At 49.8% G+C, this 71,217-nt stretch overlaps 2 protein-coding genes across 3 annotated transcripts in view; one reads left to right on the forward strand and one right to left on the reverse strand.

Moving 5' to 3' along the window:
* Nucleotides 1–6,621: 6,621 nt before the first annotated feature.
* WTAP (WT1 associated protein) lies at nucleotides 6,622–44,240 on the reverse strand. 2 transcript variants are annotated; one of them, XM_056126048.1, is made up of 8 exons: nucleotides 44,085–44,239; nucleotides 35,065–35,102; nucleotides 30,182–30,237; nucleotides 27,020–27,078; nucleotides 25,035–25,162; nucleotides 19,072–19,250; nucleotides 10,806–10,960; nucleotides 6,622–7,853 (listed from the first exon to the last, which is right to left on the reverse strand). In XM_056126048.1, exons 2-8 carry the CDS (start codon nucleotides 35,092–35,094, stop codon nucleotides 7,273–7,275), a joined length of 1,188 nt encoding a protein of 395 aa, XP_055982023.1. In that variant the 5' UTR covers nucleotides 35,095–35,102; nucleotides 44,085–44,239; the 3' UTR covers nucleotides 6,622–7,272. The 2 variants fall into 2 exon arrangements, 1 of the variants encoding a protein (XP_055982023.1); XR_008794134.1 differs by lacking the exon at nucleotides 6,622–7,853 and having other exon boundaries at nucleotides 10,824–10,960; nucleotides 17,444–19,250; nucleotides 44,085–44,240.
* Nucleotides 44,241–67,938: 23,698 nt separating this feature from the next.
* The window catches only part of SOD2 (superoxide dismutase 2), an 8,461-nt gene continuing 5,182 nt past the window's right edge, over nucleotides 67,939–71,217 (forward strand). Inside the window, 2 exon segments of the mRNA XM_056126050.1 lie at nucleotides 67,939–68,081; nucleotides 68,277–68,470. Coding sequence (XP_055982025.1) covers nucleotides 68,059–68,081; nucleotides 68,277–68,470 — 217 coding nt within the window. The 5' untranslated portion in view covers nucleotides 67,939–68,058.

A 71,217-nucleotide genomic window follows, 5' to 3' on the forward strand; every position in this document is an offset into this window, starting at 1 on the left:
GAACCAACGGGGTCATAACATTTCTGCATGAATGACTGTAAGTGGCCTTTAAATACTGTTTCTCAAAAAGGGTGGCTTTAAGTCGAACCAAACTGGTGCTTGCTGCAGAATGCCAGGCAAAGTGGGACTTGTGACGATGGCAGCAGTGCCCACAGACTCCATAACCCCATACAGGAGCTACCGCACCTCTTGGCGCTAAGGACAGCCAGCCTGCCTTGGTGGTTGAAGTTTAGCGTGAATGAATAGGGCTCTTCGGTTTCAGCTTGGTGCCACCATGGAGCGCAGGCCCAGGAGTTGAAGGGACACCCGGGTTCCCACCATGGGAGACCAGCTCAGGCAACTCTGCCAGCAGAGGGTCCCTGCCATCATTTCTTCCTTGGACCAGCCTGTACCGCCCTCAGCATATTATGTAGGAAAAGCTCTCTGAGTGCCAATTGTCTGGAGACTGAGGAGGGGGCTTGTGCCCCCTGGGCAGGGTCTGTTGCACTTGCACTGGTGACTATGGCTCACCCAGAGTTTCTGAGCCACAAATGAGAGCAACCACCGCTGTCACTGGGGCCCAGAGGGAGCAGTGCCACAACATGGGGGGGGGGGGGATAGGGAGGGTAGAGACATCAGCAGCCTGATGGTGCCCTTAGGCTGCCTGACACCCCCAAATCACTGTTATGCCTCTGGCCAGACTCCAACAACTCAGGACCAAGTTTTCCGAGAAGTCGCTGAAAGTTAGGTATGTGGGAGCCACACCCACGAACCACCTCTGGCTCAGCTATACAAACTCATCAATCAGCCTTGCTCATTATGTTAGTGTTATTGGTTTGCTATGTTATTTGATCACTTGCTCACTTGACCTCCCGTGACTCATCAATTTGCTTGATCGGGCACCAGTAACGTCTCTATCTGTCCCTGTCGCGTGCTATTGTAGCCCAATGGCGTCTGCTCGTCCTAGGCACATGAAGAGCCTCAAACCGATCGTTCAGGGTCTTGATGAAGAAGTCTGACCATTTCGTAAGTGGGCAGCCACGCAATCTTTTGACATCCCATGGAATCCAGTCGATAATGGCTCTAGTCCAGTGGTCGTCTCCAAATCGCATTACGTGTCCAGCCCATCTGATTTTCGACGCCTTGGCAAACGAGACAGGGTCCCTGATTCTCGATCGTCGATGGAGGTTGGAACTCTGGGTCTTGACGAAGAAGTCTGTCCATCTCGTAGGTGGGCAGCCACGCATCTTTTGACGTCCTTGGAATCCAAACAGCTCTATTCCAGCGGTCCGCTCCAAATCTCATCATGTGTCCAGCCCACTATGTTATTTATGTTATGAATTTCAATAAGGGGCGGGTGGGGCCATGGCCTCTGGGGCGGTGTGCTGAGCAAACAGTCACAATGAACTGGAAGTCTCTTCCTCGCCTAAGGTGCCCACATGAACACCTCAGCAAGAAGGGCCTCCTGCGGTTTTAGAAGTGCGTCAGAAGTAGAACTCTAACCCAGGACTGGCACCAACGCTGGGTCCCTCCCCCAGAGCGGCAGCAGGGGTCGTGGCCTTCAGGGCAGTGGCCACTCAGTTAATTTCCTCTGAAGAACACTTTGGTCTCATACCTCAACCTGCGGTTACCTAATTCTTATGAGGACAGCCTGGCTGTCCCAACCATATCAGGCCAATAGTCCACTAGCCTATTCCAATCAAAATACTCCCCAAACTCACCAAATTAATGGTGAACTCGAGAATCTGAACAGGCCTAATGTAAAAGAACATAGCCCCTGAATCTGCACGAGAGGCCTCACATAAGTCACACAGGAGCACCAAAGAGGAAGTTAATATTCTAGACGGGGAAAAAGGAGACCACCATCGACTGAGCTCATCCAGAATCCTCCCTCGCAGCGAGAGGGGGACACTGATAGTGGGTTGGAGGGAGCCACCTCCATCCTGCTACAGCAACGTGAAGGAACAGCACAGATCCCCGCCTTGAGGAGTGGATGAAGAAAAGAGCCCTGAAGCCTCGAGAATATCCGCATATGCAATCTCTCCGGTATAAATTTCAGTAAGTTTCGTTATCCCTTATTATTCTTTGAGGTGCCAGGGGCTCTTTCTGGCAAGGGATGCTTTCACTGCCTCTGATTCTGCCTCCTTAGGGCAAGAAATAAAGACTCCTCTTCCCAAACACATGCACCCAAGGTGGGAAGCTGGTCCCGGAGCTTTGAAACTGAAGAGTTCTTCCCAGCTTACATAGGAACTGCACCACGGAGGAGCTGGGTGGTGACATAAACTCTGTGCAGTGACACTATGTTTCAGGTCCCATGGCACCTTCTCAGGGACCAGTCTGGGCTTTTTCCACCCAGCTGTTTTTGTCCTTTTGTTCAGAGAAACAAAAACCAATTCTCTTTCTCTTAAATTATTATATTATTAACTAGTCCAGCTCTAGTCCTGGTCAGACTTCTTCGTCAAGATCATGAGCGATCGGTTTGAGGCCCTTCATGTTCCTGGAGCGAACAGATGCCGTTGGGCTACACTAGCACGCGACAGGGACAAATGGAGATGTTACTGGCGCCCGCTCGAGCAAATCGACGACTAACGGGAAGTTAAGTGATTATATTATTATTATATTTTGCTTTCTGGGTCACACCCGGCGATGCTGACTCTGCGCTCAGGAATTACTGGCGGTGCTCGGGGGACCATATAGGATGCTGGGAATCGAACCCGGGTCGGCCGTGTGCAAGGCAAACGCCCTACCCGCTGTGCTATTGCTCCAGCCCCTCTTAAATTATTTTTTTTATCAAGGTATACTTTACAGTAATATTAAAGTCAATATTATGGGCTGGAGTGATGGCACAGCGGTAGGGCGTTTGCCTTGCACGCAGCCGGCCCGGCTGAGTGGGGTTCGATTCCTCTGCCCCTCTCAGAGAGCCTGGCAAGCTACCGAGAGTATCTTGCCCGCAGGGCAAAGCCTGGCAAGCTACCCGTGGCGTATTTGATATGCCAAACACAGTAACAAGTCTCACAATGGAGACGTTACTGGGCCTGCTGGAGCAAATTGATGAATAACGGGAGGACAGTGCTACAGTGCTAATCTTGTTTCATCAAGTCAGTTATTGGTATGCAAATTAAGACCCCCCTCCCCGGGTCTGGAATAATACCAACCTTTACTAATTTTGCGTGCTAGGGCCATACCCAGTGGTGCTGATGTCACTCCTGGTGTTTGGGGGAGCATGTGGTATTGGGGATCAAACTGGGCACTGGCTTTATTCAAGGCAAGTGCATTAACCCGTTTGGCCCACTAATCCGGTTTCCTCCACACTGCCTGCTCTTAAAACAAAGTCTTGGGGTTGGAGTGATGGCACAGCAGGTAAGGAGGGCGCTTGGCTTGCACATGGCCAACTTGTCAAAGCCCCAGCAACCCACATGGTCCCCCAAGCCCACCAAGAGTGATCCCTGAAGTGCAGAACCAGGAGGAAGCTCTGAGCGCTGCCAAGGTGCGGCTCGAAAGCAAAAATCTGGAATGAACAGTTGTTGGTGCCCAACCAGATGGTGAGGACGAGTCCTTGGATGCTGCCCTACAATCAGGAAGCAGAACCAGGACCCAACTTTGAATTAAGTGGGCAAGCTGCGGCTTCTGAGTCTGACTGACCTGGAAAGGGTTAATATGTCCTCCTACATCTGCCTTGGTCTAGTCTTGGGTGGTGCAGGACTGAGGGACAGGCATGACAGGTATACTGTCACGGGTGCCCGCTGAGCACTACTGGGTGTGTCCCATCGTCCCCCAAATAACTTGCCTTATTCCTACATTTCCAGGAATTATCTAGTTTTTAACCACTGGTCCACGGTAAGTCATAAAACACGGCCCCATCTAGATCAGGTAGCAGCACTATTAACAATGCTTATATATATTTTCCTTTTGGGGAGGGATAGTTTGGGCACAATTAACAGTGCATAGGGGACCATATGCGGTACCAGGGGTACCTGACCTCCTATACTCTCTGACCCAAGATATATTCATGTTTTAGTTATTTAATGCTTTTATTTCCAACTTTGTGATTTTCAGTATGATTTTTTTCCAGACCACAGGTGTGAAAGTTTGGAAACCACTAGGATATCCTGCCTAGGGGAAACTGTTGCAAAGAAAACTGCTTTTCACTCTTTTCTTTTTGGGTCACACTCGGCCATGCACAGGGGTTACTCCTGGCTCTGCACTCAGGAATTACTCCTGGCAGTGCTCAGGGGACCATACGGGATGCTGGGAATCGAACCTGGGTCGGCTGCGTGCAAAGCAAACAACCTACCCGCTGTGCTATCTCTCCAGCCCCTGCTTTTCACTCTTACATCACAACTATTTAATGAAAATTCTGTGTGGCAGAATTCAAAATTGAGGTTTTTTTTCTGTGAAAACCCCCAAAATTCTGAACAAGAGATGGTACACAGCTCTAGTGGCACTTGACTTCTCGATACTGGCCAGTCGTGAACATCTCCTGCCCACCACCACGCTTGGCGCTGCTCTGTGTAAGCCACAAGCTACGTTGTAAAGTCAGGGGTCAAACCCCGTCGTTCCAGAGGCCGTCCTCTGAACCACCTCTTACTTGACTGACGTACACCCACAGAGAAAGCACCTAGTGTCAGAAATGACAACGACCGACTGCAGAGGCTTGAGCTCTCTGTCCACGTTCAATCTTGTACGGGTTCGACAGCGCCAGAAAACTAGTAACACTCGAATAGGTCCATTTATTTATTTTGCTTTTTGGGTCACACCTGGCGATGCACAGGGGTTACTCCTGCACTCAGGAGTCACTCCTGGCAGTGCTCAGGGGACCATATGGGATGCTGGGAATTGAACCCGGATCGGCCGCGTGCAAGGCAAACACCCCACCCGCTGTGCCCCACCTCCAGCCCCAGGTCCATTTTTAGCCAAAAGGGGGGAAGTTCCTGCTTTACACCAATTACACTAATTCCTTAGAGAAAGAAACTGTGTTAAAACAAATTAAATGGACCTACAAAAGGGAAACCAAAACCCATGGCACTTGACAAATCCAGGAGTACTATTTTAGTAAAAAATTTAATGTGTGTGTGTGGAGGAGGGGCACAGAGCTTACTACAGTGGGTGAGATGTTGGTCTGCAGGCAGTTGGCCTGGGTTCAATGCTTGATACCCTTTATGGTTCCCAAACCTAGGGGCAGGATAAGCCCTGTGCAGAGATGGGTGTAGACCCCAAACCAAAACCAATGAAAAACAAAAACTGGAGCTAGAAAGTCTAGTGGGTGGCACTTGCCTTACACGCAGTCAGCCCAGGTTTGGTCCCCAGCTTCACTGGAACGAATTTCTGAACACAGAGCTAGGAACAAGCCCTGAGTGCCGTCAGGTGTGGTCCCCAAACAAAAGAGTAAGCCCCGACCCAGGTGTGACCCAAAAATCAAAAACCAAAAAATATGAATCCAGTTTATCATAAACTTTTCCAGTCCAACGTCTGAGTTTCAAAGTATAGGGGGCTGGGGAGATGGTGAGTAGGGTGCCTGCCTGGCACATGGACGATGCAGGTCCATTCCTTGGGACTCCCTGAGCACTGCCAGGCGTAACCTCTGATCGCTGCGGGCAGTGGCCCCAAAACAAAAAATAAAATGTGGAGTACTTTAAAGGGCCAAAGAGTACAGGAGTTAATGCATGAGGCAGATCCCAGTTCAATCCCCAGCACCACTTGGAGCACGGTGTGGAATGGTCCCTGCGCAGAGCCAGGAATAAGCCCTAGGCACCGCTGGGTATTGCCCCAAAACAAAACCTATGGATTGTAAAGTCATTACATCACAGACCTTTATATTCAAGGTTAAAAATAAGACAGTATGAAGCAATTTTGTTCCTAAACGTAAAACAATTTTTCTTCCATCCTAATACCTCCCTGCTTACTAGCCAAGATTAGCAGACACGTCATTAGTAGCAGTGGGTGTTTTTCCTTTGGGGCCACATCCAGAGGTGCTCAGGGCTTACTCCTGGCTGTGCCTGGGCGACCGTGTGATGCTGGGGACCTAAGCGTAGGGCAAGTGCCTTCCTACTGTACTATCTCTCTGGACCCAGCAGCGGATGTGTTTTTTGGGTGACACCCAGGATCCAGGGCATACTCTGGGCTCTGTGCTCAGGAATAATTTCTAGCAGGGTTTGGGGACAATCTGTGGTGCCAGGATCAAATCCAGGTTGTCCACATGCAAGGGAAGTGCCCTACCCGCTGTCCGATCTCTCCAGCACCCTCATCCGCCCGCCTCCCCCCAGATTTTTTTGGGATTTGGGCTACACCTGGCAGTACCGGAGCTTACTCCTAGTTCTCACTCAGGGATCGCCCCTGACGAGGAGCTGGAGCTGGAACCCTGGTCGTCTCTGTGCAGGCCTGCGTCCTCCCACTGCGCTCTCACTGCAGCCCGCTCTCCTGCCTCTTCTTCCAACTTCTGTATGATCATTCTATATATAAAGCCGTAACCCTAAACTCCAAGTCCACTTTACAAATAATGTATAACTGGCAACACTATAAAATCACAATAAAAAATGACGCGTGGATTGAAGATTTTCACGTTCACGGTGTGTTGAGAAACAAACGAGCAAAACTTCAGCAATACCACGTGGGTAAATGACAACTGCGAGACACACAGATTGATGCAGGAGTTACAATAAAAATCTTTATTTCGGTTTGGTCAGTACAGGCGAGATCTACTAGAGTCACAGAGCAATGTGCATTAACAGCTACAACAGGTCATAAACGGAGTTAACTACGCACACACATTTCTTCAACAGTCACCTAAAGAGAAAATGCACAGATGAATGGTGGGAAAAACTGTATCTAACACTGAAACTACCACAGGACTCTGTCAGCAAGTCCCACTCTTGGCGATAGAACGACTGTACTGGGCCAACTTGGCAGTCGTGACCTCCCACCTATGACAGTCCTGGACGGTGCGGGGCGAAGGAGAGCGGAGGAAGGTGCCCTCACACAGCACGGGGCCTAGATAGACACAGATTTACACAGACATCATTGTGTTATGCTGGAAGCAGAGAGTTCCATTTACAACTTCACATTAACTCATATAAAAATAACTTGAGCCTACACAAAGTGTCCCTTGAAGCAACGAAGCATTAACTGTTACAATTCCCAAAGTGGCAGAGGTATAGAAGCAAAAGAAGGGGAAAAAGGAAGAAAAAGAAAACACCCACAGAAGAGGCAAATTGTGACCAAAGTATGCATTAAATTTCTGGACAGTATCCTCTCCCAAATTAAATGACACTGTATAAAAATTTGCTGGAAAAAATATTACAAAACTGAACCCTGTACATTTACGTTTGAGTCCAAGCCATTCTGGACGTGGCGGGAACCCGCAGTTCGGTTACCTTTCCCACTCACTGTTTTCTCCTCTTGAGGGTCATGATTGGAGTCTGTGTCATTTGAGTGGTGTGTGAGAGAGTTTTCACTGCCCGTGGGAGAGTCTACACTTTCATACCCCGCACTGAGTGGGTTTACGTAACCACTACCTCTGCCAGTTCTCTCCTCAGAGCTGTTGGAGGCCTTATTCCCATTCCCTGGAGAAGGAGGAGAAGCATCTTCGGCCGTGTCCCCCTCCCTGTGAAATCCAGACCCAGACGTCCTCTGGCGGGAGGAGCTGCCATTGCTTGGTCCATTGGCCAGCCGACTGCAGTCTTTACCTGCGGCCTCCGCCTGTGCCCCGGGCTCAGAGGCTGTAGTCCTGCTGGTGCTCGGGGCGGAGGCTTGGGACTGCTGCTGTTGGTACTGAGCCAACTGCTGCCGCGTCTCCTTCAGCTGCTGCTGTAGGACTAGAATGGTGCTCTGCATACCCTCGACTTCTTCGTCCAGCTGGATGATGAAGTCATTCAGTTCTGCACAAAGGAGAGTCAAATCTGCTTCAATATCTCATAAGACACAGTGGACTTCTTAGTGACTATCAGAAAACCAGACATTCCACTAAAGGTTCTCAAAACACGACAGAATGGTCTGAATGGCATTTAAAAGGGGGTGGGGGTGGGGGGGAGAGAGAGAGAGAGAGGAGGAGAGAAAGAGAGGAGAGAGGAGAAGGGGGAAGAGAGAGAGGGGAGGAGAGGAGAGAGGTGAAGGGGGGAGAGAGGGAGAGGGGGAGAGGGAGAGAGAGGGGGAGAGAGAGAGAGGAGAGAGAGAGAGAGAGAGAGAGAGAGAGAGAGAGAGAGAGAGAGAGGAGAATTATTTCACTGGTTCTTAATATTCCTGGCACTTAAAACTTTTCTCCAGCACCATCAGGAATGACTTGAGTTCTGCCAGGTATAGCCCACCCTGAAAAAAAAAAAGTTGCTGGGGCTGGAGCAATAGCACAGCGGACAGGGCATTTGCCTTGCACACAGCCCACCCGGGATCAATTTCCAGCATCCCATGTGGTCCCCTGAGCACCGCCAGGAGTGATTCCTAAGTGCAGAGCCAGGAGTAACCCCTGAGCATCGCCGGGTGTGACCCAAAAAGAAAAAACAAAAAGCGATAGGGTGAGGAGACAGAGGGTGCACAGGCTTTGTCTGCAGCAAGTACAGGTGCAAACATCAAGCAATGAGCAATGCACCAGGAGAAACCCATATGTAACACCTGGTGTGACTCCAAAACCAAGAAAATAAGGTCCCAAATTGAGGTTTTCTTCTGGCTGACGGCAGATTAAAATGTGAGGGGCTGAAACAGAGCAATGCGCTGAGCACATGCCAAGAAGGCTTTGCATGAGGGATGCCCGTGGAGTTCGATCCCTGCCCCTGCAAAGTACCCCCGCACTGGCGGCAGTGACCGTGCATACCGCCAGGCGTTGGCCCCCAAACAGATCAATGTGCAAAAGGAATGAACTGGGCCATCTGAAAAGGCACAACTAAACAAGCCCACAAAAGCCACGCGCTCAGCTCCCTGGAGGCACAGGGCTGGCCCTTCACCTGGCGAGCCAGCTTAGTCTCAGAACACTGAGGGTTCCCCTCTAACAAACAACCCACAGAGGGCTCTGCAGGCATCGAGGAGGAGCTGCGGTCAGGAAAGTATCTCGAGAGCTGGAACACCACGCGGGAGATCTCGAGCACACACTCGTCTTCAGTTTGAGCCCAACGCTGCAGACCAACTACTGCAAGGAGAGCTCCGGGGGACCAAAGCACAACTCCGCCCCGCCAGCTGTGGCTCTCATTTGAAAACGTGAGAATGGTTAAAAATTGGGAAATACACACACTAAGTTGGAAAAAGCCTTTAGGGGCCAGACGACTGGAGATCTCAAAATACCTACAGTGCTTATGAAAAGGCAAGGACTTCCCGCATGTGCAGGAGGTAGTTTTTGTTTCGTGTTTTCACGTATGTGGCAGCGCTGGGTACTGAAACCAGGGCTCTCAGGCCCAGAAAGGACGCTGCAAGGCGGATTCCTGAGTGCAGAGCCAGGAGTTAAGTCCAGAGCAGGTGAGAGAGAAGAGCGAGAGAGAGGGAGGGAAAGATAGATCTACACAAAGCCACACGCCCTGCTCCTGGAAAGACACACCCTTCACTTCTTTCTGTTTGGCAGGCCACAGCAGCCTGCTCGGGGCGCTCTCTTGGCTCTGGGCAGTGCCAAGAACTGAGCTCGGGCACAAACCAGAGCTGGCCATGCTCAAGGCACGCGCCAAACCTCTGGACTCTATCTTTTCAGCCCTGAAAAGGTATTTTAAGAGATCTACTTTTAAAAAAAGGGTGGGGTGGGTGGGATGGTGGGGAGAGGACGATTGATTTACCGAGATCTGTAATTTAATTTTCAACTACAGACATTCTCAAAAAATATTTTGTTGAGTTTGGTGTCACACCCAACAGCACTTGGGGTAAGGGCAATTAGGGACCAAGCTCAAGATTGCAGCACGCTCTCAGCCCTCTGAGGTGCCTTCCCAGGCCCGTTCCCTCCCCCCACTCAACCCCCATTTTGACCAGATGTTTCCTACAAACAGCTCTGATGCGGTCACAATTAGCCCCAGGTGGACGGTAGCTGGTAAAAGTTCTTCCAAAAATTTAAATGTTTCTCTTATTCACTGAATAGGCCCTTACTCTGCCTGTCCAACCATGTACATTTATACACACATTATCTTCACTGGGGGGGAGGGACACACCTGCAGTCTTGAGGGTCACTCTGGCAGTGCTCAGGAGACAGGGTAGTACAGGGGAGGGACGAGGGCTGCCTGCATGCAGGACAAATGCCTTAACCTTTGATTTTTAGTTGTTTTGGGGTCACACCAGTGTCCCAGAGGTCTTACTCCTGACTGTGCGGTCAAGAATCTTTTATGGTAGTGCTTGTGGAACCATCTGGGGTGGCAGGGATTGAACCCCGGTTGGCTGCCGGAATGGCAAGTGCCTTATGCACTGTACTATCTTTAATTCTATTTTTAAACTGCTGGAAATGGCCCAAATACTTTGAAGGCTTGAATTTGTAGTTCTACAAATTCCATAATGCCAAGACAGCCTGGGGGGGTGGGGGTGGGGGGGTGGTTGGATGGCACTGTGCTGGGAGTTTCGAGGGTAGATCCTGGTGGCGGGGTGCCGGTGACTGAACCCCACTTCCTTCATGAGCCCACTGGGTTACCGCTGCAGCCCCCGGCCTTTCTCAGTTCACCAAATTCCGCACTGGGGGTGGGGCGGGGGGAGGGGAAAACAAAACAAGACTAAAAAAATCTACACAGCAAATTATTAGAACCGGGATTGACAACTAGAAACACTGATTTTATGGAACAACTGGCAGCGATTAGCATGTACGGAATCTCATCTCTAGCATCACGCCTGGCACGTTAAAGCCAGCGCAAGGTTAACCGACTTTCCAGAAGACCCCTTACCATCCTGACTGCTTTTTAGCTCCTCACTATATTTCTTCTGTAAAGCCAACTCTGCTTCAAGTTGTGCAATACGTCCCTGGGACAGCTGCCTTCCAAGCTCCTGGTTCTCCTGGATAAGCATTCGGCACTTCGCCATTAACTTTTTGCCCGTTTGGCTGCAAAGGAAAGAGCCACTCATCACAAAGTGAAGACAAAATTCCCTACCAGCGTTATGCTGCGGTTATTACAGTGACAGAAATGAACACACGCAATGCAACTATCTCACAGAAGATAGCACCCTAGAATTCCTATCTTCTTTCCCGGAACACGTAGTCTTCCTTCTGCATTTCAGTCTTTCACCAACATAGGAGAAACATAAATCCTAAACAAAAAAATAACCAAATGGCCATCTCCCTCCCTATTACACTAATAACGATTCTAAAATATATATTCATGCATACTATTTGTAGTAAAAGTCAGTTAATTAACACACCTCAGATATACCAACATCAATAAAATACTAAGGCATATAGCCTTAAGGGAACAGAAGTCTCTGTGAAGTCAAATGTAGTATTAATTGCAAATACAAACTTCATGGTGATCTATTCTGGATTTGGCACTGGCTGAATTAGGACAAGTATTTAAAAAAGGGGAAGGGGAAGGCCAATTGAAAGAGAGGGTTGTGGGAACTTTCGTGGTAATGGGGTCCAATAATTTTGCACGTAAATACCATCAATTTAAAAACTATTTTAACATCCTAGAGAATAATAACAATTTAGGGGTTTGGTCCAGAAAGATCATACAGGGGTTAAGGCACTTGCCTTCCATCCCGCAGACCCTGGTTCAAATCCCTGGAACAAATATGGTTCAAGAACCACCAGAGTGGGGTGGGGCTGGAGTATAGCACAGCGGGGAGGGTGTTTGCCTTGCACGCAGCCAACCAGGTTTGATTCCCAGCATCCCATATGGTCCCCTGAGCACCTCCAGGGATAATTCCTGAGTGCAGAGCCAGGAGTGACCCCTGTGCATTGCCGGCTGTAACCTAAAAAAAAAGAAAAAAAAAAACCCAACAACAACAACAAAAAACCCAAAACAACCACCAGAGGTCACTCCTGAGCACAGACAGGAAGAGTCCCTGAGCAGCACCAGGTGTGGCCACAAATCAAAAACATTAAACTTCTGGGTGCTAGACAGATAGCACAGGCTTAGTTAAGGAGCTTGGCCTGCACATGGCTGTCCCTGGTTTCATTTCCCAGCACTGCATGGTCAATTATTTCGGGGGTGGAAGAGGGAGCCGCAGCCAGCGATGCTGAGGGTGGAGGCTGATACCGGGGTTAGCTGCGTGCAACGCAAACACCCACCCTGCCGCATGATTCTCTCTGGTCCATGCATGGTCAAAAGTGACCTCCAAGCACAGAGCTGGGAGTAGACCCCGAGGGTGTGACTGGCCAAAAAAAAATACGAGGCTAAGAATTTAGAAAAGATTATTCTTAGGATAAAAAAATAAGACTAGGTCACAATCACAAATCACAAATCATCCTGTTATTCGTCGATTGCCTCGAGCAGGCCCCAGTAACGTCTCCTTCATCCTAGCCCTGAGATTATATTCAAGGCTCTTTAGGAGAATGAGAACCATCATTGTTACTGGTATTTGGCATATTGGGTACGCCACGGGGAGTTTGCCAGACTCTGCCGTGTGGGCAGGCTACATTCGATAGCCTGCAAGTTTGTCCAAAGCAGGAATGAGATAATAAGATGTCATAATAAGATGTCCGGGAGCTGGTTCCGGGAGCTGGTTTTTATAGTTTCTGAGTCTTGGCCGTTGAAGGGATTAAGACTAGGTAATTTATAAAAATAATGTAAGACCTAAAGGTTATTGAAACCGGGGCTGGAACAATAGCACAGCGGGTAGAGCGTTTGCCTTGCATGCAGCCGACCCGGGTTCGATCCCCAGCATCCCATATGGTCCTCCGAGCACCGCTAGGAGTAATTCCTGAGTGCATGAGCCAAGGAGTAACCCCTGAGCATTGCCAGGTGACTCAAAAAGCCAAAGGGGGGGGGAAGGCTATTGAAACAGTGTCAAATAATACTGGAGCTAGTACGGGGTTAAACTGCAGCCTTCCACGTGACCACACATGGGAACTGAGCGCGCACAGGACTGATCCTGAAGCATAGAGCCAGGAAGTGCCGGTGGCCAAACACTCTCCTCCCAAACTTATGTACACACATGTGTGTGCATAAATAAAGAGTATACACATACTGAGATAAATTGTTAATATATAATCCAAAGCCCAGATGAACAACAATAAAACCAGCAAAAATTTTGGGGGCAAAGTGTTAATCCCTGGGCACAGAGCTAGGGCTTACTCATAAAACAAACAAAAAAGCCATTCCCCGAAACCCAAAACTTTATCCCTTTTTCTTTAGCCTCAGCACAATAACAGGAAAGAAACCACGCTTTTTTTTTTCTCTCAAGGATCACTCCTGGCACTATAGAGTGAGGCGTGCACTGTGATTCTTGAAGTTCACAAGGATCTTATTGGCTGAAAGATGCTTAGTGGCCAAAAAGATGGTACAGTGGGTAGAATGTTTGCCTTGCATGCATGACCTGGGTTTCATCCCCACCACCACATCTTCCCCTGAGCACCACCAGGAGTTATAACTCCTAAGCATCCTGGGGTGTCGCCCTCAAACAAAAATAAACAAAAAGGTTTTGCTAACACTGTTTTTGGAGGTCGCACTTGGTCCCAGAATGCACTTGATTTAAACTCTGCCCAATCACAGTACTAGGAATACAACCAAGGTATCACATGCAAGAAACATACCTTCTTTTTTAAATTTTTTTTTTCTTTTTGGGTCACACCTGGCAATGCACAGGGGTTATTCCTGGCTCTGCACTCAGGAATTACTCCTGGCGGTGCTCAGGGGACCATATGGGATGCTGGGAATTGAACCCAGGTTGGCCGCGTGCAAGGCAAACGCCCTACCCGCTGTGCTATCGCTCCAGCCCCAAGAAACATACCTTCTTAACAGGAGAAAAATTGTGTGTGTGGGAGGATTTGGGGTCACACCCAGCAATGCTGTCTTACTCCTGGCGATGATTACTCCTGGCGATGATTGGGGTACGCTATTGGATGCTGGGATCGAACTGGGGTTGGCTATGTGCAAGGCAAGAGTCCTACCCCCTGCATTATCACTCTGACCCCCAGGGAGGGGGAGGCTGGGGCACATCTGGTGATGCTCAGAGGTTAATTCTGAGTCAATTTAGGAATTACTTCTGGTGGTGCTCAGGGGACCCTATGGGATACCGGAGATCGAACCCAGGTCTGCTGCGTGCAAGGCAAATAAATGCCCTCCCTGCTGTACTACTGCTCCAGAACCCAAGAAATATATCCTTCAGATCTAAAGCCCCTTTAGATCTTTTGAAACAGGACAACTACGGAAATGGAATTTCATTCTTTCACTTAGTGGGGCTTTTGGGGGGATTGGGGACTAGACAACACCCAGCTGTGTGTGCTCAAGGGTTATTCCTGGCTCAGCAGTCATTCTTGGGGGATCATATGTGGCACCAGGGATGGAACTCAGGCGCTATGCATCCCCGCCCATTGAGCTATATGTGGCTATCCTAGTCTGTGGTAGAGTAAAACCTGGCTTACCACCGCTCAAAGGAGCCAGGGTTTCACCACAGCCTCGAGTTACTACCGGGGAAGGCTTAGCCTTCTGGAGGCAGAAATCAAGCCACAGTCTCACACGTCAGCATGGACCCCTCCACTGAACTCATGCCTGGACCAGTGTGTCTTTATATGGCGACTACTAAGCTGGCAATTCTACCATCACAGTTATCGGTACTGTGATTGCAAGACAGTCCCTTGCAAGTTAGTACCCTCTGACTTCAGTCTCCACTAAGAGTTAAGACCCGTATGTGGTAGCAAGGATCAAACATGCATGCAAAGCAAGTGTCTTAACCTTGGTACTAACTCTCGTCTCTTTTTACTATTTCCCCCAATAATGTTTTCTTACAAATGATAAAGTACTGGTGTTGATCAACTAACCTGAAAAAACTCTTATGGGAATCCGATACATCAGAGGCATGACTAAAACAATGATGATTTGGGGCCACACTCAGCAATGCTCAGGTCTTACTCCTTGCTCTGCACTAGGGACCAAACCTAGGTCAGAAGTGTGCAAGGGAGTGCCCAACCCTCTGCACAATCCTCCAGAAGGTCATGGCCTTTTGCCTAAGCACCTGTCCTAGGAGAACCCCATTGTTTCGGAGACTTGTAATGACGCATCAAGCTTGTGCTGTGTTCGTCATACCAAAAAACTGGGGCAAGAGCAAGCACAGTGGACAGGAGCTTGTCACGCACAAGGCTGACCCAGGTTCAATCCCTGGCATCTAACGTGATTCCCTGAGCATTGTTGGGGGTGGCTCAAAAACCTAAAACAGGGGCTGGAGCGGTAGCACAGCAGGTAGGGCATTTGCCTTGCACACAGCCAACATGGCCGACACAGGTTCGATTCCCAGCATCCCATATGGTCCCCCGAGCACCGCCAGGAGTGATTCCTGAATGCATGAGCCAGGAGTAACCCCTGGGTGTGACCAAAAAAAAAAAAACCTAAAACAAACATAAAAATCAACCTGAGAATCAGGGCTGGAGCAATAGGCAGCAGGGCGCTTACCCTGCACAAGGCAGACATAGGTTCCACCCTGGTACCCAAAACAGTCCCAGAACCCGCCAGGAGTGACTCCCGACTGCAGAGCCAGGAATAGGTCCTGAACAGTGCCAGGTGTGGCCCAGAAACAAAAACACCAACACCCCCCCCCACACCCCAACTGAGTAGACCACCACCACCAGGCATGACCATAAAAACTGGGGCGGGGGGGGGAGGCAGGTAATTTAAGTAATGTCTTTGTAAAATCAATTAATTATATTTGTAGGTCCTGGGGCCACACCTGGTGGTACAAAGGGCTTACTCATGGCCCATACACAGTGCAGGGGATCAAGTCCAAGAGAGCAGCATGCAACGCATCTTAGTCACTGTGCCATCTCTCTGATCCCTAAAACAATTCCTTTTTGTTTTGTTTGGGTCACACCTGGCGATGCTCAGAGATTACTCCTGGCTCTGCGCTCAGAAACCACTCCCAGAAATGCTCAGGGGACCATATGGGACGCCAGGGACGGAACCCAGGTTGGCCGTGTGCAAGGCAACGCCCTTCCGCTGTACTGTTGCTTGGGCCCCCTAAAAGAATTCTTAATAATAATAATAATCAAGAACCTTAAAGTTACAACAGAAAACCGGCCAAGATATTTACTCGGGGCTGAAGAGATGGTCCAGTGGGTAAGGTGCTTGCCTTCACCCAGGTTCGGTCCCCGGGATTCCAAATAGTCCTCTGAGTCCTGCCAGGATTAAGTCCTGAGCATCACCAGGTGTGGCCCCTCCCCCAAAAAGAAGACAAAAAAATTTTTTTTAAAGAACAGCATATCAGGCTGTTACCGGGGTAAAGGACGGATTCTCCTTTGGGAGGTGGGGTGGGGGAGGGCACACCCGGCAGTGCTCAGGGGTCAATTCCTGGTGGGCTGGTACAACCGTATGAGATGCCAGACATCGAACCCGGGGCAGCCACAGGCAGGGTAAGCACCCCACCAATGCACTACGGTTCCAGACCTGGGGAGAACAGATTCTTACACCTTGAAACCCTTTAAAATGTATGTATGCACATGTCACACAAAGTGGGCAACTCTGGGACTCTTTCTCCCTCAAAACTGAGAATAGCAACATGAAAAAATGCGGCCCACACTGATTTAGTCCAGGTCACCGAGCTGTTTCAATTGAATGATGCATTTGTAGTGCCAGATATACTCTTACTTCTGGTTTCTGGGCCATCCCCTGCCATGCTCAGGGGACCACGTGGGGTGCCAGAGATAGAACCTGGGCTGGCTGTGTGAAAGGCACCTACCCTCTGTACTATCTCTGGCTCCCTACAGCTTTCTTTTCTTTTTCTTTAAAAATAGAACGAAATTTAATTACGTCATGATTCTTTTAATACAGTGGAAATAATTTTGACCATCAAAATGTATCTACATGCAGGAGAAAATCCAAAGGAAAAGGGACAAAAGCCTAGAAAGTATCTGTACATACGGTATGATCACATTTCTTAAAAAAAGAACAATACATATAAACACGGATTCTATGCGCAGAGAAACGATCTCGCTACCCAAGTTGAATGGCACTCACTGCTCCTGGACAGGGAGGAGAGCGCAAGAAAGCACTCAAGGGCGTCTCTCCACTTCCTGTTTCCATCATTCCTGCAGACTTTCAATTTTATGAACGAGTATCTTACATTTAAAAGATCCCACAATAACATCCCACAGACCTCCAGGGGTCACCTAAGTGGCAAAGAGGTTATATATAACTGATGTATGTGTTAATACATTTTATAACCTTTTTAAAACCTAAAAATAGGTCATTTCTATCTTAAACGGCATCATATAAAAGTATTTCAGGACTTTGCAAAAGGCTTCATTACTTACCCTCCAACACCCCAAAACTGAGAATTTTAGAAGCAAATATCTTGTTGAAAGTCACAAAAACCACTTCTTCAACCCACCCTCGGCCCCACATCAGTTCCCTAAAGCACAAACGTACAAGATACTTACAATTGATTTGAACGATTAAGAGAGAACTTAAGTCACCCTTGTTAAAACTGCACTTAACCGTTGGGACAATCTGGAACATTATCTTCCACTCATCTTAGACTCCATTATCACCAAGCGAAAATTCAAATTGGTGACTTACTGAATGGTCTGACGAAAAAAATTCACCTCCAGGACTGGATGGAAGCATGAAGAAAATGCCTCGTTTATCTAAATGATCAAATGAATTTGCTAGAAATGATCACTATACCTTTGTTTGTAATTCAAATACAAAATGTCTCACTGAGGCCAGCCCACAGTCCCGATTCAGTCTACTCCCCGTCTTCAGCGGGCACCAGTGAAGCTGTCCCACATTAATTTCTACTGCAATATCCTGGGACATAGTGTCAAAAAGTAACAAGTGTCAAGTGTCCTTGTCTTTTATACCAGCTGGAAAAAAAAACGGTCTTTGAAAAATGAGACACAGAGCCTTTTCCTTCTCTTGAAGAGCACGCAACAATTTTTCCAAAATGAATCTGCTCTCCACAGCCCCCCAAACCAAAAGATTAAAAGTACAACAAAATCATCATAGTATTCCTTGAACTTAAAAAAAAAACAACTATTTCAAGGCACATTTAATTTAATATCAAGTGTAGTACAAAAGGCCAAATACAATGAAGGAACACATTCCCCCATGAACACCAACGACAACGCTCTTTCAACATGTGCCTGTTGAACGAACGGGGATTAATCAATTCCACTACTGAAAAATAAAGCAGTGAGTCCCATCACAGCCAATATCCTTATACAATCTACTTGTGAAATGAATGTTTTTAATGCTTCGAACAGTTTCAACCTGATTTGATACCACACCTTCATTTTGTACAGTCCTCGATGATTATCTACAGTTTTCGCAACCATTCAAAGAACAAACCATTGATTAAAAACCACATTGATTTAAGGCTCCATCAAGTAAGAGAGCCCCAAAGGAGATGGTTAAGTAAATGAACTATTTGTACTGACATCTATTGTTTGATTCTCTCAAGACTGTTAAGTTAGTTCTTAGCAAGTAAACCTTTAGAGGCAAAATTTACCCCAATTGAGTTTTGACCCAGAAGTCCACCAACAAGCACGAAGTCCACAGTCTTATCGGCAAAGCAGATAAGCAGTGTCTCTAAGTCACTATGCTCAACAGTAAGAGCGATGCATTTTCCGTTTTTACATTTTACTGCAATTTTACATGTTCAATTCAGGATTTTAAATCTCTAGGTTTTCATTCCTCCAAACTGTCTGAAGACACAGTGTGCCACAGACTTAAGACTTCTGTTTCTCCCTGTATTTTCTTCAAACAGAAACTGTTCTCTCAAGTGTCTACATGTTCTAGAAGGGGAATTTCGGAGGAGGCCACTTCTTCGGAATAGTCCGACGCCATCAGGCCTCTGAAGCAAGGGGAGGGGGAAGAGGAAAGAGCTGAAACACAAGGTTCATCTGGTAAGTGCACATTAACCATTACAAGCCGGACAGTAAAGAATGTGGCTTTTTGGCTCAAAAAGTCTGAGTCTTGGTGTGGAAACGAGTACTCGGCTGTCCCACCACAGTGTTCTCGCAGTGGGACTGTCAGGGAAGTCTTGACTGGGGATATGATTGTTTACCTATCAGGCGTAAACTTCCAGGCACTCAGTTCATTTTGAGCTTGTTCCAGTTTGTCTTTAGTCTGTTCCAGTTCGCCTTTCATTTTTAGGAAAAACAAGTTGATCGCCGGGTCCACCATAGTCGATCGCAGTTGGGCAACACTGGGCTGCTGGACTTGCTTGAGGTACTGGATCTGAGTCTGTGCAAACAAAAACGACAATTACTACCTAGTCAAAGGGCTACACAAAGAAAGAGTCTGGCAAAGGAATCCCCTAGTCCGCCGCCAGCTGGATTTGTAATATTTATTAAGAACCACACTCCCACCACTTTAAAATTCTTTGGGAAAAAAAATATAGGAATTGAAAATAATTTAAGGCTATTCAAATTTCATACCTGGCGTCTTTCAATAAAGTGATTACATAATACTCCGCAACAGAAATAGAGCCCCACCATCAAAGTACTGAAAATGCTGACAGTCACCGGGAAAATCTTGTCTATTATCAATCAGAAGGTCAGAGAAATGGCCAGTGAGGTGCTTGTCCTGCACGCTGTCATGCTGAGTCAGTCACCGGCACCACACATGGTCCCCTAAGCAGTCAGGGATGACCCCTAAGCAGAGAGCCCGAAGGAAGCCAGGACCACCACCGGTGAGGCCAAAAGCAAACAAAACAAAAGAGAAAACCAGTGGGTTCTTAAATTTACTAGTTCAATCTTACACTGAAGGAATTAATTCTATGCACAGGTCCCGTGGAAGCACACCTGTTACTTAAAACCCACAATGGTACTTCAAAATTGAAAAAACACATGCTACTTCTAAGAGTTGGCATTACAATTTTTTAAGAGGCTGGAGCAATAGCACAGAGGGTAGGGCGTTTGCCTTACACGTGGCCAACCCAGGTTCGATTCCCAGCATCCCATATGGTCCCCTGAGCACCGCCAGGAGTAATTCCTGAGTGCATGAGCCAGGAGTAACCCCTGTGCATCGCCGGGTGAGACCCTAAAAGCAAATAAATAAATAATAAAAAATAAATATAAAAAATTTTATAAGCATCACAAACCAAAATAATGCCTATATTCTTTTTTTAAAAACACTTCTGAGTTGATCAGAATCACAAAGTCTGATGCTGGACGGTGACTGACCGAGTTGACCTTGCTTATTTTGACAAGATTAAATATAATGGAATAGTCAAGAATATAGTTAGTTCAATGGCAGAGTGACTGTAATCTTGAAGCTCTTGACTCCCTATGAAGGGCATTTCTACTATACCAGATCCCTCTACTTACATATGAAACCTTCCATTTCCACTTCAGCTGTACTATTTACTAGCACACCAAAAATAAATTTCTAAAACATGAAATACAGTTTATTAGCATCAAATGCACCACTTTCTGGGACTGAAGAGAGCACAGCAGGTAGGGTATTTGCCTTGCACACATGGCCGATCTGGGTTCAATGCCTGGTAGCCCATATGGTCCCCTGAGCCTGCCAGAAATCAACCCTGAGCGCAGAGCCAGGAGTAAGCCCCAAGTACTGCTGAGTATGGCCCCAAAACAAAAAACAAACGCATCACTTTCTTCGCACTACACATAAAGTGTCAAAACTAAAAACTGACATAACTAACCTACAAAACCTTACAGAGGGGAAAATTCCAAATAATAATGGTGGAACTGGTATCAAAATATTGAATGTAATCAAAGAGAGTAATATGAAAATTATCTGCCACACAGGTAGGGGTAGGGCTGGGATAGGGGGTCTACTGGGGTTTTTGCCAGTGGAAAATGTGCACTGGTGAAAGGATGGGGGTTTAATCATTGTATTGCCGAGACTCAAACATGCAAGTTTTGTAACTATTCCCACGGTGATTCAATAAATGAATTAAAAAAATAAAAACCCACTCTACATAACAAGATACAAATATACTAAATGAGAATACACCAAGATTCTAGTTTACTGAGCAAAACACAATTCACTTAGTTTAGGGATTGTTTTTGGACTATACCCAGTGGTGCTCAGAGGCCCACATGGGGTACTTGGATATAGAGACCAGTTTGGTAACATACACAGCAAGTGCCGTACCTGTACTGTCTCTTTGGTTCATGATTAGGAATATATATAGATAAGAGAGCACTGTCTTCCTGTTGCTCATCGATTTGCTTGAGCGGGCACCAGTAATATCTCTATTGCGAGACTTGTTACTGTTTTTGGCATAATGAATACGCCATGGGGGAGTTTGCCAGGCTCTGCGAGAGGAACGAAGGAATCGAACCTGGTCAGCTGCGTGCAAGGCAAACACCCTACCCGCTCTGCTATCGCCCCAGCCCCCCCCCCACAATTTTGGGGGGGGGGGGGCGGCACCACTTTTTGGGTCATACCCAGCCATGTTCAGGGGCTACTACTTGCTCTGCATTCAGGAATTACTCCTGGCAGTGCTCAGAGGACCATATAGGATTCCAGGGATCGAACCTGGGTCGGCCATGACAAGGCAAATGCCCTATCCACTGTATTATCGCTCCAGCCCAGGAGTATTTTTAAAGTACCCACTTTAAGAAAAAAAAAAAAAAGGAACGATCAATTATTCAATATCAGACCAGCTGCCAAGTTAATCTGACAGGAATAAAACAAGCATGAGAAACAACATTTCTGGGCTGGAGAGACAATACGGGATTGATGGTGTCTGGATTTACCTGGTCATACCTAGTATTGCACGGTCCCCCTAGCATTGCTGAAGCAACTAAGTACTGCCAGGTATGGCTCGAAAACACCAAAACGAAACAAAACCAAACCTTCTCCAACATCAACAGAATTACTACTTAGGTTTAAAAAGTAAAGCATCTCATCTGCCACACAGATTCTTGCCCTTTACAAGTGCTTTTGTTCCTGTACACTTCCTGCTAAATCTCAACTCATTCTGTTAACAGTGAGTTGTTCGGTTGGCCTAGTGTATTGTAAGAATATGGCTGACTCTCCTTTTGGGCATTGTGGCTCACGATACAGATACTGAAAAGTAGGCTGGCAGGGGGTTGGGGGTGTTGAGAGGGAAACTGGGGACACTGGTCCTGCGAAATGTACGCTTGTGGAGGGAGGAGTGTATGACTGAAACTTAATCATGAAGAGCTTTATAAAGGTCTATCTCAGTGATTCAGTAACAAAATTAAAAAAAAAATGGAATATGGCTGAAAAAGCTTAGGTTACAGCTGAAACAACCTTTAAATGTAGGTTGAGAGGATGAAAAGGCTGATGTTCTATCATCAAATCACCAAAGACCAGGCACGATGTAATCAAAACTGCCAGTTTAAGGGCTGAAGAGAGGGTAAGGTGCTTGTCCTACATGCGGCCCCCATGTGGTCCTCTGCCAGGAGTGATCCCTGAGCGCAGAGCCAACAGTAAGCCCAGAGCACCGCAGAGTGTGGATCTCACCTCACCACCCCACAAGAAAACAAAGCAGTGAAACAAAAAAGAACTGTCACCACAAATGATAGCTAGGGATTCACAGAGCTGATTCATTGACTCTTCATGGTAGGCCAGAGATCTCCACCCACCGGGCCATGGAAGGATGCCAGCTCATAGGTGGAAAGGCTGAAAACCAGTATCTTACCACCCTGGTTACAACTGCTGTTATAACCATGGATTGGCACTGTCGGATAGGTGGTGTCTGCAGGTATAAAAATGCTGAAGAGGGGCAGGGTGTTTGTCTTGTACACAGCCGTCCCAGGTTTCATCCCCGCATCACACATGGTCCCCCAAGCGCCCCCAGGAGTAATTCCGGAGCACAGAGCCAGGAGTAACCCCTGAGCATTTCTAAGTGTGGCCCCCGAACAAAACACAAATAAAGGAATAAAGCCCTGAGTAGTGCTAGGTGTGGCCCCAAAACCAAACCAAACCAACCAAAATACCGAAGAACCCAGTGTACGCTAAGCAGTACCCGGACTAGAACGTCAAGACAAAGACTCAAAGGATGAGCGAGAAAGCTCAAAAGGCCGAGTGCACGCTCTGCGTGCGCAAAGAGGCCCAGACTTGACGGGGCAGCACCAGAGTAACAGTGTCAAAGAGAACGGCCAGAAATGGTGCGGGAGGGGGAGGGGCAGGACTCTAATACTAGAGAGCTTGATGCGAAGCGGGTAAGAACACCAGCTCCAGAGCTAGGGACTGACTGACAGAGCACATCCTTTACATTTAGGAGGACCTGTGTTCATTCCCTATGCCACCACCATGCACAAAAAGCGAGGACAAGATAAATGGGTCAAACAACCGGCTGAGGCAGTGCAAATTACACAGTAAGAAAATACTTCCTCAGCAATCAAGCTACTGAAACAAGCCTACGAGCAATTCACTAAATCTTATAAATCTTAAGAACTTCACAGGACAGAGACAGAGAGTAAGGCACTTGCCTTGCCTGTGGCAGACCTGGGTTCAATCTCTGGTGTCCCATATGGTCCCTGAGCCCTGTAGGAGTGATCCTGAGGACAGAGCCAGGAGTAACCCCGCCGGTGTGGCCCAAACAACACCAAAACCAAATATTAAAAACGTGACCTTGGTCTCTCCTTCTTTGTAAGGAAGATTAGAGAGGGACACTGGATACTTTCTGACAAGCTTTAAACAAGACTCTGGGGGCTGGAGGGCGCCTGCCCGGCACGTGGCTGACTCAGGTTCGACCCCCAGCTTCTCGTATGGTCTCCTGAGCGCCGCCAGGAGTGATTCCTGAGCGCAGAGTCAGGAGAAAACCCTAAGCACCACCGGTTCATAAAAACAAATTACAAAAAAAAAACACACCCACAAGACTCTGGGATTAACTCCAACAGCAGGACCTTTGTGATCCAATTCAGCAATCAAAATGTCACCTTTTAGAGAGAGAACAAAAGGGAATGCCCTGCCACAGAGGCAAGGTGGGATGGGGGGTGGGAGGGACACTGGGATCCGTGGTGGTGGGAAATGGGCACTGGTGGCGGGATGGGTACTTGATCATTATATAATTGAAACCCAAGCACAAAAATTTGTAAGTCTACCACTGTGCCTCATGGTGTCTCACTAATAAAAATTAAAAAAAAAGAAAGTCACCTTTTTCTTCAACAGAACTTATGTAGCCATCACTGAGTAGGGAAGCCGTGAGGATTTTGGCCATTTCTGATCAGCTCGACAAGTAGCAGAATGTGGCCGGGAGCTTCAACCTTCACTTTTCCAGCATAAGTGTCTGCGTGGGAATCATCTCCAAAAGGCTGCTCTGGTCTGGCGTCAGTTCAACAGGTTCAGCAGACTTGGTACATGGGAGGTCAGGGTTTGTCCCGGTTTGTCCCCAACTTACAGTCCCCTAAACACCACCAGCAGCAGTGGCCCCAAATACAGAAATGGATAAAATCCCTGAGCACTGCCAGGTGTGCCCCCCCCCAAGAAAATGAGACAGGCTGGCACATGGGTTTTCTTCTACTGTTGCCATGCCACTTCTTTCCATGTTTGCTTTTTTTGGAGGGGGGGAGGGTGATCCCTTGAACATGTCACCCTTGTTATCATGCCACTTCTGATCTCTTCAGTAGTTACACAGATCCTAAGCAACACAGACGAAGTCATTTAGCCATCCCAGTAGTGTCATGGCTTCTTATTAAAAAATTTTAAGACTATCAACCTAAATTTTACATTAGTGAGCTTTCAGCTCAAAGCATGTCATAACAAATTGTGTACTTATATTCAGTGTGTGTGTGTATAGATGTATATGTTTTTTGCTTTTTGGGTCACACCCAGTGATGCACAGGGATACTCCTGGTCTTGCACTCAGCAATTACTCCTGGTGGCGCTCGGGGGACCATATGGGATGCTGGGAATCGAACCCGGGTCAGCCACGTACAAGGTAAATACCCTATCCACTGTGCTGTTGCTCCAGCCCCCTTATATTTAGTATTAAGTATATAAAACTCAGCTTATACTAACACGATAATGTGAACTCTTACAAGCAATTAAGTCTCAAAAACTGTAAACAAGTGAAATACTTACAGTACACTCTTGCATCTCTTGTTCCTTGGTTGCTAGTCGCATTACAAGGATGTTTTCTCTGCGAGCAGACTCTTGCTGTTGTTGCTTTAGTTTTTCTTCAGATTCCCTTAAGCCAGTTACATCATTAGCTGATTTACAAGGGAAAAAAAAAAAAAACCAAACATTAGGAAATACAATTTTAAAAAATGTATTCAGTCAGTGAAATTACAGGATTGGGTCAAGCATTCATTGTTTCAACACAGACCCCTTCACCATGCCCACTTCCCTCCACCGATGGCACCCCATCCCCATCTGCCTCCCCCACACCACTCAACCCCCAGTGTGCTTCTATCAGAGAGACTGTGTGTGTGTGTGTTTGCACCAGTCTGCTTCTATCAGAGATGAGAGATTATGTGTATGTGTGTGTGTGTGTGTGTGTGTGTGTGTGTGTGTGTTTGCACTGTGGTTTACAGTGCTGTTGCATACAGGGCTTTATACGTAACATTTTCACCTTTCAGCACCCCCCAACCCTGCTTCCTCAAGTGGTATGCTTCCCACTGAAGACTGTTTTTATGCTGTTTCCACTGTCTTTGGGAATTTGTTGTTCCACATTATGTTTCTGTGTCTCCCACATAAGAGAGAGAGATATTTTGTGTCTCCCTCGAACTAACGTCACTCAGCAGGATACTCTCCAGGTCCCATGTGGCAGCAAACTGCATGACTTCATCCTTTCTTATGGCCAAGTAGTATTCCATTGTGTACATATACCACAGTTGAGTAAATATAAATTTCAAGCTCCAACTGCACTAGCAATGATCTGATTGCTTTCATCAAGTGTAACAAAAGCCGACACAAAACTTCAGAGGTTAGTGTCTTTCCTGACCTCTTTCTAACAAGAAAATTTGTTCCTATTAAGTGCTTTTGTTATTGTTTTGGTTTTTGGAAGATGTCCAGTGATGACTTTGGGATAGGTAAACTCTTAGCTCAGTGCTGAGTATGGAACTGGGTTAATCAGTCAACTGCCTTCAGCCTGTGCTCTCGAGGAGGCTGTGGGAGTCACAACCGCAGACCAGATGGAATTATGGTCCTGTGACCTCTCTGTTGCCAACAGAACACAGGAACCTTCATTATTAGCATCTGTTTACATAATACACGACGTTCTGTTCTGCTTAGGAGCGTCCTTGACCCAGCTGACAGAAACATGCCAGGAATGACATGACAGAAACATGCCATGGAAGATCACTGTTAAGTTCTTCTAATAATGCATACTATTTTAAACAACTACTAAAATTCCACGGTGGTGAATCTTTCTGGATTTGGACAATATTCATTTTGTTTGGGAGCCGCACCCGGCAGTGCTCAGGGCTTGCGCCTGGCTCTGCTCAGAGGCGACTCCTGGTGGGACTGAGAACAGGAGGCGCTGGAGACTAAGCCCAGGTCAGCCACGCGCAAGGCAAGCTTCCTACCTGCAGTGCTGTGGCCCCAACCCAACACTGGCTTTTCACCCACAAACGGTATGCTGTTCTAACTCAGTGACAATGACAAGAATTTGAAAAGTTTCATAGACTGATGCTTTTAGCACATTTTTTGAGGAAACTTTTAAGTATTCGAAGTTTTAGAAAGATATCACCGAGTCCTTCTACGTCGCTCCCCTTCCAGAACAATATTCCGTTCAAGTTACTCTATGGAAGGGGTTAGAGACAGATCAAAGAAGTTTCACGTCGGCCTGGGTTTCCCTCTCCGCTCTCCCAAAACACTACAATGATCCCATAAAAAACGGGCACGCCATTATTAATCACTGTGGTCAGCCCTCCGCAATGACTGGTAAATCCTCAAGAACGGAGACCAGCGCTCATTCCTCTGGTCCCTGGCATACAATACAATGCTGGACACATTTTTAAATAAAAACACCTGGGTACGTATTACATTTGCTTAGTAATCAAGTAGACCATGATTACATAAAAGCAGATGCAGAAAGACTTTAGAAAGTTCAAAAGCAAACTCACAATTAAGATCTGTGTACTTGCCCTCCAAAGCTTGCACATACGCTTCATACTGCTTCCACCTAGCACAAAAAGAAATCCGTTGTTAGTGATAGCGCTAAAATTGCTTTTATTAAATCACACTGGAAAAAGAAACCCACACGCTTAACTTGTAAGTGTAACACCTACAATCCCCACTGGATGACTTCAAAGCTTTCTTCCACTTTACACTTTCAACCAAATTTACAATTTAAACCAATTCCTGATTTGTGGTATCCGGTGAGCCCAAGCCCAAGGCTCACGCGCAATAAAAGTAGAGGTCTAGTCTGAGCTGCACACCAAGCCCCGTGAACCAAGTCTAACAAATGACAAACCTGTCGCTTCATGACGCCTTTTTCATTTATAGGGATCTGGGGGCTGGAGAGTACAGCGAGTAAGGCACTTGGCTTGCACATAGCTGAGTTTCATCCCCCCATACCCCACATAGTTCCCCTAGCACTGCCAGGAGTGATTCCTGAGTGCAGAGCCAGGAACAAGCCCTGTGCATCGCAGGGTGTGGCCAAACCCCCATCTCCAAGTAGGAAACTGGGAGAAATAGTACAGGGATTAAGGAAATTTGCCTTGCAGGTGGCTGACCACTTTTCTGTCCACCAAACATCACCAGGAGTGACTCTTGATCTCAGAACCAGGAGTAAGCCCTGAGCACAGCTGGGTTTGGCCCAAAAACAAAACAAAGAAAAACGTAAATGTATAGGAACTTGGTGCAAGAAAACAAAGAGGAAATTTTCTTGGCTAGGAATCTGTCAAGTGTGTCCCCTCTCCCCACGCCCCCGGGGTCAAATCACATACTACACAGGATTTTCCATCACTGATGTTCAGCACAACATAAATAAACTATTAGAGGCTGGAGTGATAATACAGCGTCCAAGGTGCTTTCTTTGCACACAGCTGACCCAGGTTCGATAACCTGAGCACCACGACTAATTCCTGATTGAAGAGCTAGGTGTAGCCCCCCCAAAGTCAAACAAGACAACTTGACTATTCTGAGATGCGCTAAACACAGTAACAAAGGTTAGGTAAAAATGTCGCTGATTATTTGTTATCTTGGTTCTTAGGTGAAAATGCCTCTCAGAAACAGGAAAATGCCTTTTGATGTTTTAAAGCCCATTATCTGTGCGGGGAGTTTTGGGACCTCACTCAGTAGTGCTCAGGGTTTATTTTCCTGGCTCTGCTCAGTGAATACTCCTGGCAGTGTTTAGGCGACCATTGAGGGTGCTGGATGGCATACAGCACCTTATCTGTGTCTCCGTGTATGCTGAGCTGGGACGGAACCCAGGGCCACATGAAGAAATTCAGAAGCACTTTACCACTGGACGACACTCCTGGCCCTTAAGAACATCTCTGTATCGCTGAAACAAGCCAGAAGACCTTTTTATCCAATTATATTTCTCTAACCTCAAAATAGAAGCTTCTTTAGTACTTCTGACTGCAGGTACTTTTCCTAGTGTTGTATTTAAAGCAAACGCTAATGGAGTTGTAACCTGCCCTGAAGGTCTGCTACCTGAAGCTGTGTCTTCAAGCTACTATTCAATGATAGCTAATCAAAATTTAATTTCATTGTTTTGATTTTGGGTCATACCCAGTGGTTCTCAGGATTTACTCCTGGCTCTGTGCTCAGGGAACCATATGGGATGCCAGGGACCAAATGTAAATTCCCTAACCACTGTACTATCACTCTGCACTCCCCCCCCCCCACTTTAATTTACGAAAACCTCTTTGTAACCCGGAAACCTTGCATCCATAGATCGCCTTCAGGTTTATTACAACATAATTAACAGAATTTTTCTAATACGAAGTTAACCCTTGGTCACAAGTTACATGAAGAGCTTGACTTGATCATGTATTTTCATCGGGGGTTATTGGGCGGGGGGTGGCGGGGGGGTGGGAAGAGGAAAGAGAACAGCTCCAAAGTCTGCCAGACAGGAGACACAGAACAAAGTGATAGCACAGCATGTAGGGCGTTTGCCTTGCACGTGGCCGACCCGGGTTCGATTCCCAGCATCCCACATGGTCCCCCTGAGCACCACCAGGAGTGATTCCTGAGTGCATCGCCGGGTATGAGCCAAAAAGGGGGACAAAAAGGGGGGGGGGCACTGGATCTAGCACGTGGCTGCACCTACAACCTGGTTCTGATCACAGCAAGAATACGGGCCCTGAGCACTGGGTCCCAACTTGAGCAGAGCCAGGTGCCCACGCACCCACCCCTCTCCCAACAAAAAATAAAAGCAAATGCAAATGCTCTGCATGTGGGAGGTCTGGGTTTACTCCTGACACCCATACCTCATGCTGCGACTCTAAGGCACCACAGCCAGGAGTGCCACCCGAGCACCACCAGGGTGGTCCGAAATCCAACAGGAAGCACTTTCCCAACTGGATGCACACCTCTCAGATAGAAACTTCAGACTGAGCACAAAAGGGGAAAGCAATCGCAGTGAATCACACATCGTACAAGGGCTTTCACCTTGATAACAAGGTTCTTCAAGCGGAAGTGGGCAGTATTGGGTGGGGAGATGCTTAAAGGGCTGCAGCTCACTCTGGCACCGCAGGGACCTGAACACCTCTGGGAGTGAACCTGTTCCCACCTGGAGGTCGGCTTTCGTTTGTTGCAGGCAGTGGGCCAAAACCCTAAAAAATAGCTGCCACATCTTACCTCTGCAAGGATCAATTCAGGTTACCTGTCAATCTAGAAGTTACCCAAGCAAATGCTGTAGTTCTGTACCGCGCTATGCCGTCCAGTATTCAAATATAGTGAACAGCCGGAGGAAACACGTTGAGGAAGTACAAGATGACTTGAGGATGCAGCAGCATTGAAGCAGGATGGAGTGCTGGTGAGATAGTACGGGACTGCGGCCGACACTCTGCACATGGCCAGCCCCGTCCAATCCCTGGACTCCACCGAGCTCCCCGAACATCCACTGTGGTGACCTTAGAGGCCCCCAAACACCACTGGTAGCCTAGGTGACTCCCTCCATGCCAGAGCATGACAGCCCCGACTGCCTAAGCAATTTGTCCCTTAGCAGCACGTGGGGTTTCCCACCCCCATTTTATGTAACAATCACTGCTACAGAAGCACAGTATAATGTTCACTAGGAAGGTATTTATATTTTTAATGAAACAACACTATACCTTAGAATTAACTCATCTCGTGCCATTACTTTGAAGTCCGTTTCACTCAGTCGAACCTATAAAGAATTAAAATACAAAACTAAGTATTCATCTTAAACAATCCAAACATTGAGGGGCTTGAGAGACAGTACAGCGGATAGGGCATTTGCCTAACACGTATCCAACCTGGGTGCAATCCATGGAATCCCATCTGGTCCCTAAAGACCCCCCAGGAATGATCGGAGTGCAGAGCCAGGAATAAGTCTCAAGCGTACCTGGCCCCCAACCCAAAAGACCGGGCTCGAGGGCTCGTACAGGAGTTACTTGCCTGCGGCCAACTCTGATTCTATCCCCAACACCGTGTGTGCTCCCCAGGCACCATGTGGGCGTTGGGAGGAAGCCCCGAGCACTGCTAGGTGTGGTCCCAGAGCATCCCTCCCCTGCCCACACACAAGTAGAACATTAGAAGCTGCAGCACATGCTCTGCACGTGGAGGTCTCAGCTCCCGGCACTCTGCACACATGGCTCTGTGAGCACCATGGGGTCTCACAGAAAAAAGCTTCAAATGTTAAAGACCACCAGCGTTTATGTCCTCCTTCACAGTTTCATCATCACAGGATAACAGCTTGTTTTTTCTCTTTGGTTTCTGGGTCATAGTCAGTGGTGCTCAAGTCTTACTCTGGGCTCTGCTGGGATCACTCCTGCCTGGTCTTGGAGGATAATAATGGGGTACCAGGGATTAAAGTCAGTTGGCTGTGTGCGAGACAGGAACCTTGTCAACTGTACTATCTCTCCAGTCCTCGGACTGTATTTTTAAATGCCTTAATTGCTAGGCTGTTTCAGGAATTTCCTTATTACTCAAGTCATAGAAGGCCCCTCCCAAAAGGAACTTCTTACTGAGACACGAACTCTTTCCAGTCTGAGAATTTCACTCTAGTATGTGGTTGTTTACTGGGCCACAATGGCTGTGCTCATGGGATCACGTGATGCAGGGTACTGAATCCAGGTCAACTGCATCCAAACATATACCGTGTTCTCTCTCTGGCCCAGGACCTATCACTTGGGGTGGTTACTGTTGTTGGGTGGTGATGGGCTATATCCAGTTGTACCCATCAGGGCCCACTCCTATGGCTGTGCTCAAAGGACATACGTGGTGCTGGGGAGTAAACCCAGAGCAGCTGCACTCAAGGCAAGTGCGTTACCTATTATGCTGTATCTCCAGCCCATTCATGTGAGTTTGAATGCTTGGTTTTTTGGGGTCAGACCCAGCTATGCTCGGGGACCAGACAGTATTGGATATTGAACTGGGTCGTCCAGATGCAAGGTAAGCACCCTGCCCGCTGTTCTTTTGGACCCACATATGGTTTAAAAGACTAAAAAAACCAGCTCCCGGAACCTATTATGACATCCTATTATCTCATTCCTACTTTGGACAAACTGGCAGGCTACCGAATGTAGCCTGCCCACATGGCAGAGTCTGGCAAACTCCCCGTGGCGTACCCAATATGCCAAATACCAGTAATAACGATGGGTCTCATTCTCCTAAAGAGCCTTGAATATAATCTCAGGGCTAGGATGAAGGAGACGTTACTGGGGCCTGCTCGAGGCAATCGACAATTAACAGGATGATTTGTGATTTGTGTGATTTGTGATGGTTTAAAAGAATTTTTTGCTTTCTTGGGATGTACTTCCAAAATTTTGAACCTAATTTTTAAACTGGGTTTTTTGTTGCTGTTGCTGTTTTTTTGGGCCACACCTGGCAATGCTCAGGGAACCATCTGGGGTGGGAGACTTGGAACCCCAGTCAGCCTTGTAAAAGGCCAAGAGCTTAGTTGCTGTACTATCACTCCAGTCCTGAAAAATGTGTATCACTATTGGGGATATGCAAATTAAAATCTCAATAAACTCAAAAAACGCAATAAACTGGATCAACACCACAGCAGGAAGGGCATTTGTTTTGAATGCAACCAAGCTGAGTTTTATCCCCAGTACCCCAGATGGTCTCCCAAGAACCGCCAGGAATGCTGAGTCAGGATTAAGGCCCGAACCCAGCCAGACCTAACCCCCGCCCCCAGAATCTCAATGAAATATCACCACAAACCTATTAGAATGTCTATAAATTAAAATGCTGGCAACAGAAAATGCTGTAAAGAGCCGGGGTACTGAACCTGTACACATGACAGATGAAAATACAAACTAGTACAGCTACTCGAGGAAATCACACTGTGCTGTCAAAGAGAGCAGCTGCATTCCAAAGAAACACAAATCTATTTTCACAATACTTTTATGCAAACTGGAAACTACTCCAACACTATTCAACATGAATGAATGGCCATAATCAGGTTGTGTCCATACCATAGTAGAAAATACTGACTCCGGCTCTATGCAATATTATAAAAAAAAAAAAAACTAACAGAAATGGCAATAGTAAAAACAGTCCCAATCTAAAAGGAACTCAGGTACTTTCACAGTTGATTTATATAACGGTGAAACAACAATTATAGGAACGCAGAACTGGGTCTGGAATGATGATACAGAGGAGAGAGCACTTGCCTTCTACGCACCTGACCCAGGTTTGACCCCCAGCATCCCATACAGTCCCCCAAGGAGTAATACCCGAGTGCAGAGCCAGGAGGAACTAACCCCCGAGCATTGCCAAAAGAACCAGAAAACCAAACCAAACAAAAAAAGAAGACAAGGAAAAATGTATGACTATGGTTAACTATTGGTAGTTACACATACCTTCACAAAAGATAAACCCACATGGAGATGGCGCCAGAGGGATAGTACAGTGGGTAGGGCATTTGCCTTGCACTCAACTGACCCGAGTTCAATCGCCACCATCCCATATGGTCCCCCAAGCACCGCCAGGAGTAAGCCCTGACAAAAGCCAAAAGCAAAAAAAAAAAAAACAAAAAAAACAAAAAAAACCCACTCCCAAAAACCCCACATGCAGCTATACATCTACACACTTGCATGCATAGCCAGTAAAGCATAAATTTGTGGACTCTGCCAATGACAGTTATTGACTATTCTAAGAGTTCCTGAAAACGATGCCAAATTTTAACACTGAAGGAGGTCGTATGAAAGGTATACACAGAACCTCCGTAGCACACTGCGCAACATCCTAGGAAGGTAAATTTTCTTTCTTTCTTAGGGTGGGGGACCACACCTGGAGATGTTTAGAGGTTACTTCTGGCTCTGTACTCAGGAATCACTCTGGGGGTGTTTGGGGGGGACCACATGGGGTGCCAGGAATCAAACCCAGTTGGCCACGTGCAAGGCAAATGCTCGACCTGTGGTACTGTGGCTCCAGACCCACAGTTCTCCTGTAACTGCTATTTCACCAATCCTGTATAAAATCAACTCATGAAAGTACACAAGTCCCTTTGAGATTGGGTTCCTTTTTTTTTTTTTTTTTTTGGCTAATGTCGTTCTATTAGGTTCTTTTCAATACACTGCCAGGAGCAATAGCTCCAGTGTTAAGATTTTTTTTTTTTAGGGGGGTGGGGTGTGGTCGGAGGGGGGGGGGGCGTGAGTGGGAGTTGGGGTTAGCAGTTCAGGATCTGCTTCTAGAGGGGTTTGGGGGACTGTGTGGTGCCCAGGACCGAACAGGGGCTCCTGTTTACGAAGCACGTGTTCTAGCCCCCCGAGCCAGCCCCCGTCCAGGAAGGTGGTTAAAGAGCTATGACCAGTCTAGTTAGCTGAACCTGCTTTGCGAATTGATAAATATGAAGTGTTTTCCTCATACCTAATTAGACAGTAAGGTGAGTTACATCTCTTGTATAAAATTAACATAACACTAGCAAGTCGCACAGTACTTGCTGAAAGATAATTTCTTTATACTAGGAAATAGTAAAAGTGCAATAGAAAGCAGTAATTCTCAACTATTAAAATGCAATCTCTGGGAGCAGAGATGGTATAGGAGGTGGTGCTTGCCTTGCATGCTGCTGGGCCCTGCTTGAACCTTGGTGCCCCTTAGCGGTTCCCCAGGACGACAAGGAGTGATTCATGGAGCAGAGTCAGCAGTAAGCCCAACCCACAATGCCCCCAAATAGGTAAGTGCAACTCGTTTAAAAAACTTTTTGTCTGTTTTGTTCACACCCAGCAATGACCAGAGGTTACTCCTGCTCTGCGCTCAGTAACTGCTCCTGGCGGTGCTTGGGGGACGATATGGGATGTTGGGGACCAGGTCGGCTGCGTGCAAGGCCAACTCCCTCCCACCTATACTATCACTCCAGCCCCTAAAGTGCAATTCTTTATCCCATGAATTATCTCAATTATTCACTCGTTTGAGACACACCCGGAGGTACTCAGGAGACTGAGCGGGGTGCTGGAGACCGAGCCAGGGCCAGCTGTGTGCAAGGGAAGTGTCTCACCCTCCTATTTTCTCTCCAACTCCAAACATTTGCTAGTTAAAATGCTCTTTTCCTAGCTGTTACCAAATTCCTAGCTGAAACCAAGTTACTAAGTTGTTACTTCCTCTGGAGGTCAGTAGCATTATTAGGTTGCTGAGAGCATGTTTTGTTTTGTTGTCTGGGGACTAAACCCAGAGGTGCTCAGGGCTTACTTCTGGCAGTGCCACGGGGCAGTACATGGTGCCAGGGAGCAAATCCAGGTTAACCACGTGCAAGGCCAAGTGTGTGTAGTAATAGCATTATTTGTAATAATGTAGCAGGAAATAATTAAAGGGTGAGAGTAGAACCTTTATATGCCCTCAATGATAAGGCTATCTTTATTGTAAGTTTTTCAGAAGCTGCATAAATCCTGAGAATATACTGTATAGAAAATGCAATGTCTAGCACTCTATACAGTCACATAAAAAAGCATAAAATACAGGGTTATTCAACTCAACTGTGACTTCCTCGTACCCAAAAGCTTAGAAACTGTTGGGAAAAACTTACCTTTTTGGGAAGAGGTTCCTCGTTGGTCATTTTGAAACCTAGGAAAAAAAGGTAAGAAGAGACTCAGGTTTTTTAAGATTTTAGTAGAAACATAATACACAGGTCCCCCCCTCCCCCAATCAATTTACTGATGAACTCCGTAAAGGCCAAATAACTAGATCATTACTTTTAAATGTAAATCTTTCATTAAAAAATTTATTTTATTCATTTTATTTATAGACCCCTATAAAGCTGTTCATGATTAGGTTTCACTCACAGTGTTCTGTACCCATGCCTCACTAATGTACATTTCCCAGCCTCAGTGTCCCCAGGTCCCCTCCTGTCACCTCCCAGCCTGCCCCTATGACAGGAACTTTTCTTTTTTTCTGTCTCTCTCTGCCTCTGTCTCCCCACTAAAAACCTTTTATTTGAGTCTAGTTTTGTAGATTTACAGAAAAGTTGCAAAGGTATTACTTAGTTCCTCATGCTCCCTCTAGTTTCTCTTTTGCTTGTTCTCTCGGAAACCGAGGAAACCGCACTGGTACATGCTCCAACCTGGGTCAGTCAGCAAAGCCTTTCCCACCGGACTATCTCCTCTCTGACCCCACCTTACTGTACTGTTCTCGTGCTTTAAAAAGACTCCTGTGAAGGGGCTGGCATGGAGAACGCTCACTGTCTAAGCATTCTTCACGAGAGGGCTTTGGCTTGATCCAGGCATGGCAGGGTCACGCCAGCACTGATGGGCGTGACCTCAGCACCCAGCCAGGGGTTACCATCTCCCACCCCGAAGCAGTGCCAAGTGTGGTCCGAAAGACAAAACAAAAAACTCTTGTAAAAAAGCTGATCTTTCTAATTCGCCATACAGAACTGAGAAACAAAATTCATCGCATTCTGACAACATCCTAACAAAAAACCAAACCTTAGAGCAGGATGGACAGCTTTGTGCTGGAGTCACAGACTCAGGCCCTATCCCGGGTTTTCTCGCCGAAGCAACCCCTAAGTCAAGACCAGTCACACACCTTCCCCGAAGGCAGACTACAATCCACCACCGTCACAACAGCCCACTAGCGGGTTACACATATACGCAATAAAGAGACTATCTCTACCTTTTATTTCATACCAGAATCATCTATCTCAAAATTAGCTACTTTATGTAAGTTTCACTCGGTCCTGCTGTAAAAAGCTAACAAATTCAAATGTAGACCTACTTTTATTATCTGGGTTGGATTTGTCTTTGTAACAGGAGCCTGGCCACTGGTGCTGGGCCAATCCCAGCAATGCTCAGTCGAGGGTCACTTGAGATAAAGTGCTATGGAGGGACCCACAGGAGGTCAAGGTCCAAACTCAGGGCCTCCATCTTTTGCAGCTATCTTCCTGGTCCTAATGCTGTGTGGTCCTGACTCCTCACACACGTGGTTGCCTGAGCACCTCACTGCTAGCACACAAATCTCACCCTCCCCCCGCATGCCAGAGTGCCCCCCCAAACATAAACAAGAAACTTAGATTGTTTACAAATAACAAGTACAAACTGAAATATAACTTTGTGCAGGGGACTGAGCTCAGAGCTAGAGTTCATGCTTAAATCCACGGGTCCCCTTTCAATCCCTGGGTGTCCGCAGGGACTAGTCCTAATTCTTAAGGCAATTCATTTTCCCAATACCACGTTATGTATAAACCCCAACTCTCACATTCTCAGGTTTTGTTTGTTTTGGAGTGGTGGTGGCATCAGGGCTGTGGTGCTCAGGTCTGACTCATGGTTCTGTGCTCAGAGGACCAGACAGGATGCCAGGGATAGATCCAGGTCAGCCACATGCAATACCCACTGTACTACTGCTTCAGTCTCTACTTAGACTTTTTTTTCCTTTTTGGGTCATACCCCGCGGTGCTAGGGGAACCATATGGGATGCTGGGGATCAAACCTGGGTTGGCAGCATGCATGGCAAATGCCCTACCCGATGTACCATCACTCAGGCCCCTACTCAGACTTTTTAAGTGTTGATTTTCAGACTAGGCTACAGACTAGGTTTTCTGACTAGGTTCATCATGTTGAAGAAACCAATATACTTCACAGCAAAGAAAAAGCCTAAGTGGGTATTATAAATTAGTGGCTTCTTTCCTCTAATAATACCTATGAAGGCAAGACCGTATTTCTATGACCTGAAGTTTCTTGCTCTATTTTTGTCTTTAAATGGGTCCCTATGTTAGGCCCCTCTCTGCCCAATTTATAATCTCTGTGGCAAAATTATAGGCAGCTGTTTCGTGACAATGCTACTGTGATACCAATGATGCTAACCAGGTGGAAAGCAAATTCTCACCATGTTCCTCTCCATGAAGGTCTCACACTACTACTTGGAAACCTCTTAGAAGACAGAAATTAGGAGCCACAGGGACAGTACGGCAGGTAGGGCACTTGCTTTGCATGTGACCAACCCAGGTTTGATCCCTGGCATCCCATATGGTCCCCTCAGCACCAGCACAAGTGGCCCAAATACAAAGAACACAAAACCAAGTCTGGTCTTTCCTTGGAATTCCCACACATAAATGCAGCAAATATCACTTTTGTTTGTTTTGGGGTCACAGCTAGCAGTGCTACGGGCTTACTCCTGGCTCTGTGCTCAGGGGACCATATGTGGTACTGGGGATGAGTTGAGGGTCAGCCCCTTGCAAGCCAAGTTTTTATACACTCTGCTATTTGGACACACCCAGCAGTGCTCAGAAATCACTCCTGGTGGGCTCTGGGGACCGTATGTGGTGCTGGGAATCAAACCTGAGCCAGCTGAGTGCAAGGTAAGCACCCTGCCACTGTACTATCTCTATTTTTACATTTTTTTTCACTTTTTGGGTCACACCTGGCAATGCTCAGGGGTTACTCCGGCTCATGCACTCAGGAATTACTCCTGGCGGTGCTCGGGGGACCATACGGGATGCTGGGAATCGAACCCGGGTCAGCCGCGTGCAAGGCAAACGCCCTACCCGCTGTGCTATTGCTCCAGCCCCTACTTTTACATTCTTAAATAAAAAATACTAGTAATAGGGCTGGATTAAAAAATTTTTGTAATTAAATTAGACTAGAGTAAAAAACTAAACGCTGGGCCAGAAAGCGTACAGGGTCAAGACGCATGCCTTGCCTTGTGTGCAGCCAACCCAGATCTGATCCCGGACACCCTGACCACCATTTGGTCCCCTGAGCACTACCAAAAGTGACTCCTGAGCAGACACCAGTCAGCTCTGAGCACTGGCAAGGGCTTATACAAGCAGCACCCTCCCCCACCCCACACAAGCAAAACCCAAACTCACAGACTAGCTGTGGGATTTTGTTTCTATTTTATTCTACTGGCTAAATTCACTTTGGACTTGCTTTTATTTTCCTGGACTTGGGGGCCACGTCAGCAGTTGAGGGGCACTCTCCGGAGTTCTCAGGAAATCGTGAAGAGGGCCGAGGAATTATCTCTCACCTCCTGGCAAAATTCTTTCCATCCTTTGCTTATCCCCCACTTCAAACAGGGCTTGATTTTTTCTTCATAGGGTTTCTGATCTGACTCTGTTTACTGATCCAGATTCTCCCAACTATAAAAGAGCCCACCAGAACTGTTTCATTCACGGTAAATAGCTCAGTATTTAACAGGCACTCAAAGACACTGAGTGAAGTGTGAACAAGTACATCTGTTTCAGTTATTAATGAGATTATAAGTGAACTAAAAATGGCAACCTAATTTAGTTGCAAAATTATGATGACCACGCGCATAGTAAAATTAGAGGATACAGGTACTACAGAGTTCTATGAGTAACAGAAAACATCTCCACCGACCGCCATACTTGGTCGGCCTGGCATCTAGTTAGGAGGTACTCTCGTTACTCTCAACTTTACTTGTAAAACTGACGGGGTGGCGGAGGGTAGAGGAGGGAACCTGGGAACACTTTCTAAAACTCAATTATGAACAACTTTGTAAATCACAGCGTTCTATTACTTTTTGAATCATGCTGGTTGAATGAAATTTAAAGAAAAAGGGAGGGCGGACTGTAGCACAGTGGGCAGGGTGCCTGATCCCAGTACCCGATATGGTCCAGGAGTAATCCCTGAGCATCGCCGGGTGTGGGCCCAAAACAAAACCAAAAAATCAATTAAAAAATAATTTAAGGGAGGGGTTGGTGCAATAGCACAGCGGGTAGGGCGTTTTCCTTGCATGCGGCCAACCCAGGTTCGATTCCCGGCATCCCATATGGTCCCCTGAGCACCGCCAGGGATAATTCCTGAGTGCAGAGCCAGGAGTCACCCCTGTGCATTGCCGGTCGTGACCCAAAAAAAGCCAAAATAGGTAACTAATTTAAGGGAGCTGGAGCGATAGCACAGCGGGTAGGGCGTTTGCCTTGAATGCAGCCGACCCAGGTTCGATCCCCGGCATCCCATATGGTCCCCCAAGCACCGCCAGGAGCAATTCCTGAGTGCAGAGCCAGGAGTAACCCCTGAGCATCACTGGGTGTGACCCAAAAGGCAATAAATAAATATAAAAATCCTGAAGCATCATAAATTTTAATATAGAATGCCAGTTTATATGCTAACACCTTTGTGTTTTAATTTATACTATATATTTACCCAAAGAGTTTTGTATTTTAAAAAGAACAAAGAGGCCAGAGTGGGTAGGCTTGAGCCTACTACGTGACCAAATGGGGTTCACATATGGTGCCCAGAGCCCATCCAGAATGACCCCTGAACACAGACAGGAAATAAGTCTTGAGCCCTGCTGGGTGTGGCCCCAAAACCAAAATAAATATTCTGGTGAAGACAGGGGCTAAGAGATAGTCCAGCTGTTAGGGTGCCTGCTAGAAAACCAGGTTCGATTCATGATACCACATGGTCACCCAAGCATACCAGGTACAGCTCTGAAGGTCCCCAGCACCAATAGTACAGACCCAGGAATCTGGGTGACAACAGGGCCCAACCACCATGCACTCTCAGGTCGCTGCATTGAACCCCACCCCCCACCAACAGTTTGATGAAGATACAATTTGACAGATTTTGGTTTTGGTTTTGGGGGACACACTCCACAGTGCTGCTCAGGAATCACCCCTGGCCGGACTGGCAGATCAAACTTGGTCAGCTGTAAGGAAAGTGTCTTACCGGATGTCTATCTTTCTGGCCCAGAAAACAAATTTTAATTATACACGGCTTACAGGGTATCTATTTTCACGATAGAAATACATTTAAGGGGTTGGAGAGACAGTATAGTTGGTAGGGTCTAAACGTAAACTGGCCTAAACTTGAGCATTGCTGGATGCGGCCCAAAAAACAAACAAAAATCTAAAATTGTCGTGTCAAGGGCAAGCATGGGTTTCATATGTTTCATGTCATCTCGGTTACAGTCATTTCATTTATTAGATATCACAGGCAGTTAGAACGAACCCCCCCTTCATGTAGATCCTTGAGAATCCACGAGAAGCCAGAGTTACTAGTCTGATGAAAGACAAATTAGAACAGATTACCAAAATTTTTGTGTTTCTGAGCCTCACCCATTAGTGTTCAGGGCTCACTCCTGGTGGTGCTGAATGCCGTAAGTCATGCCTGAGAGCAGACCTGGGCCAGCGTGTGCAAAGTAAAAGATCTAGCCACTGGACTATCCAGCCAGGCTTTAGTATTTTAAAGCACTAGCAGTAGGCCCTGTTTCACAATGCTGATTTTTACATTGCATGGATATACTAAGAAATCTATTAGCCTTCCCAAAGGCATTTTTAAGCATAACTGACAAGCACAATAAACCTCAGCCAATTCTAAATTCACAAAGACAACAGACAGTCCAGCTTCTTTTAACAGCCTACTCTCACATTAGAAAAAGAGAGTAACTTAAATATCATCATCTGGAGTCAAGCAGAGTTGAATCCTGAACCTTGAAGGAAAAAAGAACATGTACCCAGCACTGAGTCACTTATCTAATCATCACAACTTTCAAAGTTATAGTTCCCATTTTTCAGATAATGAAAATGATTATGAGTCATGAGATGGTGATGTGAGGCTAAAGCAGTTATTAGTTAATAATTGGGGATTAGGAAAAAACCCCCATAGCCTCTCAGATTAGTCCTCCCACACCCCCAATCCTCAATTGTGATTGCTAGCTAGAGACTGCAGCAAATGGACCATTTAGGGACTGGAGCAATAGCACAGTGGGTAGGGCATTTGCCTTGCACACGTCTGACCAGCCTCAACCCCCAGCATCACATATGGTTCCCCGAGCCCCACCAGTGATACCTGAGCACTGTGGGTGTGCTCCCCAAAGGACAATTTAGGGCACTGTAGAAGTAGTACAGAGGTAAGGCACTACCTTACATGTGGTTGACCCTAATTTGGTTCCCAAGACTGGGAAGAGTGACCCCTGGGCACTGCTGGGTATGCCCCTCTCCCTCAAAATTAATAACTTGGCTGCCTTCTAGGGACGGGAAAAGATGATTAATCTAATATGATTTAAAAATTGTAATCCTTGGTGCTGGAGCGACAGTACAGTGGGTAGGGCGTTTGCCTTGCACATGGCTGACCTGAGTTCGATTTCCAACATCCTATGTGGTCCCCTGAGCACCGCCAAGAGTGACTCCTGAGTGCAGAGCCAGGAGTAACCCCTGTGCATCGCTGGATGTGACCCAAAAAAAGAAAAAAAAATTTATTTTTTTGGGTGCCACACTGGACAGAGCTCAGGGCTCACTCCTACTTGGAGGGTAGTATGTGGCGCTGGGGATCGAACCTGGGTTGCTTGTGTACAAGCAAGTGCTTTACCCACTATAAAAACTCTTTCGCCTTGTAATCCTACATTAGGCAACTCAGTATCTCTAATAAAGACACAGCACCAGTTCTTGTCATGTCAGAAAGAAAACAGGTACTTAGATGAAACTAGCCATAAACCAAGTGTGAAAGAAACAACTTGTCACACAAATACAAATGTCCATGCTCAATGAACAGGGCCCCAGGTAGGAACTGGTGTTCTTTTGCGAGGAGGGAGGCCACACCTGGCCATGCTCAGGGGATCATGAGGTGCTGGGACCCGAAGCGAGGTCAGTTGCAAGCAAGGCAAGTACCCTCCCCGTTGTGCCCTCTCTCCTCCTGCCCCCTAGATAAAACTGGAAGAGCACCTCTGATAACTCAGTCAGGTGGCCACCAAGACTCAGTCCTCTGCAGTCTCGAAACCAGCGAAAGGAAATCTACTTTGCCTGTCTCAGAGGGCTGCAGACCTCAATGCCAAAGTGTGATGAAAGCACTTACCAAGGGGCTTTCACTTTACTTTTCCTGGAGGTCAGGTATTGGGGCTAAATCAGGTGGGAGCTGCTGGTTCTGTGCTCAAAGATAACACTCCCGTGTTTGGAGGACCCCCATGTGGGGCCTGGAATCTGATTGGCTGCGGTGCAAGACAGGCACCTGACCTGCAGGAGTGCTGTACCTCTGGCTCCCTGGGGGAATTTTAAGTAAAATACACGCAGGGACCAGAGAGACCTAGTACAGCAGGTAGGGTAATTGCCTTGCATACGGCCAACCCTGCTTCAATACCACCCTCCACACGTGTATGAACGTAATTCCCGAGCACCGCAGAGTCAGGAGTAACCGGAGTCCTGCTGGGTGTGGCCCCAAAACCAAAATAAGTAAAACATTTAAAAATACTAAATACAACTTAAAAGACAACTCTGTCTTTTGGGGGGGGGGGCGGAGGGGCACTCCCATGGGTGCTGAGGGGTTACTCTTGAACCTGCACTTAGGAAAACTGGAGATGCTTGGGGGCGGGGGGAGGTGTCCCCCGACCCGAACCTGCCGGGCCGCCTGCAAGGCCACACCGAGCGCCCTGTGCTGCGCCCACGCCGCACTCTGGCTCGGGTCCCAATGAAAGACAGCTTGCACGTGCATTTCGGGACGAGGACCAGCACACCGCGCCGACTGCATTTCCAAACGGTGAACAAGTCTATGCAGCACCGCGTTCCCGCCGGGCGCACACACTGGGCACCGGGCATACTGCTGACGGAACGCGGAACCGTTCTCAGGCCGATGAGCTTAGCGGTGGAGAATCTTTAGAAGCCCCAAGAAATAATTAAAAAAAAAAAAACAACGAAACCCCAAATACCGTCTAGCTGGAATCCTGGGCTCCCCAGGGCCCCCCCAAGCCAGAAATTCGGTGCCGCGGAGCACCGTGGAACAATGTCATTACATGAAGTCCAGCCCCGCCAAGTGGCCCAAGACAGACAGACAGACAGACCGACAGACAGACACGGCGCCAGCTCCGACACGGGGCCCCGACGCCGCGGGCACCGCACCCCCCGGCGGCCCCGGCCGCGCGCCGGGATGACTCAAAATGGAAACGGCGGCGCGCGGGGGCCCGAGCGCGGGGACACCGGCCGCGGGGAGTCGGCGCGTCCCTCCCGGCGGGCCGAGGAAGTTCCGCCCGGAGGAGCCCGGGGACGGCCCGGCCGCCGCCGCTTATCTGCTTCCGATCCGGGCCGGGCCGGGCCGGGCGGGCACTCGAGGAACTGGCCGGCCGGCCGGCCCCGGGACCGCTGGCCTCGGTCCCCCCGCAACGGATGGCCCCGACGGGGCGCGAGCAAAACTCGCCGGGCGGCTCCCGGCGCCCCCGAAAGCGGCTCTTGCGTTCCCACGGGGCGGAGGGGGCAACCCGTCTCCACCGGGAGCCCAGGGGTTTGGGGGTGGGTTTTACTTTTTTTCTCCTTTTGCGGGGAGGGCGGGGGTTTATTTAGATTCTTTCTTTTCTTTCCAACCCAACTCGCCCGATCGGCGGAAAAAAAAAACAACAAAAAACCAAACCTGGCAGCGAGCGCGCGCGCCGGGTCCGCTCTGCGCCGCGCCGCTCGGGGGGCCTCGAACCCGGCCGGGGCCGCCGCCGCCGCCGCCGCCGCCGCGACAGCCCCGGGCACGAGGCGGGGCCGCCCGCGCGCCCCCCGCCGCCCCCCGGCGCGGCTTAACGGGAGGCCGGCCCGAGGCGGGCGGCGCCGGGGCCCGCGGGCGCCCTGCCCGCGCCGCGCCCCGCGCCCCGCGCCCCGCGCCCGCCGCCCGCACCTACCTCTCCCGAGCGGGGCCGCGCAGGCGCCGCCCAGTCACATAGGCCGAGGCCGCGCCGCCCGCTCGCCCGGCCCGGGCCGCCCGCCGCGCTCCGCCCGCCGCAGCCCCGGCGCTCCCCTTTATTTGCGGGTCTCGCCGCCACAAAATGGCGCTGAGGGAGGAAGCGAGGCGCCGCCGCCCCACCCCCTCCCGCCCCGCCCGCCGCCGCCGCCCCGCCCCGCCCGCCATGGCCGCCCCGGCCCACTCACCGCGGGGCCGGCGCCGCCGCCGCCGCCGCCGCCGCCGCCGCCGAGGCCGCGCGCGGCCGCCCGGCCCGGGGAGGCTCCACACGCCGAGGGCGGAGCGGCGCGGCCGTGGCACGCCCCGCGGCCCCCGGAGCGCAGCCGGCCCGCGACGGGCGGGGGAGCGCGGGGGAGGGGGCCGCGAGGTCGGAGGTCAGCCGCGGGGCCTCACGGGAAGGGCGGCGGGGGGCGCCGCGGGGGCGGGGCCGGCCGGACCCGTGCTCGGGCCACCTGCGGCGGCGGCGGCGGCGGCGGCGCGCGCGCCCCGGCGGAGGAATCCGCGCGAAGGCGGCGCGTCATTGGCTGCCGGCTGGGGTGCGGCTCGCCGTGCGGCGGGATGCTTCCGCGCGCCGCGGGGCCAGGTGCCGCGGCGGGGTTGGGGGCGCGGCTGCGGCCGGGTCGGGGGCCGCTCGGCCGACTCCCGGCCGGGACGTGGCGAGGAGGCCGGCGTTCGCGGGTGGGAGTCAGGCCGGTGACCCCGGCCCCCCGCCCCCGCACGAAGGGAAGGCTCCCGAGCCTGCTGGGTTTTAGGGAGCCCGGGAGAATAGGTCCTGCGGTTCGAACTCCAGGCGAGGTTCCGTGTCGTTTGCACGGGGCCTGAGAGCCGCGGGGTCAGCCCGAAGACTGGCCGTAGCGCACCTTTATCCCCCGCACCGAGCGGTTCGGCCGTTGCGGGGACGGGTCGTGGCATAGTCCCGGGAGATCGGGCCGGTCTAGATCGAAAGTGTTTTCAGCGTGACATTCCAGGAACCCAAGTGCAAAGACCCAGCTCTTTGCATTTGGAGGAGGATGGGCAAGGGCACGGGCAGATCATTCCCAGAAAAGCCAATCGCCACGGAGCGGAAACGACCTGGGCGGAGCGCACTGATCGTGGGAACCGCCCTGCCAGGGCCGGCCCGGGGCCCCCGCGCCGATCAGGTTCCTGGTGGCCAGGCGTGCTTTCGTGCTTGCGATTCGCTTCTAGTCCTCACCTTTCCCAGGTATACCTCTACAAATAGCCACAGAATTCGGGAGGGTCATTAAGTTACAAGTGTCGCTGGTAGTGGCACAGTTCTTTTGGGAAAAGAACCCAAACGCCCGTTTAAAGAACTCGATTGAAAGCCGGACAGTGAGATACAATGTAGCTATAAAAAGGAGACGAGGTGACTTATGTGTTGCTTTGGAATCGAGTCCCAGGCTATGTGAGAAGCGTAAAGGCTGTATTAGAAGTTTGATAGAAACGGTTGCTCACTAGAGCTGGAGGAGAAAGAAGAAGCAGGAGATTTCTTTTGACTTTGAGTCGCTAAAGTTTCACATGGCCAAAAAAAGTAAAATAAAAAGGAAAGGAAGAAAGCCCAAAGTGGAAAGTAAATCGAAACCGAATTTAGCTCTAGGTAAAATTAGGAACATAGCTGGGTTATTACACAGCGAAGAATGATTCCCTGAGGCTTCTGAACATAGGACTCAAGGGAATAGATGTGGGACATAGGAATTCCAAACAAAACCTTTCCTAGATGTCATCTTCCACCTCACTCCATGCATTAGTGGTAATACTTCTTTGGTTCTGAAACACAGACATAAAGAAGTATTTCGGTGTTACAGTGTACCAAGACTGCCAGAGGAAAAGAAAATGAAATGCTAATATACCACAGGATGTTGGGGGAACTAATGCACTTAAGTAGGAAATACCCATTTGAACACATGAGTGTGCAATAAATTTCTGGGTGTTCAATACTTGTCTTAACTTCTGTCTTAACAATGTGTTTGCGCTGGTTCAATCCCCAGCACTGCAACAAGTCCCCTGAGCAGTGCCAGGAGTGATTTCTGAGCATAGAGCCAGGAGCAAGCCCTGAATAAGAGTTGGTGTAGCCCCCAATATCCTAATTTTGTGCACCCAAAGAACCTGGAAACACAGTGTCCAATTGCCCGAGTTTACCAGGAACTGGGGGTATTCCCGCGATGTGGGACCCGCGTTATTCAAACTGGAGCTGCCTGGCATTCCACAGTGATTGGACACTGTGGAGTGGCTAGGAGCACACTTGCCACTTGGATGAGTCTCAGTTCCGTTTCCCAGTTGAACTTTCAGGGGGAAGAGAAAGCCCAGGTAGGTTTTGTTATGCCTGAATGCAAAGTGCTTAGGTTAGCGGGGGATCCTCAGTACCAAGAACAGGCCAGATGAATCATCAGCGAAAGGAGAAACACGGGTGCCTGGCTAGGAGGGAGGAGATTCCCTCCACCATGCAGTGCCTCGGATACCCAGGGAAGCAGGCATAGCTTAACAAGTCCCCTCTAAAGTGGTTGTACTCAATACAAATCACACCGCATTGAAGTTACACCCTCCTGCGTATGGCATTTATACCCCAATAAAGTATGAAAACTCCTGACCAATATGATGAGAATAGTCAAAACTATCCAATCCATTTTTACTCGGAAGGAAGTCCATCCCCAGAACCAACACCTCTGAAGGCAGCAGAGCAAGACACTTCCCGGAGCTGCAGGGACATCTTGAGATCTGTCTGCAGAGGTGGAATGGGTTGGAGGGTAGGGGCTGACGGCACAGGCAGGCTGGCCGCAGGAGCCATGGCAGGGCTGGGTATGGATTGGGCATCCTCTGTTTGGTCCTTTGTTGAAAGGGGGGATAAAAATAATGGGGTGTCAAAAGGAGAGAGAGAACACAGGGGATTGCCCTGCCACAGAGACGGGGGGATGGGGGGATGGGGGTGGGAGGGATATTATCCATGGTGGTGGAAAATGGGCACTGGTGGAGGGATGGGTATCTGATCATTGTATAATTGAAACCAAAGCACAAAAAATTGTAAATCTACAACTTTAAAAAAAATAAAATAAAATAAAGGGGAAAAAAAAAATAATGGGGTGTGGGGCTGGAGAGATAGCACAGTGGGTAAGGCGTTTGCCTTGCACGTGGCTGACCCGGGTTCGATTCCCAGCATCCCATAGTGTCCCCCGAGCACCACCAGGACTAATTCCTGAGTGCAGGGCCAGGACTAACCCCTGTGCATCGCCGGGTATGACCCAAAAAGCAAAAAAAAAAAAAAAAAAGATAAAGGAATCAGGGGCCAGAGAGATAATACAATAGGTAGGTTAGTTGCCTTGCACGCAGCTGGCCCAGGTTCTATCTGACCCTGGGTACTACGTGGGGTACCCTGACTCCCACCAGGAGTGATTCCTGAGCATAGAGCCGGGAGTATGCCCTGAACACAGTCAGGTGTGGTCCCAAAACAAGAATACAGGAGCCAGCTTAAAGGATATCTCACAGGTCAACTAAGGGCAATAAAATGATTTTAATGTGTTTTTGAGGGTAATTTTAACATCAAAAGGAAAATGGGGGCCCAGGGGTGTGGCCCAGTGATGGCACTTGCCCGCAGGCAGGAGACCGTGAGTCCATCCCGGCATTTCTCATGGCTGAGAACAGCTCCTAGTGCTGCGGTTACATCCTGGTAGTGCAGGTGTTCACTGCAACCAAGTGTGCAGAGCCCGGTCAGGCTGCAGCAGAGGGAAGGGAAGGGGAGAGGACATGACTGTGGTTGGTGGTGAGTACTGAGAAGTGAGCACCTGTGGACTGAGGCGCCACCATTGGCCATAATTATTGCACTTTCTCTGAAAATTGGTTGCTGATAAGAACAATGGCATTCACCCTGCCTTTACATAAAGCATTCACCCCCTTGTCTAGGAAAACTTTTTTTTTTTGGCTTTTTGGGTCCCACCCGGCGATACTCAAGGGTCACTCCTGGCTCTGCACTCAGGAATCACTCCTGTCAGTGTTCGGGGGACCATATGGGATGCCGGGGATTGAACCCGGGTTAGCCACGTGCAAGGCAAACGCCCTACCCGCTGTACTCTCACTTGTTTTGTTTTGTTTTGTTTTTGTTTGGGGGCCACACCTGGTGGTGCTCAGAGCTTACTTCTGGCTCTGAGGTCAAGGATTTCTCCTGGTGGGCCCCAGGGGTCATATGTAGTACCAGAGATTGAACCTGGTTTGGCAGCATGCAAGGCAAATGCCCTACCTGCTGTACTACTGCTCTGGCTCAAGGGAAATTTCTTTCTGGCCAGTGTGCTGCTTATTAAATGCAGAACAGATACTAGACTGAGAGGCTGGAGAAATAGTACAGAGTGAGTGTAAGGCACTGACCTTTGATATGGCAGACCTCAGTTGGAATTGTGGTACTGCATACCTGACTCAAAGAACTACTGTGTGTGGCCCAATCCTCCCCCAATAAAATTACATTTATTTATTTATGTACTTTTTGGGTCACACCCGGCGATGCTCAGGGTTTACTCCTGGCTCATGCACTCAGGAATTACTCCTGGCGGTGCTCGGGGGACCATATGGGATGCTGGGAATCGAACCTGAGTCAGCCATGTTGGCTGCGTGCAAGGCAAACGCCCTACCCGCTGTGCTATTGCTCCAGCCCCTAAAATTACATTTAAAATGACATGCAGGGGCTGGAGCGATAGCACAGCGGGTAGGGCGTTTGCCTTGCACGCGGCCAACCTGAGTTCGATTCCCAGCATCCCATATGGTCTCCTGAGCACCACCAGGAGTGATTCCTGAGTGCAGAGCCAGGAGTAAACCCTGTGCATTGCTGGGTATGACCCAAAAAGCAAAAAAATAAAAATAAATAAAATAAAATGACATGCAAATCCCCCTTGATTTAGGTGGATATTCTCTTGATAAATAAAGAGTATTTGATAGGGAAGGCAGGGTAAAATAAAAGCCAGCCCCACCCCCGCCCCTGTCCCCCGCCCCTTTCTGTCCCTCCCTCATCAGTCTGGAAACTGGAAGAAACCACACCATCGGCATAACAAGTTTCCATGTTCCTTTTGTGACAAAAGGGACTTGACTTTTTATATAACCAAATGTGTTTTAGTGACTTTTGGATAATGTACAGTTTTTTTTTTTGTGAATTTAAATTTATTTCTTCTATATTTTTAGAACCAATCTCATTTTTAATAAGGTTAAAAAGAAAAAGAAAGAAATCGTCTAGAGAAAAAAAGCCTCCTGTTTTTGCCATGTGATGTTCCACAAGTGCAGCTGTAGAAAAAGTGCTTGTCAGTTGAATAAAAACCACATTTGATAGAATAAAAAAATAACATGCAAATCCTAAAGAAGGAATTGATTCTGTCAAGGACTATCTGTGAAGTTAAAATTTTTTCCATAACGTGGCCCAGTGAAATAGTTCAGCAGCTTAGAGCATCGTCTGGTCCTGAGTTCAACCCCCTGGTGCCCCACATGTACCGAGCGTGAGCCTGGCAGCTGGTTCTCCTGCCCTGTAAGTGACTTCCAGCCCTGACGTGGCCAGATGTGTATGAGCAGCACAACCCGGCACTGCACCCCCAAATCAGCCTCCAGCCAGTGTGGATCAAACCCCACAGGCACCCCTGGCGAGCACCAGCTAAAGGGGGTGCCCCCAGCCAGCACGTGTGCACAGACCCCAGCTAAAGGGAGGTAGCCCTCTGTGAGCTCAGAATGGGGCTCCCCGCCACCATCCATGGGCCAGCCCAGCCCCAGACCCAGCACAGCCTCAGTGCACGGCATCTCCATGGGGTCGTAGTAATAACGACAAAGGGAGGGGAGGTGAGGTGGGGGTGCTGGGCTGGGGTGGGGGTCATGACTGGGAAACTAGAGGGAACAGAGCTTAAATTTCCTCTGCAGGTGGCACCATGTAACAGTCACCTCCTGAACCCACCACCTCTTTTTTTTATCTTTTTGGGTCACACCCGGCAATGCACAGAGGTTACTCCTGGCTCTGTCCTCAGGAATTACTCTGGCGGTGCTCGGGGGACCCTGTGGAATGCTGGGAATTGAACCCGGGTCGGCCGCGTGCAAGGCAAATGCCCTACCTGCTATACTATCACTCCAACCCCCAACCACCTCTTATTTATTTATTTAGTTGCATCACCACCTGGCGATGCATAGGGGTTCCTCCTGGCTCTGCACTCAGGAATTACTCCTGGCGGTGCTCAGGGGACCATATGGGATGCTGGGACTCGAACCTGGGTCGGCTGCGTGCAAGGCAAATGCCCTCCCCGCTGTACTATCACTCCAGCCCCCCACAACCACCTCTTTAAAAAATTTTTAAATTTTTTTTTTTGCTTTTTGGGTCACACCCGGCAATGCATAGGGGGTTACTCCTGGTTCTGCTGACCACATGGGATGCTGGGAATTGAACCTGGGTTGGCGGCATGCAAGGCAAACGCCCTACCCGCTGTGCTATTGCTTCAGCCCCAAATTTTGATTTTTTTAAAATGTAAGAGTACTCCTATTTGTTCAGCTATTGATTAAGCGGATTGAATTGGGCATGAACTCCACATTACTTTTTAAATTTTAATTTTTAATGGAATATTCGTGAGATCGGCCATTACAAAGCTATTCATAGTTAGGGTTCAGTCATAGAATGATCCAGCACCCATCCCTCCACCAGTGTGCATTTCCAAGCACCAATGTACCCTGTTTCCCTCCTACCATTCCCCAACATCCCACCCCCCACCCCTAGCCTCCCTCTATGGGAGGCATTTTCCTTCTTGCTCTCTCTCTCTCTCTCTCTCTTTTTCCTTTTGTACATTATGGTTGGCAATACAGGTGCTACGAGGTCATGATGTTTGTTCAGGGCATTCGGCATTTTTATCGGGATGATAAGGCTGGAGTAGCTTTCTAACTGGGTGGCAGCTTTGGGGTGTGGAAGTGATTGCCAAGGCTTCTGGAAGTATAGGGAGGTGGGGGTAGGTAGCCCATCGCGACCCAGAAAAAGCCTGGAGATTTCAGTCACAAAACCCGCATACCAGAATGCTGCCATAACCCCCACCTGACTCACTGTCTCAGGACGGACCTCACCAAGATATAATCTGCTGAAAGTTCAGGTATGCGGGTTTTGTGACTGAAGTCTCCAGGCTTTCTCGGAGTTGGGATAGGCTCCCTCCCCCTACCTGCCAGTACTCCTGGAAGCACTGGCAGAAACCCCCATGAACCAACTCCAGCGCCACCACGTCAGTTCTTCTACCGGCCTTGTTCCAGAGACCCATAAATAAATCTTGAAACAGTTTTAAAGCCACGGTTAATCTCGAACCCGTGCATGCCTGAACAGACCGGGGTAAATCGGAGAGTGGTAGGGTCAGCCTGGCGCCTGCCCAAGCAGAGTCCCTGGCAGCTGCTTGCTCCCACAATCCAAAATCCCCGAGGGTACAGACTTCAGCATGTCAGGACGAACCTTAGTGCTCCCCCTTAGCAGGACAAGCTCCAATTTAACAGAACCTTAGAAAGAAGAGTATCGCGCCTCGGGCAAAACTAGCACCATCAGTCAACCCTCCACAAACTTGATGAGCCTCCGAACGCCAGATCTTCACAAAACAAACAGGACAAAAGAGCACAGCCCGTTTGCAGTTTCAGAGGTGTGCCCAAGTCCGGTGGATGTTTTTGCTTGTTTTGGGCCACACTTGGCAGTGCTCCGTGCTTACTCCTGGCCCTGCACTCAGGGATCACTCCTGACAGGGCTCAGGGGACCATGCTTGATGCTGGGAATCGAACCTGGGTTCATCGTTTGCAAGGTTAGTGTCCTACCCCTGTGCTACCTCCCGTTCTGAGTTAGGTGGGTGCTAAGGAAATTGGTCACATCTGTCCCATCAGCCCTGTTACTCCTCAGCCTGTATTACTACTTTTGTTTTGGGGGGAGGTCATACCTGGTGATGCTCAGCTTGGCCGTCCACTCAGGAGTTACTCCTGGCAGTGCTTGGGGTGGGGGCATATGAGATGCTAGATATCGAACCCGGGTCAGCTACATGCAAGGCAAATGTCCTACCACGGTACTATTGCTCCGGTCCCTATATTACTACTTTGATTTAGGTGAAAAATGGGAAGGAAGAGAAAAAGATATTGATAAGAAGTTTGCCTGTTCGTGGTGCCCAGAAGCCCAGAATGTGCAGATGGGCCAGTTTGGGGAGTGGAGAAGCCGGGGTTGGTGGTGGAGCTCCCTGAGCTCAGAGTGGGCATGTCAAGACCTGAGCCACATCTGTCTGCAATGCCCCACCTGGCACCTCACCCCCGGCTTAGCTGCTTTTTACTCCTCCTGATTAGCTTGGCTAGAGCGATAGCATAGCAGTAGGGTGTTTGCCTTGCACGCAGCCGGCTGACCGAGCTGGGTTCGATTCCTCCGCCCCTCTCGGAGAGCCCGGCAAGCTAACGAGACTATCTCACCCGCATGGCAAGCCTGGCAAGCTACTTGTGAAGTATTCAATATGCCAAGCACAGTAACAACAAGTCTCACAGTGGAGATGTTACTGGGCCTGCTTGAGCAAATCGATGAACCACGGGAGGACTGTGACCGTGATTAGCTTAAGGCCAACAGGATGGGGCTGGAGCAATGGTACAGTAGGTAGAGCACTTGCCTTGCAGCTCACATGGCAGGCTTGGGCACCAGATGTGGGTAGATGTGGGTAAGCCCTGAGCGCCATGCGCGCGAGAGACAGACAGAGAGCAGACCGAGAGAGACAGAGGCAGAGAAAGGAGAGAGAGGAGAGGGAGAGGGGGAAAGAGAGGGAGAGGGAGATAGAGGGAGGGGGAGAGAGAGAGAGAGAGAGAGAGAGAGAGAATGGGCCTTAAAATCCCCAGCACACTGTAGGGTCCCCTGAGCCCCACCTGGAGTGAGAAGCACAACACAGAGTGAGAAACCCACAAACGAAAATACACTTTTATTTATTTATTTATTTATTTATTTTGCTTTTTGGGTCACACCCAGCAATGCTCAGGGATTCCTCCTGGCTCTGCACTCAGGAATCACTCCTGGTGGTAATCGGGGGACCACATGGGATGTTGGGGGTCAAACCCAGGTCGGCCGCATGCAAGGCAAACGCCCTCCCCGCTGTGCTATCACTTCGGCTCCCAAAATATACTTTTTGAAAGTGCCTCACTGTCTACCTTATGGGTGATTCTGTGCCCTACGACAGGGCACCGAGCCCTTTCCAGAGGAAGGCTCTCCCGAGCTGCCTTCATCCGTGCTGACTCGCAGCTTTCCCGAGCAGCAACGCAGCAGCCCCGTCTGGGTTTGCAGACTGAGTTGACTGTGGACAGTTCAGCTGGAACTAAAGGCAGTGACATACAGTCTTCATTTCCTTCTTTTTCCCTTAGGGTTTTGGGCCATAGCCAGCAGTACTCAGGGCTTGCTCCTAGCTCTGCACTCAGGGCTCACTCCTGGCGTGGCTTGAGGGCCAACAGGCCACGGGGGGATGGGACTGTGGTGAACGTGTGCGCGCGATTCTAGTGCCCTTCCCACCGTCCTATCGCTCTGGCTCCACCTACCAACCGCTGACCGCCGTGCAGACCACCCTCCACACAGCTCCAAAGCCTTTTCTCCTTCTGGGAGAGCCCCGCTTCCGGGGAAAGGCAGGACCTCGCCTAGCACAACCCACCCAGCCACCCTGCCCCAAACGAGCTCAGGCAGCGGCCCTGGCCAAGACTTGGGACCCAGGGATGATTCTGGGGTGATTCCTGGACTCTTTTGAGCCCCACACCCAAAACTAACACAAATAAAAGCTTTCATGAAGCGGAGGCCGTTGAAAGACCCGGGTCTCAGGTGTTAGGTCACTAATGCACAAGACACCAACCACAAGACTACAGGTACCAGGGGTGGGGCCAGAACTGTGTGTGCCAGGCTCCGGGTCAATCCTGGGCACCCTAGGGCTCTCATGCTGAGTGAGATTCACACAACTGCAGCAGCAACATTTTTTTTTCTTTTTTGGTCACACCCAGCGTTGCTCAGGGGTTACTCCTGGCTGATGCATTCAGGAATTACTCCTGGCGGTGCTTGGGGAACCATATGGGATGCCAGGGATCGAACCCAGGTCAGCCGTGTGCAAGGCAATCGCCCTACCCACTATGCTATCGCTCCAGCCCCGTAGCAGTAGGAACACTTAAGCCAGCAGGCGCTGGAGCAGTAGTACAGCGGGTAGGGCATTTGCCTTGCACATGGCCAACCTGGTTCGATCCTGGCATCCCAAATCCCTGAGCACTGCCAGGAGCAATCCCTGAGTGCAGAGCCAGGAGTACCCCTGAGCACTGTCAGTGTGGCCCCAAAACCAAACATAAAAGACACAACAAATATATAACCTTACTATTGCAATCAAATCAAAAGCTTTCAAAGGAACTGTGCAAAGCGAAGTAAGCCAGAAGACAAGAACTGGAGGGTTTCAGTTATGTGTGCAATCTAGGGTGATAAAATCGATGAATGTCACCCATGAGGGAACTGGCAGAAAAGCCCAGGTATGCGGGAACCCGTGACTGAGATTTCCAAGCCCGCTTGGATCAGGACTGGGCCTCTTCCTCCCAGCTCCCCAGCCTTCCAGTAGCTTGGCAGTCACACCCACAAACTGCCCCTGGTGCCATGTAATTTCATCAATGGCCAAGATCCAGAGACTATAAACTAAAGCTCCCGGAAGAGAGCGATGTGGCTGCATTTGCGGCCACATGACCTCATACTCTAGCCCACTTATGTACCAAAAGTAGCACACCAAACATTCGTTTGGTTTTAACATACTTGCTTGTATTCTCTTAAATACGGACGTAAATGGCTCCAGAATGAAATTACAACAACCTCCACACACTCCCCTCTTATTGTGGTGGGAAGGTGCTCGGTGGTGGGATTGGTGTTTGAGTATTATCTGTCATGAACTACTGTGAACTACTTTATGAAAATCAAATATCTATTAAAAAATGGGTGAACAGGGGCTGGAGAGATAGCCCAGCGGGGAGGGTGTTTGCCTTGCATGCGGCCAATCCAGGTTCGATTCCCAGCATCCCATATGGTCCCCTGAGCACCGCCAGGGGTAATTCCTGAGTGCAGAGCCAGGAGTAACCCCTGAGCATCGCCGGGTGTGACCCAAAAAAAGCCAAAAAAAAATTGGTGAACAGACAAGAAAACAAAATCAAAATACAGAGCAGTGGACACTGAGCAGAGAACTTAGGTTAGCAGAGGAAAGGGGACGGGGCAGGAAAACAAGGTTGGTGGGCACGTCAAAATGAAATACACAAGTTCAGGGGCTAGAGCGATAGGACAGCGGGTGCCTTGCACGTGGGGCTCTTGTATTTGGCTGTCCTGCACCCCGTCTGGTCTCCTGAGGCCCACCTAGGGTGGCCCCTGAGCTCAGAGCCAAGAAGAAGCCCTGAGCACGGCTGCGTGTAGTTTCCCCCACAAGAAATACGGTTTTAGTAACTAGTATTTAAATTTGGGGAACAGGAACCAGAGAGTGAGTTGGCCTTGCACATGGCCAGCCCCGGTTCAGTCCCTGGCACCCGGAGAGGCTGGTGCGCCTTGAGCACAGCCTGGTATAGGCCCAGTTACCGGGGGAACAAACCACTTCCGCCGTTTGGTTAGCGTCTACCTGTCCTGAGGGGGCCAGTCAGAAGTAACTGAGCCTGAATCAAAGATGCTCTCTGGGAAGCTGGAAAACTGTGCCCTCTGCTGGTAGTGAGAAGCTTTGCTAGGGCAAATGGCAGAGCAGATGCCGGGGCTGTGCCCACCTGAGGAAATCCCTGTTGCGTCTGTTCTGTCCGGCGTCCAAGCCGTTTCCTGAGGGAAACATACCCAGGCAGGTGGATCTCTCTGGGGGAGGCTGCCTGGCGGTATGGGGCCTTTTTACCACCGAAGCTATTTATTTATCTTTATATTCTCTTTTAAAATGTGCTCCTTAGAGAGCTCGTACAGCAGGTAGGGCTCTTGTCTTGCGTGCAGCTGACCTGGGTTTGATTCCTGCCACTGCGTATGGTGCTTTAGGCCCTGCTAGGAGTGATCCCTGAGTGCAGAGCCAGGAGCCCTGAGCAGAGCTGGGTGTGGTCCAAAGATCAAAAAGAAGGAGGAGAAGGAAGAGGAGAAGGAGGAGGAGGAGGAGGAAGAGGAAGAGGAGGAGGAGGAGAAGGAGAAACAGGAGAAGCAGAAGGAGGAGAAGGAGGAGGAGGAGGTGGAGGGGGAAGAGGAGGAGGAGGAGGAGGAGGAGAAGAAGAAGAAGAAGAAGAAGAAGAAGAAGAAGAAGAAGAAGAAGAAGAAGAAGAAGAAGAAGAAGAAGAGGAGGAGGAGGAGGAGGAGGAGGAGGAGGAGGAGGAGGAGGAGGAGGAGGAGGAGGAGGAGGAGGGGGAGGGGGGGAGGAGGAGGAGGGGGAGGGGTAGAGGGGAAAGGAGGGAGGGACAGAGGGGAAGGGGGAGGGAGGGGGAGAAGGAGAAGAAGGAGAAGAAGGAGAAGAAGAAGAAGAAGAAGGAGAAGGAGAAGGAGAAGGAAGAAGAAGCAGCAGATTTGGGTCACATGGTTACAACAGTATTAACGTGTATGGCATTGATATAGAAAGTTACTGAGAAGAAGAAGAAGGAGAAGGAGAAGAAGAAGAAGGAAGAAGGAAGAAGCAGCAGCAGCAGCTGATTTGGGTCACATGGTTACAATAGGATTAACGTGTATGGCATTGATATAGAAAATTACTGCACCCCCAGCCCGAGTCCCCAGCAGGACCCTTCACCCGTTTCTTGTGTCCCCTCTAGGCTGATCTCCAGACTTAGGTTCAAATCCTGTGCCATTACCTCCGGTTCAGAGATTTGAGGACAATGACTTAATCTCTCTGAATCTCCGTTTCTTTGTGAACTTGGTAAGCTCTCCGTGAGGATGAAGCAGAACCAGTAGCTAGAAGTTGGCACAAAGGTCTTCCAAAACTGAAAGCTGCTTTTTGAGTTTTATTTTTGTGGGGCCTGTTACCTCTTGGCCTCCCTCCAGTGAAAACTGGGTGCACTGCTGCCCCGTCTTCCCCGGAACCCGCCAGCCCCCAGCTGCTCAAACGATGCCTGCAGTGATCCTGTTGTGCCCCACACTTGGCTCAGGAAGTGGCTGGTGACGGGGGTCTACATTTTTTTTCCTTTTCTTTTGCGGGCACACGCATTCTTTCCCAGATCATTCTCCTCTTTCAGCCTAACTTTGCTCTCATTTATCAGTTGTCACCGACCGTTCTTTGTGACAGAGTCTAAGAGCTTCTTCTCGGGTGGCGGAGGCGGGGGGGGGGGGGGGTGTCACACATAATAGTGCTCAGGGTCACTCAGCCCGATGCTCAGGGCATGCTCTAGGCTTGCCCGGGCCCAGGGGTGTTGGGGACAGTATTCGGACCTCCTGCCGCAAGACCTGTGCTCAACCCGCTGAGGTCTCTCCGGCCCAGACACTCTCAAAAAATAATGATTTCCTGTTTCTCTCCCTTTTTCTTTTTGGTTGTTGCAGCGACAAGGGTGCACGGGCTTGCTTGTGGCTCTCTGGCGATCACACCCTCTCTTGGGGACCCAGGTGGCAGTACTGCGGGGCTGGTGCTCCTACGAGAGCTGGTGCAGGAGTCCGACCCGTGGCTGCAGTGCTCTTCCACAGTGCTCTCTCTGGCCCAAGGGCTTCTTCATTCTCCTTCAGAAGTTATTTGCCTTCCTGCTAATTTATTTGTTTGGTTTGGGGGCCGTACCCTGTGATGCTCAGGGCTTACTCCTGTCTTCTCTGCATTCAGGAATCAAAATAATTTGATTATTTTGAAAGAAAGAAAGAAGAAAATAATAGTAAAAGGGATCTGCGAGGCAGGACAGTGGATAGGTGCTTGGGGGACCACCTGGGATGCTGGGGCTTGAATGTGGGTCAGCTGTTTGTAAGGCAAACACCCTACCCAAGGTACTATCGCTCTGGTCTCTAATTTTATTTTTCTTTTCTTTCACTTATTAGGGCTGGAGCGATAGCACAGTGGTAGGGCGTTCGCCTTACAAGCAGCCAACATGGCCGACCCGAGTTCGATTCCTCCGCCCCTCTCGGAGAGCCCGGCAAGCTACCGAGAGTATTCGATATGCCAGACACAGTAACAACAAAGTCTCCAATGGAGACGTTACTGGGCCCGCTCGAGCAAATCGATGATCAACGGGAGGGCCTTTACTTTTACTTTTCACTTATTAATCTTTTTTGGTTTGGGGGCCATAGCTGGCAGTGCTGGGATATGGGGTCTCTGTGGGGCTGGGATGGAACCCCCACAAGCAAAGCATGTGCGCCAGTCCTTGGACCCTTCTCCCAACTCTGTTCACTTAATTATTATTATTAATATTATTATTATCACTGTCATCATCATCATCATTATTACTTTGGTTTGGGGGCCATACCCAGCAGAGCTCAGGGGTTACTCCTGGCTCTGTGCTCAGGGATCACTCCTGAGAGCCAATCCTGGCAGTGTTCTGGGAACTACACGGGGTGTTAGAGGTTGGATTAGGGTTTGCAAATGCAAGGCAAGTGCCCTATCCACTGTCCTGCCTCGCAGGTCCCTTTTACTATTATTTTCTTCTTTCTTTCTTTCTTTCTTTCTTTCTTTCTTTCTTCCTTCCTTCCTTTCTTTTTCTTTCTTTTTTCTCTTTCCTTTCTCCTTCTTTCTTTCTTTCCTTCTTTTTTCCTTTCTCTCTTTTTTCTTTCTTTCTTTTTCTTTCTTTTTTCTCTTTCCTTTCTTCTTTCTTTCTTTCCTTCTTTTTTCCTTTCTTTCTTTCTCTTTCTTTCTTTCTTTCTTACTTTCTTTCTTCTTCTTTCTTTCCTTCTTTTTTCCTTTCTTTTTTTCTTTCTTTTTTTCTTTCTTTCTCTCTTTCTTTCTTCCTTTCTTCACATCTCTTTCTTTTTTCTTTTTCTTTTTTTGCTTTGTTTTCTGTGCCATGCCTGGCAATGCTTAGGACTTACTCCTGGCTCTGTGCCCAGAGTTCACTCCTGGTGGGGCTCAGGGGACCATGAGGGGTGCTGGGGATTGAACCTTGGTCTGCTGCATATAAGACAAGTGTCCTCCCTGCTGTCTGATCTCTCCAGCCCCTATTTTACTTCTCTTTGGGCCTTCCAAGGAGAGCTCAGGGGGTCCGGGCCAGGCCCTGATCTCTCAGTTGGGCCATGTGTGTCTGGGTACAAGGCGCTGCAGAATCCCCGCGCTGAGGGCTGGGGGCGGGGGTGGTCTCTGGGATCAGACTTAGGGCGTCTTGTGTGCAAGTCCCGCAGTTCCAGCTGGCCCTCTCCACAGCGTTCTTCCTGCTGACTCGGCTCACCCAGCCACGCGCCAGTGTTGAGGCCGACAAGACTGTTGTGGAGACGCGGATCCCTGGGGCCCTGGGCCGACCACACTCGCCAACATCCTACAGACCGGGCTGCCTCCCGTGCCCTGCGAGGCTGGGTAGGAGGGTCGCGAATACTGGAGCATCTGCGAAGGGGCAGAGAAAGTGCTCGGCTTAGCCAGGTCTGAGGTTTCTGTTTTCCTTTTTTGGGGGGCTTCCAAGCAGTGCTTCGGGGGCCGGGGCCACTCGAGAGTGTACGCAGCCAGCCAGGCCAAGGGCTCCGTGCACGGGGCCTGAGGCTGCAATGCCGGGGAGCAGTGGGGCCAACTCAGCAGTGTTGGGGCGTCTCCAGGGCCACCCACAGTGCTGAACTCTGCAGTGCTTTGGGGCACAAGGAGGAGCCGGGAGTGGCACTGGGCTCAGCCTCATCCAGGCGGGCATCTCTCTCCCTGCCATAGACCAATCCCAGGAACCTTTGCCTGGAAGGGGTTGGGGGGCCACGAGCCTGGCTGCACAGGGCCAGGACTTCCCATGGGGGTGAATCTCTACTGGCCGTGTCCTTTGTACAAAGATTCCTGTGTGTGTGGAAACCAGGAAACTGGGGCTGAGCTAAACCCACCTGGGAGATACAGCCCCACTGGAGGCTGGCCCGTGGCACTAGTGTCCAGCGTGGCTGGCCCGTGGCACTATTACCTGATGTTGGCTGACTCTGTGATCGGGGGCAGATGATGCCACACAGGGAAGGCCCCCCTGAGTGGGCTCTCCTCGCTCTTCCTGCAGGTGGCTGCCTGCTGGTGAGACAGGGTTGAGTTCCATTTTATGGGGGTGCAAGGGGGAGGAAGAGGGTATGTCAGCTCAGTGGTGGAACTGGATCAGGCTAACGGGGAGAACAGAGTGTTCAAGGCCCAGCCTTTGGCTATGAGCACATGTCACTGACTGTACACACAAGAGATGGGACAAGTCGCTTCTCTTGAGATGTCGTGTGACCTCAGAGATGACACAGGGGCTAGAGGCACCGTGCAAAGTAGGGAGCACACGCTTTGCATGTGCTGGCCCTGAGTTGGTCCTCTGAGCACTGCCAGGTGTGGCCCTGGAGCCCCATCCAGACTGCTTGGAGGCCCACAAACAAGGTGATAATCTACGACATTTGACCGTGTCCCCGTCACTTGCTCTGAGTCTGTCAGAAGGCCTGCATGCCTTCATGGATACAATCAAGCTGCTGTTGATTTTCAGTTCATTTATTTGGGGAGGGACACACCTGGTAGTGCTCAGAGGCTACTCCCAGCTTTGTGCTCGGGAGACCAGGGATCATAACTGGGCTTCCTGCGTGCACAGCAGGTGTGCAGGTTGACTGGGCATCTCTCCAGGCCCTGGACTGCAGGTTTTTGTTAGTACCATAAAACACAAAAGTTCAGGGCTGAGTCCCTTCCTGCCTCTCCATTCCAGGAGTTGAAACATTCTTGGAGGTCACAGTGAAAATGCAGCCGGACCATGTGGGGGGAAAGTTCACTTTAACGGGCTGCAGAGATAGCACAGAGGGTAGGGCACTTGCCTTGCACGTGATCCGCCTTAGTTCTATCCTAATCACTTAAATCACTTAGTTCTATCCTGGCACCACTTACTGCCTCCCTGAGCTCACCAGGAATGAGAACAAAAACAGAAGTGAGCCCTGAGCACCACCAAGTGAGGGTCAATCTCCACCTGCCCAAATGTCACTATTTTTTTTGGGGGGATGGGCATATTCCACAGTTCTCAGGGCTTACTTCTGGCTTGTTGCTCAGGAATCACTCCTGGTGTTGCATATGGAGGACCATATGCAGTGCTGGGGATTGAACCCTGGTTGGCCATATGCAAGGCAAATGTCCTACCTGCTGTATTATTGCTCAGGCCCCTCAAAAGTCACTCTTTTTTGGCAATGCCCTGCCACAGAGGCAGGGTGGGAGGGGGGTGAGAGGAATACTGGGATCAGTGGTGGTGGAGAATGGGCACTGGTGGAGGGATGGGTACTTGATCATTGTATAACTGAAACCCAAGCACAAAAATTTGTAAGTCTACAACTGTACCTCACGGTGTCTCACTAATAAAAATTTTTTTAAAAAGTCACTTTTTTTGGCTTTTTGGGTTACATCTGGTGATGCACAAGGGTTACTTCTGGCTCTGCACTCAGGAATTACCCCTGGCGTTGTGGAGGGGACCATATGGGATGCTGGGAATCGAACCCGGGTTGGCTGCGTGCAAGGCAAATGCCCTACCCGCTGTGCTATTGCTCCAACCCCCACAAAAGTCACTTTTAGCCTTTTATTAATGACAATCATCACTTTTTCTTTTTGTCCCGATCCTTGATTTCATATTAGCAATTTAATTATGACCTTTGTTTTGAATCACTGTGAGATAGATTGCTGGGGCAATAGCACAGCGGGTAGGGCGGTGTTTGCCTTGCACACGGCCGACCCGGGCTACTTGAGTTTGATTCCTCCGGCCCTCTCGGAGAGCCTGGCAAGCTACCGAGACTATCTCACCCGCATGGCAAAACCTGGCAAGGTACCTGTGACATATTCGATATGCCAAACACAGTAACAACAATTCTCATGATGGAGACGTTACTGGGCCAACTCGAGCAAATTGATGAACAATGGGAGGACAGTGACAGTGACAGTGACAGATGATAGATTACAAAGCTTTCATGTTTGAGTTTCAGTCAGACAATGATCACACACCCATCCCTCCAGCAGTGCACATTTTCTACCACCAATGTCCCCAGTATACACCCCCTCCCATTTCCAACCCTCCTCCTGCCTCCATGGCAGAAAATTTCCCCATACTCTCTCTCTACTTTTGGGCATTATGGCTTGCAATACAGATTTGGCCACATTTGGTCCTTTATCTACTTTCAGCACACATCTCCCATCCGGAACTATCCTTCCAACCATCATTGTCTTAGCGATCCCTCTTCTATTCCAGCTGCCTTCTCTCCCAGCTCATGAGACAGGCTTCCAACTATGGGGCAATATTCCTGGCCCTGTCTCTATGTCCTTGGGTGTCAGTCTCATATTAAGTTATTTTATATTCCACAAATGGGTGCAGTCCTTCTATGTCCATTCCTCTCCTTCTGACTCGTTTCACTTAGCATGATACTCTCCATGCCCATACACTTATAAGAAATTAATTATGACTTTTTTTTGGCTTTTTGGGTCACACCCGGCGATGCACAGGGGTTACTCCTGGCTCTGCACTCAGGAATTACCCCTGGCAGTGCTCAGGGGACCATATGGGATGCTGGGAATCAAACCCGGGTCGGCCGCATGCAAGGCAAACGCCCCACCCGCTGTGCTATTGCTCCAGCCCCTAATTATGACACTTGATACTATTAACAATCCCAATTTAGGGTTGGAGCAATAGTACAATGGGGAGGGTGTTTGCCTTGCAGGTGGCTGACCCGGGTTCCATTCCCGGCATCCCATTATTATTAATTACACTAATAATCTAGCAACAGATCCAGCCAGGGTTTTGTTTTGGTTTGATTTGGTGTCGGGGATAACAGCCCACATTTTAAACAGTCTTACTTCAAGCAGGGTAATGCCAGGGGGCAGGAACTGCCAAGGGGAAGCTGAGTCCAGGCGACATCGCAGAACCATGTGGTGCATTCGGGAGGGCCTTGAGGTGGACAAGTCCCGCTCTGTAACCTAGGAAACCTGGAAACAGATCCCAGATGCGCTCAAATCCTTGAGGTGGTCTCGTCCTTAACTTGCAGCTCATGCATTTGAGAACTTCCGTACTCTCCTGCCAGCTGCCTGCAAGCACCCCAGCTCGCATCAGATGTTCTGTAAAACGGAGCTCTCGCCTTTGCTCAGGGCCCAGTTTTGGAGCATGAAGTCTGGGTCTGAGGATGGCTTGAACTAGCCTGTGAGAGATTTGAGAATTCTGTCTGGCGCAGAGAGAGGGACAGAGACGAATAAAGTGAAGGAAATAGGAGCAGTTTATTTTTTAATTATTTTATTTTATTTATTTTTTTTTTAGGAGCAGTTTATTGAGGTGCACTCCCGGATGGAATTCTATGAACCCCTGAGGCTGGGGTAGAGCTCGTTCTGGGAGAAACAAGGGGACTCTTGAGTTGTCTTGGACAGGAGCGATAGCACAGCGGGTAGGGTGTTTGCCTTGCACGTGGCCAACCCGGGTTCAATTCCTCTGCCCCTCTCAGAGAGCCTGGCAAGCTACTGAGAATATTTCGCCTTGCAAAGCCTGGCAAGCTACCTGTGACGTATTCGATATGCCAAACGCAGTAACAACAAGTCTCACAATTTGTTGTGAGACGTTACTGGCGCCCGCTCGAGCAAATCGATGAACAACAGAAGGACAGTGCTACAGTGCTACAGTGGGCGGGTAAAGGGGAGAAGGAAACAAAGACCAGTGGATCCAGTGTGCGTGGTCTGGCCTGTTATGTCGGGGATGGATGTGAGGAAGCGCGGAATGCAGCCTGGGGGCTTCCGGTCCAGGTGGGCCATGAGTCCTGTCTTCTGCGCTGGGGGCAGGGTGGTCTTTGGTTCTGGGAATGTCACTTGTTCACTCGCCGGCCACCATCCCCAGCAAGCCTTAGAGCCAAGAAGGTTTATTCTAGGAAAATCTACGTCGATGGTATCTTGATGTGGGGCAGAAAAGATCCTGGGAAGAGGATTTGGGGCCGCCCAGCCACCTGACCTCTCACGCAGGTTGCCTCGTTTTCTCTCCTTTTCACAGCGGACTCAGCCAGCAGAGAGAACTTGACACTAGCCAAGTTCTTCCTCCTGGGAATGCTTTTCCCAGGGCCTTGGAACTGCCCATTAAGTGCCAGCATTTTTGGTCTTTGGAAGGTGGGCGAGTTGTGGATATTTATTTTTGCAACTGTGGATGCCCCTCGGCATTGCTTTCTTGGCCTTTCTTTGGCTTCGGCTTCATCTGTGGGAGGGCCAGAGACTTTATTCTTGGATTTTGGCCCCATTTGTGAAAAGGGTTTTGGTCTCTTATGTGTTTTGAAATGCACCCCCCTTTTCTCTTTCCCTGTTGTTGCCTGACCCAGGCTCCCACACACCCTGCTTCACCCTGCGTGTGGTTGTTTGCACACGGGGCTGACTTGTGTGTGTGTTTGGGGGGGGAGGGGGCATTGCTTTCCTTTAGTTGTGCTTGTACTTTTTTTTAAAGATCACACCCTGTAAAAAAAACTCCAACGGCGGCCAGGGGGTGGCCCCGACGGCTCTTCCCCTGGCCGCTCAGGTTCTGGGGGGCCCAGGCCATGGGGCAGACTATGGAGGAAGCTCAGGCCAACCTGGTTGATTGATCAGATGCCGTTTGTTCCATTCTCATCCCCGTTCACTCCTGTCTCTCTCTCTCCTTTTCTCCAGGGCCCCAATCTGGACCCCTCTTTCCTGGCTCTGGATCTTGATCTCACACTTGATCTTCTCCCCCCAGCCCACTCTTACAGTCTTGTTAAATCCCCAAACCACGAGAGGCTGAGTTTACACATAGGTGTGGTCACAATCAACAGGGGTAAAGTTCTTTCCCTCAGGGGTTGCTACCTCTACTGACAGATTCTCTTTCAGCAGGACGGCCCACCCAAGGGCAAAATCCCATGGATGTGTTTCTCCTCTCCTTGTCCAACAAACATATAAGCATTCATAATATTAATCATTTTGTATGGACACAGTCAGAGATGCACTAAGCTTATAGAATTGCTCTCCTGGGGTCATCTCGATCTCAGACTACAGTGCTCAGGCCAGATTAGTCTTTCCTATTCCTAGCAGGGTCCTAATCTCGTTGTTACTTTTGGATCATGACGGAGTTTGTCATGATCAAGCTCTTAATTTATAGTTAAGAATTGTGGCGCTTTGGCCAGACACATCTCTATGCCAGGGTAGCACACAGCTTACTGCTTGCCCTGGTTACATCCAGTCCCTCGTCAGGACCCTGCTTTTGGGGGTGCTAGGAAGTAAGGGCAGCTGAGACTTAAGTTGAGAAAGCAGATGCCCGGGAATTAATAATATTTGAAGCCAATTAAATCCCATGTTATAAAAGCTGGAGCGATAGCTCAGCGTGTAGGGTGTTTGTCTTACACGCGGCTGACCCGGCTAACTCAGGTTCAATTCCTCTGCCCCTCTCAGAGTGACCGACAAGCTACCGAGAGTATCCTGCCTGCACAGCAAAGCCTGGCAAGCTACCCATGATGTATTCGATATGCCAAACACAGTAACAAATCTCACAATGGAGACTTTACTGGGCCCGATGGAGCAAATTGGAGCAAATCGATGAACAACTGGGAGACAGTGCTACAGTTACAAAAGCATAATATTAATTGTCTTCTTGTGCTTATACGAAAGAACATTGCTTTAAAGTAAAGTACTGGGGCTGGAGCAATAGCATAGCGGGTAGGGCGTTTGCCTTGCACGCAGCTGACCCGGGTTCAATCCCTGGCATCCCATATGGTCCCCCAAGCACCGCCAGGAGTAACTCCTGAGTGCAGAGCCAGGAGTGACCCCTGAGCATTGCTGGGTGTGACCCAAAAGGCAAAAATAAATAAATAATAAATAAATTAAAAAATAGAGTATTCAAAAGACATAAGAGAGGAGAAAGGCAATATTAACTTACAATGTAACTTCAGTGTCCTAGAAAGATCTGAGTTTACAAATTAACAGAAACTTATTAGGGGAATAAGCTGATTAACTGTTTGGGGAAGAGAGCATAGAGAAGAGTCAAATGAACAAAAGAATGAGAGTGACTCGGGAGCACTTTGATGGGTGTGACTCGATAAACCTAAGCACCTTGTGGCAAGGGAGAAAGGACAAAGCAATGTTATCGTACAATACCCAATGATATTCAGGGGCTACTACTGGTTCTGCACTCAGGTATCACTCCTGGTGACGCTCAGGACCATTTGGATGCCGGGAATAGAACCCAGGTCAGCTGAGTGCAGGGCAAACGCCCTTCCTGCTGTAGTTAGTATAAGGGTCCTGTGTTTGCGCTCTTGTTCACCAGGGGTCATTCTCCTGGCCACCTTGGCACTGCTTTGCCTTTGCAGTGGACTTGGGTGGAGGATGGGAAAAATGACCAAAATATCCCCAGTTTCTGGACAGGCCGGAAGAATTTAAAATTTATTTAGCCGTTTTTGACAGATGCCTCATTTTGGCTAGTAGGATCGAGGATGGATTTCCATTTGAAGGAAGTGAGGTACAAAGCTGCCAGTCTGACCCTGGTGTCCTTCTTAGCGGGCTATTGATCAGAGTCAGCAAGAGGTTGATATAACTTTATTCCACGTAATCAAGAAGCTGCGAACTTTGGGCCTTAATCATGACTCTTTCACTGATTAACCACGTTAATGGGTTAATAGGGCAGTCAGGAAACCACCTCTGGGGCACCAAGCGTGTCACCTGGGGTCACTCGGACGCTAGGGTGAAAGGAGGAAAGGATGTCAGCCCCCCACAGCACATCGGCGTTGTCCAGGGGCCCTGTATCAGGAGCCCACGGTTCTGCCGCGCGCCAAGGTCGACCACTCCGAAGAAAGGTCACTGGGGACAGTGATGAGGGACCGAGCACGCGCGGGAGGGCACTGGTCCGGCCCTTACCGCGCCGGGGTTCCGCCTTCCCCGGGACGTCACTGGCGCGCGCATGCGTCCTTGAGCACTTGGACTTGAGGAAGTCAAGGGTCTCCGCGGCGGGGCGGGGCCGGCCGGGGCGGGCCGGGGCGGGCCGGGGCGGGGCTTAGGGCCGTACCATCGCACAAGGGGAGGAGGTGACAGAGACCGTCCCGTGGGCACGCGCCAGAAACTAGGAAAGCGGCACCGCCGTCCCCAGGTCCACCGTAACCGCATAGTCCCTGATATTTTCTCGCATTTCCTGAGCCTAGTTAGTGGCTATCGCGCAATGTGCAGGGGACAGACTCTGAAGCCACGCAGCTCCCTCCGGGGTTCAGAGCGGCGGGCGGAGGGGCGGAGCTAGACGCTCTGGGGCGGAGCGTAAACGATCGGGGCGGAGTCTAGGTGCTCTGAGGGCGGGGCTGCGGCGCCCTGTGATGGAGCTTAGACGTGCTGGGGGCGGGGCCGCGAAGCGCTGGGCGGAGCCTGGACCGGAGCGTGGACGCGTTGGGGTTGAGACGCGACGCGCTGGGGCGAAGCCTGAAGGAGCTGAGGGCGGAGCCTGGGCGCGTTGGGGAAGAGCCGCGACGCGCTGGGGCGGGGCCTGGGCGTGCTGGGGCGGAGTCGCGACGCACTGGGGCGGGGCCTGGCCGCGTTGAGGGCGGAGCCTGGGCGCGTTGGGGCGGAGTCGCGACGCACTGGGGCGGGGCCTGGACGCGTTGAGGGCGCAGCCTGAAGGAGCTGAGGGCGGGGCTTGGGCGCTTTAGGGAAGAGCGGCGACGCGCTGGGGCGGGGCCTGGACGCGTTGAGGGCGGAGCCTGGACGCGCTGGGGCGGAGTCGCGACGCACTGGGGCGGGGCCTGGACGCGTTGAGGGCGGAGCCTGGACGCGCTGGGGCGGAGTCGCGACGCACTGGGGCGGGGCCTGGGCGCGCCGGGGCGGAGTCGCGTGGTGCCCTTGCTGCTCGCCCGGGACGCGCGACTCCTGGACTGTTGTCGCGGCTCCGAGCTCGGCCAAGGCCGGAGGACAGCGGTCGCCACCATGTTGTGCCGGGCGGCGTGCAGGTGAGGCGGGCGGCCGGCGGGGCGCAGGCGGGAGGCGGGGGGCCGGCACCCGGGGGCCCGTGGCGCGGACGGCGGCCGCCTGCTGCGCGCCGGGTCCTCCCGGGCCAGCCGCGTCCGGGCCCGGCGGGCAGGGCCCGAGGGCACCTTCGGGGCCGGGGCGGCGGGAAGTGAGCGGTGGGTGCCGTGTGTCCGCAGCGCGAGCCCGAGGCTGCTGGGCGCCCTGGGGGCCCGGCACAAGCACAGCCTCCCCGACCTGCCCTACGACTACGGCGCGCTCGAGCCGCACATCAACGCGCAGATCATGCAGCTGCACCACAGCAAGCACCACGCCACCTACGTCAACAACCTGAACGCCACCGAGGAGAAGTACCAGGAGGCGCTGGCCAAGGGTAGGTGGCGCGCGGGCCCCGGGGACAGATCCCCGGGGTGGGGGCGGGGCGGGCTGGGAGGCTCGCCCGCTGCTCAGTGTGCGGCCGGGAGGGCACCTGCCTGCCTTGCACGCGGCCCACCCGGGGTCTCGTGGAGTCCCCTCCAGCCCGCCAAGAGTGACCCCTGAGCGCAGAACCCGGGGTTAAGCCGCAGCACTGCGGGGTGTGACACCCCCCCCCCCAGCCAAAAAATAGAATCCGGTGGCCTTCCTGATAGTGGATCCCGCCAGGCAGTGCTCAGGGTCACTCCCTGCGTTGGGGTCGGGGACAGATGATCAAGCCAGGCCTCCTGCATGGGAAGCCTCCCACCTCCCCCCCCGCCCCCCCCCCCCCCAGCCCTACTAATGTTTGACCCGCAACTGATCGCAGGCTCCGAGTGTGGTGGATTAACCCAGGTGTTAATCATGCCAAGTGCCAGCCCGTGTCCGCGTGTTTCAGGAGCTCAGCGGACAGGGGTGTGTGCTGGGAATTCCCTGTTTATGTCTCTGCTAGGAAGTCTCAGTTGTCGGTGGCCGGTCCTGTTGGCCCGCTCTCCGTGTTACTTAATAAGCCCAGTAAGACAGTTGGATGCATTTTCTTCCCTTCAGCACGTTTTGATCTGCTTTCAGGCCTTTGAAACCGGCCGGTGGCTCTGAAGCTGGTATTTCAGCTGCTGGTTACTGGAAGTTGGAGGCTCAGGGAGGAGGCAGTTGGGCCAGTCGGAAAGATTGACTTGTAGAGCCCAGTCGCAATGGGACAGGCCGGTGCTATGATTTAGTGAAGGAGGGAAGTTCTCATCAGGGGAGGATGTCCCCGTGAGAAGCTGGGGTTTCTCCAGTTACAAAACATTTCCTGCGCGACCACATCCGACACCCAGGGAGTTTTTTCATCAGTGTGTAAACAGTTTAACTCCAGCTCATTTATTTGTTCACTTTTCTTTCCCTCCCCCCAGAGAGAAGGGCAGACCCCGGGGTCAGGGTCATATCTCCAGCCCCCGGTTTCCGATTTTCTCTTGTGGATTTGAAGCTTTACTTCCTGAAAGCTTCCCAAGACATTATACTCTATTGCCTATAAATGAACTGAGCTGCAGATCTTCCTTATGGCTAAAAAATTATGTATGAAAAATTACCAAGGTCCTAAATTTCCACATGTGGAAACTTGGGGTTGGGGAAGAAATGTAAGCAGAAATGTTATATTTATTAGTGACACTAATTCTTGTAAGTGACAAATACTTTTCACAGGAAGGGAACTGAAGTGACCCTGAAGGCGGTTATCTTCAGAAAGTTCTTTTTTGGGGCTGTACCCGGCGATGCTCAAGGGTTTCTCCTGGCTCTGAACACATGAGTCACTTCCTGGTGGAGCTGGGAGGACCATAGGGGATGCTGGGGATCGAACCCGAGTTGGCCGTGTGAACAGCACTATCTCTCCAGCCCATTGTGGGAGTTGTGGGCCACACCCAGTGGTGCTTGGGTGGTTCCAGTTCTCTGCTGATGTTTGTTCCTGGAAGTTCTGGGGGGGTGAGGGGAGAAATGATTTCAGCATCCTGCATGCAAAATGTGCCCTTAATCCTTCAAGCAATCTCTCTAGCCCCCTTCAGAAAGGTGTCTTCAATCATATTCCCCAAATTCCCCCTACCATTCTGCAGTGATTGTGTTGACTTGAAGGTACTGAAATGAAGTCTGGGGGCTGGGGATCAGGTTTTGTGTGTAGGAGGCCTGGGTTCGAGATTGGACTCTGCATAACTTCCTGAGCACAGAGCCAGGAGTAGCCCTAAACCGAAAACAAAAGAGATACTGGAGGATCAGACAATTTTTTTTTTCAATAAGCATGTTTCTCGTTTAAAATACTGTAACTACAAATTGGTAATTTTTTTTGTAATGTAGGAGTCAATTTGGTAAAACATTTTAATTTAATTTTTGGGCCACACCTGGCGGTGCTCAGGGCCTACTCCTGGCTCTGTGCTCAGGAACTGCTGGTGATGCTTGTGGGAACCACATAGGATGCTGGGGATGGAACTAAGGTCGGCTGTATGCAAGGCAAGGCAAGTGCCCTATGTACTTGTACTATTAGCTTTAGTGTACTGTTAGCTTTCGTCCCAAGACTCTTTTTTTTGCTTTTTGGGTCACACCCGGCGATGCTCAGGGGTCACTCCTGGGTCATGCACTCAGGAATCACTCCTGGCGGTGCTTGGGGGACCACATGGGATGCTGGGAATCGAACTGTGTCGGCCATGTTGGCTGCATGCAAGGCGAACGCCTTACCCGCTGTGCTATCGCTCCAGCCCCCCCCCCCCCAAGACTCCTTTTTAAAAAATAAATCAACCTGGAACTGGAGTGATAGCACAGCGGGTAGGGTGTTTGCCTTGCACGCGGCCGACCAGGGTTTGATCCCCCAGCATCCCATATGGTCCCTCGAGCACCTCTAGGAGTAATTCCTGAGCCAGGAGGAGTAATTCCTGAGCCAGGAATAACCAGGAGTAACCCCTGAGCATCGCTGGGTATGACCCAAAAAAGCAAAAAAAAAAAAAAGAAAACAACCTTTACACCTTAATAATGAAATGTTGCTTCCAGAGCTACTTTTGCAACACTATTACCTTCATTTTTAAAAATTTTTTAAAAATTTTTATTAGTGAGACACCATGAGGTACAGTTGTAGACTTACAAATTTTTGTGCTTGGGTTTCAATTATACAATGATCAAACACCCATCCCTCCACCTGTGCCCGTTTCC

Source organism: Sorex fumeus, unplaced genomic scaffold (assembly GCF_029834395.1).
Source record: "Sorex fumeus unplaced genomic scaffold, SorFum_2.1 ptg000061l, whole genome shotgun sequence".
Lineage (NCBI taxonomy): Eukaryota > Metazoa > Chordata > Mammalia > Eulipotyphla > Soricidae > Sorex > Sorex fumeus.

Coding starts and splice junctions, on each gene's coding strand:
- WTAP (XM_056126048.1), bottom strand. CDS start 35,094: ATGACCAACGAGGAACCTCTTCCCAAAAAG. Junction 27,079..30,181: donor CGAGATGAGTTAATTCTAAG/GTATAGTGTTGT, acceptor TTTTTGTGCTAG/GTGGAAGCAGTATGAAGCGT. Junction 19,251..25,034: donor AAGAGATGCAAGAGTGTACT/GTAAGTATTTCA, acceptor TTGTTTGCACAG/ACTCAGATCCAGTACCTCAA.